This window comes from Cryptomeria japonica, chromosome 11 (genome assembly GCF_030272615.1).
Source record: "Cryptomeria japonica chromosome 11, Sugi_1.0, whole genome shotgun sequence".
In the NCBI taxonomy this organism is placed as follows: Eukaryota; Viridiplantae; Streptophyta; class Pinopsida; order Cupressales; family Cupressaceae; genus Cryptomeria; species Cryptomeria japonica.
Genome location: NC_081415.1, coordinates 632,957,225 through 633,029,313, shown reverse-complemented (window position 1 = coordinate 633,029,313; position 72,089 = coordinate 632,957,225). Strand labels below are relative to the sequence as shown.

The 72,089-nt window shown below is 34.3% G+C and overlaps 1 protein-coding gene across 2 annotated transcripts; it reads left to right on the top strand.

The window, feature by feature from the left end:
- The first annotated feature begins 20,545 nt into the window (after positions 1 to 20,545).
- Positions 20,546 to 47,913, top strand: LOC131063167 (uncharacterized). Of its 2 annotated transcripts, none has more exons than XM_057996945.2 (7): positions 20,546 to 20,745; positions 21,742 to 22,152; positions 22,559 to 22,836; positions 45,253 to 45,636; positions 46,165 to 46,605; positions 46,876 to 46,978; positions 47,168 to 47,913. In XM_057996945.2, exons 2-7 carry the CDS (start codon positions 21,996 to 21,998, stop codon positions 47,671 to 47,673), a joined length of 1,869 nt encoding a protein of 622 aa, XP_057852928.2. In that variant the 5' UTR covers positions 20,546 to 20,745; positions 21,742 to 21,995; the 3' UTR covers positions 47,674 to 47,913. The 2 variants fall into 2 exon arrangements, with proteins under 2 accessions (XP_057852928.2, XP_057852929.2); XM_057996946.2 differs by lacking the exon at positions 20,546 to 20,745 and adding an exon at positions 20,777 to 21,143.
- The last annotated feature ends 24,176 nt before the right edge of the window (positions 47,914 to 72,089 follow it).

Sequence of the window (72,089 nt, the reverse complement as noted above, 5' to 3'; positions counted from 1 at the left end):
ACCATTCCCAACTTCATTGGGTGACACAACTCTTGTCTATTCTGATACAAAATCAAATAACACAATAAAGAATAGTGGCAAAAGTTACACCCTTTCTTCTCCTTCCATGCTACAAGTCATGTATGAATTTTCCTTTCTACCTCTAGGGAAAATTCAAATTCAATATTCATCTTAGGGTTTTGAATTCTCATGGCCATGTACATCACAGAATTGGCATTTTCAACCTAGTATATTCTCCTAGTATCTGACACAAAGAAAAGTATGTCCTTTGGAATCAAACAAGAAATTCATCAACTAGGAAAGGCTCACTACTCATAATCTCCATTGGCCTATTATTCATACCCCTTTTCTGGTAGAATGGGAGCTCATCTCTCCTGAAAGTCTTTCTTAGCCTATTGAAGTCTTGTTCAGATTTTTCCAAATCAACCCTAGTCAGGGCCTACTTGTTTAGCATGAAATAGTCAACAATGGCTGACTTTGTGATTACCAACAATTAATTCTTGCTAGGCATTCTCACCATCCAAGTCATAGGGTGATAGTTTTCAGCCAATATTTAAATTAACTCAACATCAATGAAAACATTTGGCGCAATTAACTTAGCTACATCCAGAGTTCCAGGGTTTGACATTGGGATTTTCCCATCTTAGTTTTTATAAAAATACCAGAATAAATCTCTGCTAGCTGTGGGAATCAAAGAGTCTTTGAAACCTTCCATGCTATCCTTAAAGACATTTTTAGCTCCTGTATCTTTTGACCTTGACAATGTATCTAACAAGGATTTTTGGAGTGGCCTCTTTTTCTCACCAGGGTTAGATGGTTAGGCTTTTTTTCTCAAAACCCTTTCCCTTCTTTGAACTCTCACCCATTTTAGAACCTTCACCTTTCTTAGGCATTTTTTTTTAATATTCTACTTCAAATTCAACTGGAATTGTACTCGAATTCACTACTCAAGAAGGCTCAAAGACAAATCCAGAGTACTTGTGAATTCACTGATGATCTTGACCCTTTCCCCTTCGTCGTAAACCTCAATTTGTTCAATCTTCAAGTTTTGAATGAATTTTGCAAGAAAGAATTTTAGTTTTTAATGGCAACCTGGAAGAGTCATTTCTCATTTAATACGTTCGTGTCATTGTATGGAATTAACAACTCTGCCAACTTTTCAAAAAACGGAGTTATGATATGCTGACATCACTTCCAACTAGGCTCAATTCTTGAATTGTCACCATATCGTAGGTTTACTTGACAATCTTTTTTACTATTACGGGGTTGTGGTAATGGTCATTGCGTTACCACAACATTTATTAGTCCTTGCCTTAAGCAGGGAACTAATGTTTTCATCTCTCCAAAAAATAGGCATTAGTTTACATTGGTAGTCGTGCAAGGTAAAAAATTTAAGCTTATGCTAAAGTTTTCTTTTTCTTTTTATTAAACTATTTTAAAATTTATCTATTTTCTGATTTATCATTGGATATTTGTTTTTTAGCTGGGGTTTATTTTGTTTTATTTTTTCTAAATATTTCCTTGCACTCATTGTACGAGCATTGGCAGGTTTCATTAAGACTAGCATTCATTACGATCGAAGCTATTGTCCTCCTGCAGTTGGTTGTACCTGCAAATACGCCATCAACTCTGAGAAAAATATGTTTAACCTACAGCAAACTTGTGAGATGCCAGAGGAAGTACGAAACCAATGTACATTGCAGGCAATAAATACTATTTTTATTTGTCGAATGTGATGTTTTCTGGCATAATAAATTTATATGGGTAGTTAATAAATAATAATAGTAGAACTAATATAGAATCACTCTAGCTAAATTTTGTATGTATTGAAGCATCTAGGTAAAAAAAATATAATTGTGAAAGAAATAAAGTTTTATAGTTTTAAATTTTATATATATATATATATATATATATATATATATATATATATATATATATATATATATATATATATATATATATATATATATATATATATATATATATATATATATATATATATATATATATATATATATATATATATATATATATAATATTTAAATTTTGTTTTATCGGTGTGATGTGATGTGATGTTCAATAATATTTTTACAGGTGGTTAAATTTCATATGTATTGAAACATATCTAGATAAAAAATATATAATTGTGAAAGAAATAAAATTTTATAATTTTTAAATTTTGTTTTACTTGTGTGATGTGATGTTCAATAATATTTTTACAAGTGGTTAAATTTCGAATGTATTGAAACATATCTAGGTAAAAAAAATATAATTGTGAAAGAAATAAAATTTTATAGTTTATATATATATATATAAAATATAAATATAAATTGGATAAATAGAATTATTTTATTTTATTTTAAATATAAATTTAAACTCTCTTAGTATATATCCAAATCTTTTTTTCATTTATTTTTGTAATGATTTTATAGATTGATTAATTAAACATTATAATAAATGTAAAATGTAAATAATAATAAAATTGAGGTTAATAAATATTAGAAAATTAAATGAAAAAAAAATGGATATCAATTTACATAATCTAATTTATTTATTTTTAAATAATATAATGGTTATATTGATTATTATAGTTTCTATTTTTTATTACAAATTTATATTATGTTGATTGCGAAAAACTCAAAAATGAAATTACAAATAGACATTTGAATAGCAAAATGAAATAATAAAGAATTAACTTAGAAAATACGAGTTGTGTTGTGGGAACAAGAGAGGCTAAAAAAAATGATATGTATTATTCATTGAAAAGAATTTTATGATCAATGTACATATATAGAAAAATTACTCTCAGTCTTCACGGATCAAGAAAGTTATAAAACTAGTAGTTCTAAACTTAGAGTACCACGCTTTCATTTTTTTTAAATGTCTAACACCTATACCTTTTTTTAAAGTTATATTCCTTTCCTCCATTTCCATCTTTATCTATACCTTTTTTATCTCCATCTCCTTACCCCTTCTCTTTCACTCTTGCCCACTCCACCTCTCCCTCTCTCCCTATTATGAACATAACATTAGCCTATCTTCTCGATTCATAGGTTTCATTTCACTCTTGAATGGATCTTTGTAAGTGGATGCATAGTTGATTTGAAGATATCATTTCTCCATTAAGACCTTTGTTGCACAAATTACATCACATGCTAAATGGCCTACCAATTACACAAAAGTATGAAACTAATAATTACCTCTTCGATGTATCTTAGACATTTTCTAACATAAACATAGAACAAATCTCAATTTTTTAGCAAAAGGTAGGGACTCTAGCTGCATCACAACTCTTGTTTTCATTATGCTTTTGGCTCCTGCGATATCACGATACTTGAGTTTACTTCTATCGCTATATCACAACAACACCTTTTATCAACTACCAATACTTTGTGCTTTAGTGATGACTTTATTCTGGGCCATCGCTATATCGCAACACCCTTACCTTGGTGTTGACACCTTGGGATATTGTGATAACCTTATGAATTAGTCTTTCATCACCATTTCATGATACCCTTATCTTAATATTGCATTCTTTCTGCGATATTGTGATAACCATATAAACTTCACTTTCCTTATCGCCATATCACTACCTACTTAATGTGATAAGGTAAGAGTCTTGCAAGATTGCGATAATGAATGATAAAGTGACATTTGGGACTAAAAGGCATGATGGGTAAAGTAAATAGGAAAAATTATGGGAAATATAAACGAGAATGACTAACTAAGGAGATGACTTAAAGAGTAAAATTTAAAATATGGGTATAAAATCAAAATTCATTTCAAGGATTTTTTAGAGTTCTAACAATTTGTTAACATATTATAGATAGAAATTTTTAAAAAACTAAAGTTATGAAGTCAACAAGAGAGTTATACCTTATGCTTGTCTTTTTCTTAATAAAGAACATATTCATGATTAACCCTTGAGGTATTTATTTGTTTATGGACTCAAAATGAGTCTCGTGGAATTAAAAACTGAAATAAGTCATAGACTAGAAGTAACCAGCTAGGTAATTAAAAGAATATGTAAAGTCAAACATAAGTCTTCTTAATCATCGAGGGCTTTTAAACAACCAAGCCACAAGTGTGTGAAGGGTGGCATATTACATGATCCTTAACTTGAATTACTAGTTATGTTATGGTGATGTGACTACCTCTCTCTTAGCTATTGTTCTTAGTTTGTCATGAGAACTAGAGGCCTATGCTAGGGTCAGTAAATGTGTTTATGCATGACAAGTAGTTCCATGACAACTTTATTCATTGAATTTATGAGTTTGAAATTATAGGATGTCTAAAGTACCCAAGTTGAGTAAGGGTATGTGAATGGATGAATACACTTCATATTAAGTGATTTTGTATAAAATCTTTGTCCAAAGTGTTGCAAAGGTCTGCTTGTGTTCAATCAGTTCACCATGTCAAGTGGCATAGTCCAGTCAGTTGGTCATGCGTAGTTAGAAAGTTGTCTATAGTTGTATGGTCGACTAAAACTATGTAGGATACCACACAAGAATCAAATGACAAATCTTAATGTTGGCCATTTGGAGGAATTGATTATGTGTTGCATTGATGTTTTGTCATTGATGTCAACACTAACTATTTTGGCTGCTTTACCAGTATCCTTCTGGTCACGGTAGGTTGTTTGGTTTCTGGTTGGATTAGATCATGATGATCCGGTATGCTTCGGTATGTTTGGGTTATGGAATTGGCTTATTCATGCTACTCAGATTCATGTTCAGTCAGTTGGTTTTGATCTGGTGATCGGATGCTATCCTGTATGCTGGCAAGCTTGGTTTGTTGATCTAGTGAATGTTGATCCAGTGAATGTTTCACTGACAGAGCTTTGTTGAAGATCTTTGATGTTATGCATAAGTGGTGTTGGTGCGGCTTCTAGTGGAGATTTAGGATGTTGATGGTGATCGTGTTCGAGACTTGGTTGATTGGGATCATTGCTTTAGCATGTGTGGACCTATATCGGGTCTCGATTTATCTAGGTTATGGACCGACTTAATGTAACGTGTGGATTGGACCCCTCGATGTGTTTACAGGATGTCTTATGGGTTGGATATTATTTGTTTGGTCTCAGGGCGATATGTTTTATAATTATGTAATTTTTTTATTGTCTGGTGGCCGACCTTATTGTTTGTGGTCAAGGGTTTGTATATATATGATGTAAGATCTCATTGTAGATTATGGTATGGGAATATATGTGTAAGGGATATGGATATGTAAGAAGCGAATAATGCAATAATCATTCATGTAGAGGATTTGGTCGATCATTAGTGATCGAGTTGGGTTTATGTAAGAGGATTTAGTCCTTCGGTATTGAGCTTAATTGAAACTATACTCAGGCATAGGAGATGCTATCATTGCAGTTGATTCCTTCTTCCAGATTGTAGTCTGTATTTTTATGTAGTTAGTGAGACTCCTTTTGTGATGACCAATGTGCTCTAGGCTGTTGGCCTTCCTGCAAGTGCAAGTGCAGGCCCCTCAATTGTAATCACATACTTATTGCAGAAGTATTATCTAAGTGTGGGTAGGCTTCCCATTGTGGTTTTTCCCTTTACTGGGTTTTCCATGTACAAATCTTGGTGTCATGTGGATGGTATTTATTCTCTAATTGTTGTTTATGCTTAATTGGTATATCTGCTATTTCGGTAATTGGTTTATGCATTCCGGTATTAATCTTTTGGGTTCTGCTATTAAAGTTTTAATTGCTTATGGTTCCTGATGTGGTGATGCTACTACTTAGGGGGAGTAGTTAGCCTTGTGATTCAGTGGTTTATGTTTTTGATTTGATATTTATGTCAGATTTCTAGCATTGATGTCAAAGGGGGAGAGATATTCATGTGAAAAACTTAAGGGATATATACATTAGGGGGAGAAATTTGCAGAACTTAATTGTGATATCATTTACAAGGAGAGTATGGATCAGAATTTCATTGCTATATCTTTGTGTGGGAGATTTGTTTGCCATTTCTTGGCACTTAGATGTTTTTCACATCTAATGTTGCCATCAATGCTAAAGTGGGAGATTTTTGGCCATTTGTAGGAATTGATTATGTGTTGCATTGATGTTTTGATATTGATGTCAACACTAACTATTTTGGCTACTTTACCGGTATCCTTCTAGTCCCGGTAGGTTGTTTGGTTTTTGGTTGGATTAGATCATGATGATCCGGTATGCTCTGGTATGTTTGGGTTATGGAATTGGCTTATTCATGCTACTCAGATTCATGTTCAGTCAGTTGGTTTTGATATAGTGATCGGATGCTATCCTATATGCTGGCAAGCTTGGTTTGTTGTTCCGGTGAAGGTTTCAGTAGTAGAGCTTTGTTGAAGATCTTTGATGTTATGCATAAGTGGTGTTGGTGCAACTTCTAGTGGAGATTCAGGATGCTGATGGTGATCATGTTCGAGACTTGGTTGATTAGAATCATTTCTTTAGCACGTGTGGACCTATATTGGGTCCCGATTTATCTAGGTTATGGACCGACTTAATGTAACGTGTGGATTGGACCTCTTGATTTGTTTACAGGATGTCTTATGGGTTGGATATTATTTGTTTGGTCTCAGGCCGACATGTTTTATAATTATGTAATTTTTTTATTGTCTGGTGTCTGATCTTATTGTTTGTGGTCAAGGGTTTGTATATATATGATGTAAGATCTCATTGTAGATCATGGTATGAGAATATATGTGTAAGGGATATGGATATGTAAGAAGCGAATAATGTAATAATCATTCATGTAGAGGATTTGGTCGATCATTGGTGATCGAGTTGGGTTTATGTAAGAGGATTTAGTCCTCCGATATTGAGCTTAATTGGAACTGTACTCAGGCATAAGAGATGCTATCATTGTAGTTGATTCCTTCTTCCAGATTGTAGTCTAGATTTTTATGTAGTTAGTGAGACTCCTTTTGTGATGACCAGTGTGCTCTAGGCCGTTGGCCTTCCTGCAAGTGCAAGTGCAGCCCCTCAATTGTAATGACATACTTACTGCATAAGTATTATCTAACTGTGGGTAGGCTTCCCATTGTGGTTTTTCCCTTTACCGGGTTTTCCACATACAAATCTTGGTGTCATGTGGATGGTATTTATTCTCTAATTGTTGTTTATGCTTAATTGGTATATCTGCTATTTTGGTAATTGGTTTATGCATTCCGGTATTAATCTTTTGGGTTTTTCTATTAAATTTTTAATTGCTTATGGTTCCTGATGTGGTGATGCTACTACTTAGGGGGAGTAGTTAGCCTTGTAATTCAGTGGTTTATGTTTTTGATTTGATATTTATGTCAGATTTCTAGCATTGATGTCAAAGGGGGAGAGATATTCATGTGAAAAACTTAAGGGATATATACATTAGGGGGAGAAATTTGCAGAACTTAATTGTGATATCATTTACAAGGAGAGTATGGATCAGAATTTCATTGCTATATCTTTGTGTGGGAGATTTGTTTGCCATTTCTTGGCACTTAGATGTTTTTCACATCTAATGTTGCCATCAATGCTAAAGTGGGAGATTTTTGGCCATTTGTAGGAATTGATTATGTGTTGCATTGATGTTTTGATATTGATGTCAACACTAATTGTTTTGGCTGCTTTACCGGTATCCTTCTGGTCCCGGTAGGTTGTTTGGTTTTTGGTTGGATTAGATCATGATGATCTAGTATGCTCTGGTATGTTTGGGTTATGGAATTGGCTTATTCATGCTACTTAGATTCATGTTCAGTCAGTTGGTTTTGATTTGGTGTTCGGATGCTATCCTATATGCTGGCAAGCTTGGTTTGTTGATCCGGTGAAGGTTTCACTAACAGAGCTTTGTTGAAGATCTTTGATGTTATGCATAAGTGGTGTTGGTGCAACTTCTAGTGGAGATTCAGGATGCTGATGGTGATCGTGTTCGATACTTGGTTGATTGGGATCATTTCTTTAGCATGTGTGGACCTATATTGGGTCCCGATTTATCTAGGTTATGGACTGACTTAATGTAACGTGTGTATTCGACCTCTCGATGTGTTTACGAGATGTATTATGGGTTGGATATTATTTGTTTGGTCTTAGGCCAACATGTTTTATAATTATGTAATTTTTTTATTGTCTGGTGGCCGACCTTATTGTTTGTGGTCAAGGGTTTGTATATATATGATGTAAGATCTCACTATAGATCATGGTATGGGAATATATGTGTAAGGGATATGGATATGTAAGAAGCGAATAATGTAATAATCATTCATGCAGAGGATTTGGTTGATCATTGGTGATCGAGTTGGGTTTATGTAAGAGGATTTAGTCCTACAGTATTTAGCTTAATCGAAACTGTACTCAAGCATAGGAGATGTTATCATTGCAGTTGATTCCTTCTTCCTGATTGTAGTCTAGATTTTTATGTAGTCGGTGAGACTCCTTTTGTGATGAGCAGTGTGCTCTAGGTTGTTGGCCTTCCTGCAAGTGCAGACCCCTTAATTGTAATCACATACTTACTACATAAGTATTATCTAACTGTGGGTAGGCTTCTCACCATGGTTTTTCCCTTTACCGGGTTTTCCACGTACAAATCTTGGTGTCATGTGGATGGTATTTATTCTCTAATTGTTGTTTATGCTTAATTGGTATATCTGCTATTTTGGTAATTGATTTATGCATTCTGGTATTAATCCTTTGGGTTTCGGTATTAAAGTTTTAATTGCTTAAGGTTTCGGTAATCTGGTGACAACTGATTCACCCCCCCCTCTCAGTTGTCTTCTGATTATTTGAATTGTCTAACACTTGATTGATTACCATGTCTATACCCTCATGAAGGGTAGGGCCACTTTCATTTAGAAGATCTTTGGAGGACTCTCGAGTCTTTAGTTGGAGGAAAATCCCTCGAGTGATGCTCTCTCTCTTGCGGATCCATACCGAGACTTGAGATACAAACCAGTTAGTCTAGATTCTAGTAGACTCTAAACTCTCTTTACTACATGCCATGTTATTTTATTGCTTAATCTGAATGTAAGTTATTAATCAAAGGAATGAACATGCTAGATTCATGATTAATTCATAGAATTTTAGAGTTACTTATCCAATGCATTGTACAATATCATTACATGTTGAAAAGGTATTTCAAATGTTGAAATTTTTCATATGCAATTTTACTTGCATCTTTTTACCTTATCTTGTGGTTAAATATAGTTACTTATCATGTTAATAGGTTTGAGTTGTTACAACCTCAAAAATACGATTAATTGACCTCTATCATGTTTCCCTCTAGTGAACCTTCTAAACTCCAGTGTGATTAAAGATTGGAAATTCAATTTCTTGGATGACACTAGTGAAGATTTGGATTCTAATGAAAAATTTGGTTTCTCTAAGGCTCCTTTCAATAATCACACTAGGAAATGGTTCAACTACCCTCCCAACCTATGTTATAGAAGAAAAATATTGCTTAGTTATGTTATTCTCTCTTCTTCATCAAGATCCCGATTAGTTCTCGCATACTCAGTGTTGCTTCTTCTGCAGTTCTAAGATAAGGTATTCAATTGTAAATAAAATCTTCTTGCTATGCATCAATCCAATCAAGGTTTATTCATGTTCACAAGGAACACATTGTGGTGTAAAAATACCATGATTTTTCATTTAAAAAGGAAACTTTTAATAATTGACTATCTATATTCCTCAGTAGAGTCACCAAAATTTGTTGGTTAACATATTTGTCTTCTCAAATAATTAAGTATCATGACTCTATTATGCCCCACAATGAAGACAAATAAGTAACAAATAGTTCGTTAAGTTATTGATTAACTTCCCTCTAAATTTTATTGAGGTACAACTCCCTTCTTATGATTGAATTTTGAATTTTTTAGATTTAAAGAATGAAGTGCACTTTTAACTAGAAAGTAAAAAAGGAAAACTAACATTTGTTCATAGCCATGATACAAATGTGATCACCAAGTTTAACATAAAGAGATTTTAAAGTATCTACGAGTACACAAGTTCAAAAATTTAAAAGATTTTAAATGGAATGAAAACCATTGGTACACAAGTTCAAAAATTTAAAAGATTTTAAATGGAACGAAAACCATTGTGTATCCCAACACAAAGATTGAAATACAAACGAATGATAGGTAACTATAGATTAAAACTCACCACATCATGAAAGGAATTGAATGTCAAATAAATGGATATAATGTTTGCACAGAAAGATAATATCCATAAATTAACGCAAATCACATAGACATAAAAATAAATAAAAAACCAGACATTCAAGCTCATATGCACAAAGATAAAATAAATCCTTCCAAGAATGGGCAATTTTTTAATTGTTCCTTCTTTGATCCTATCTCACCCTTGCACTACAATGTAAAGTGGATCAATATTTTAGACCCTTCTAATGGCTTTTAATTACATATTTATAGGTTTTTAAAATGTAACTGCCAAAAGAGTCTTGAGCTAGTGGGTGAAGAAATAGCTTTATTAATTGGTTGATGTGAGGGTTCAACCAAAGACTCTAAGAAGCTGGTGAGAAACTCCACAACTTTCTTGAGCTCATCCTTATCATGTTTATCCTTTTTAGTTATTTCAACCAATCTTGTGGTAGTCACATGGAAATTATGCACATTTTCATCTCTACTTGGGGCCCCCAAATCTACCTTCATCATATTGTAGTTGGCTATAATAGCCTGACTAGGTTCTCTCTGAATAGAAGTTTGGGAAATTTCTACATACAAAGTCCCAAAAATACTATCCTCCATTAGCCTTGAGGTAGTCTTTAAATTTTTGGCCTTTGGGGACCTTTGCAACAATTGTCCAACAACTTCATCAACTAGTAGACTTACATGTGTTATTTTCCTGTATTTAGACAATGCATTCTCCAACCATGATGGAGAGGAAGTAGTACCAAAAAATAGGGATGAAGAGTTAGGAGATGAAAAATGGAGAACTCTCCTTAATGGAGGATTCTTTGTCACACTTTGCAAATTAAAAGGAAGGGAAGAGGGCTTTTACCTTTCTAAGAAGCTTTATTAAGTGCATTTTGAGAAGGATATGTCAATGGGCTAGAGGAATCAACATTTATGTTTTCAATTTGTCATTCTTGTTCATTATCCATCTCTTTTCCCTTTTCCTTATATTTATTCGCCTCTATTTGTTTCTTTTCTCCAATGTCTATTGGTGGGTCATCCTCGTGCATGCTTCTTTGGAGTCTTTATTTTCTCCGATGACTTTTATCCATCTCCACCTTACCTTGAGGTAGTTGTTTGTTTGTTTGTGGTTGGACACGATGAAACCTAGGGCCAAGTAGCAAATTGTCCTTTGCAATTACTAGTAAATGGGAACCTCATGTCATAAGTAGAGGTGTGTGTATTTTCAAATTTCTCTCTCAACGTTGGGAGCCTCTGATTGAGATTGGCATGAATAATATTGAATTTTGATGGGGAATTAGATCTGTACCTTCTTCCTTTCTCCCCACTTCTTATTGAATTTTGCAAACTATCTACATATGTCAATAAAAAATAAATTATCTTTTGCATATTTTGGCAATTTATGGGGGATCCAATCATAGTCTCCTACTGTGAAGTAAGCAAACCTTTAAAATGGATGAAATGGCTTACATATTGCTTTACCAATTGAATGGCCTCAAGAGAAATCCTTTCACCCAAGTCTCCTTGAATCTCTTTGACCAGTTTCATGTTGAATACTTGATTCACCCTCCTAAATTTGTGATAACTTCTTTCCAATTGTAGGTGACAGTAGTAGTTGTATATGTAAATTTGATCATCAAAACTTCAATAGGATTAAGTCCTAGCCATGATCTAGTACATCTTAAGACATAAAAGAGATAAGAAAAACTTATAAGGTAAAATTGGAGATCATGCAATGAAGCTTGTCACTAATGAGGGTTGGTCAGTCTAAGTATTATTGTCTAGCATAAATGATCTGCATGAAGAAAAACATCCACTCTTCGAACTCATGGGCATTCACATCACCCTTCAGTCTATGCAACATATGATGATGTCTGATATTTCATCCTTGAAGTGGGATCTATGCAAGTTATTAGGCAATTGATATTTGTCCCTCTTAAGCACTACAAATCATTCCCTTGCAATGATGTTTTTATAATGCCATGTCTTTTCAGTAAATTGGCCTTGTGATGTAGTGAAGTTAATGTCAACATAGACCTCTCTTTCAGGAAGTCTAAAACATGTATTGATGGTGGCTTTATCTAGGGTAATAAGTAGATTGTTATCATTTTTCTCGATTTCCTTAGTGTTTGGATTGTAGTGATACATACATTCAAGTACAAAGTTTGTGTGTTATACAATAATGAGAAAGCATCTGCTTCCAACATACCACTTTCTACTAGCCCTTGAGTAACAAGGGATTTTCTTAGCCTATTTATTCTTTCCCAAAAGTCCCCTAAATTTGTGTGCCCTAGCTCATACTATTTCGACTAGATATATGTCCATATCCCAAGTACTTATACTTCATCTTTTCTGAATTTTAGCTCAAATTCCCATAATGTGATTCTATAAAATTTAGATAGAGTAATGACTAAGTTACTCGATTTTTTCTTTGGGAATTGCTTGAAGAATTCTCAAAATGAGTGGGGAAAGTAGCTACTAGAGTACTAGGACTATGAACTTACCATCAATGGATTTTGAGCGACTTACTTATTTGAACTTGACTCTAGTTGCTGCCAATTCCTCCATCTCAATTCTACTCTTGTGTGCTTTAAAAAACCCTTAGTTATGGTCACAAATTATTTAGAATGACTCAACTTGATTGTTTTTCCCTTAGTATATATCAACATTATTTCATCTACCTAAGATCTGATAGCAATTTAATGGTGGGTGGATAACCTCCAATGGCACCAACTTTTAAAAAATTGCCTTTTGAAATGGAGAGGTAGAACTTTAGTTAGTTTTTGAAACCTTTTCAAACGCTGACAAAGGTTTCAAACCTCCTTTGGCTTCCACTTTATCTTCTTCTTCCCTTTTATTTCCCTTGTTGAATTCTTTTCTTTTCCTTCATAGGTCTTTGAAACTTGAAACAAAGATGAAGTTGTGAGTTGTGTGTTGGATGTTGACAAGGTTGTGAGAATCTTGTCGGCTCCTAAAAGGATTGTCAAAACCCACAAAGACTCTTCAAACTTTGATAATCTTTCTTTCTATCTTTCTTTTGCTGGAACATTTGAAGTTGATGGTTTAGTGTCAGAGCTCGACAAGGTTGTGAGAACCTTTTCAAGTACTAACAATGGTTTTGAAACCCACATTTGAAAGAAACTTAGAACTTCTTTTGACAACTTTCACTTTGAAGAAAACCTTTTCATAAAAGCACTAGGTTTTGAAACATTGGCCTCTTTCAAAAGGGTTGTCAAAACCAACATTATGGGCCAACACTTTGGAGGAAAAAAGATTTATGATTTCTTTTTAGACTTTTAATAAACACCAAGAAGACAAAGTCTTTGTTAGATCCAATAAGGGTGATGAGAACCTCGCTGAGGCCCAACATTACTTTCAAAATTGACTCAAATGGCCGAAATTAAGCAAAATGACAAATTGTTGAAAGACGTAAAGGGAGTCAAGTGAAATAATTGTAACATGAAAAGACCTCAAAGACCCCTAGAATTTAGACTTAGCCATTAAATGAATAAAATAAAATTTTGAAAATAAGGGTGCCAAAATTAGGACAACACCAATGATAAATAGGTTAGACTTTGTAGTATTTTTTATAGAACCAAACATCATTGATATCATGTGCAAGCACGAGGGTTATATGACTTTTTGAAGCCTAGAGATACATCTTTGTTAGACATGGTAGACACTTCCATGTTTGTCACTTCTAATTTCTACCTTAGATGACCTCAAATAATTTTAAGCCTCCTTGAAAGACTTGTTAGTGGTGCATACCTCTACATTTGATGTAACCTTATTCATCTTAGGAGGAATTTATTTTTTGTGATTTTGAAAAGAGATCTTGGTTCTCTATTGCTATTGAGGTGAGAAGTGAATGCTAAGTTCTCAGATCAACTAAAGAGATAATTTGATAGGTTTGGAGGAGATGTTGATGCAACCATTGCATAAAATGTTATTCTTCTAGAAGAAAGGCTATCATGGACTTGTCCTATGAAAGGGATATAGCTTGTATTTGATTGGGAAGTAAGTAGAACTAAAGGGCATAATTATTTTATATAGAAAAAAAGCCATAAAATAAAATATGCATTTTTACTCACCATAATTATTAACACTTAAATTTATATCATATTAAAAAGTTAACTACATAGCTTACCAACATATTATAAACAAACTTATTTCAAAGCTATATAAACATACTAAATTGCATAATTTTATTGTAGAGAATAAAATATACCTTGCAAATGGCTATTTAGATCTAAATAAATATAAACAAATTAGTAAAATTCATATCTAAATATATAAAAATGATTATTTGAGATAGAAATAAGTTAAATTGACTAAAATAGGTAAACCAAAGGAATGAATGATTACCTCAAAAATGATGCAATGTTGACTTGCACTGTGCTAAAGAGATGATATTTGAAATATGGAGTTGAATCTAGCATTAAGGACTTAAATGCTAGAGACAAAAAAATAAGGATGTGGGACATGAATGGACTTGTGATCTAGTCCACCTACCATTTATGTCTTGATGGAAACATTTTTTCCTCAAAAGAAATAAACTAGTGCTTGCACCAAATGGAGGTGCAATGGTTAGCCGACAGTAATAAATGACTAAAAGTTTTTGAGTTCTAAATATGGTTGATTATAAATTTCTTTAGAGCTTTTGAATAATGCAAAATGTTTGTACATATGAATCTCTATATTCATGGAGCTGTGTGCATTAAATAAATTTGTTTTTTGATGCAAAATTAAAATATGCTAGAATAAGTGAAAATAGGTAGATTAAGCTAGAATGGGGACTAAAGAATACTAAGTCATGTATATGAATCATGGAAGAATTTAGGGTTCATTGTAAAAGTGGAGAAAATAACTAAAAGCCAACACGTTTTCTATAATGTGGTTCATATTTGATAGAATACTAAGTTGTGTATATGAATCATGGAAGAATTTAGAATTTGTTGTAAAAGTGGAGAAAACAAGTAAAAGCTAACAAGGTTTTTATTATCTTATTCATATTTAATACTAACAAGATTTTTTGGTAATGACAAAAGCATTCAAGAATTTTAAATTTAATTTGAGTTTCAGATATTAGCATATAGATAGATAATAACTTAATTTGTTTAAAATTAATTTTATTTTATTTTTTATTTTTATTTTTTTTCAAATTTTGATGGATTGTTGTAAGATATTAATATTGTATTATATCTTAATGATATTGGAGGGAATTCTTTCATTTAGTGAATTTTTACAAATACTTTTCTATATAATCTCTTATAAGTTACCATCTTCAATGTTCATGTTCTTGCTAGTTCTTTAAATGATGTACCCATTTGAAAGGGTAACTTAATTATGATCTCTTAATGTTTTTCAATCCTTCAAACAATTCACATGCTCTACTCATTAATGTTTTTGTAGCGTGATCAATTGCATGTTGCAAAAGACAATCTACCATTTTATTCCCTTCTTAAATCAATGTTTTATGATAAAATAAATTATTATGCATTAAGCTTGACCCATTGTATTTCCATAAAATTATTAGTTTTCTACTTTGTAGTGAATCAATTCTTTACCTTCTTTAATTTGAGTTTCTAGAATCTTATAAACACCACAATCTTGTGAACCTAGAATAAGTGCTTAGATTTCAACTTCACTATTTGTTGTAATAGGTAGTTCTTTTAGGTTATATCTTTTTTTTTTTATTATAAAATGATCAAAGAGCTTGCATCCAAACAACATTTTATATTGTAAAACATTTTTTATAGTTTAGATTTCTAAATTAGTTTGCATTTAGATTTTTATATGTTAAAATCACTTCATCAACATTACAAATAATTATCATAAATAAATACATTTTGTTACTTTTTTTTTTTCATATTTTTAAAAATCAAATTAATTATAAATATTTTATTATTTAGAGATTTATTTTTAAAACTTAAAAAGAAAATAAAAATAATAATTACTTTTTAAATATACAACTTTCATTGAAAATTCATAATATATTGCAAATTTATTGAACTATTTTTAATTAATGGTTGCTTTATTATTAATTTTTTATTTTCCAAAAAAAAATCAATTTATTATTTAATTTTTTAAAACAAATCAATTATTCATAGATTTATTTTAAAACAATTAAAAATAAAATAAAAATAATATCTATTTTTAATAATATTAATTATTAATAATAGTTAAAATCTTAAAAATAAAAAAACTGAAAGTAATGTTCTCTAAGGAAAGGAAAAAATCATAATTTAAAATTCAAGGAAAAAGGTTTCTTTAAAATGTTAATAGGTTTCTTTGTGCGCAGACTTTGTAAGTTTATGATATGCCTTTTCATTAGTTTTTCTCACCCCAAAAAACTACGTGAACAAAATGGTTAAGGAAAATGGAAAACGGTAAGGGAAAAGTCCACGTTAAAATAGCCTACCGGCTAATGATCTTGATACCTACAAAGAAGTTGTATATATACAACATCTATGTAAGGAAAACTTGTGGTGATAAAGAAGAATTATAAAGACTTTAATAAAGGGGAAGAGCCTTCGACTTCCTCACAAGCAATAATAACTCTAGATTGATCAATAATATTGAAATAAAGAAATATAAATGCTAGATTACAAGTTGTAAATATAAATTGAGCATATAATAAAAATTGTGAAATGAGGATTAAAAATATTTTTTCAAATTATAGTTGATGTGACTAGTGTTCATGAAAACAAACTAGGATGAGACCTTTAAGTATAAATCCTACATATGTAGTTCAATAAGGTCTACAAATTGAGGCTATTTAAGAATATAAACATGTGTACACAACTAATTCTAAATATACAAAATAATATAAATAAAAGAAACAAATAAAACTACACTTTTTTCGTATATATATATATTTAAAACATATTATAATTATAAATATTCATAATATATAATTTTTTTCTCATACTTAAAACTTTAAATAAAATTGAAATTTTAAATATTAACTTCTTCGATTTTATTAAAGATCATCACAACTATCTTAATAATTCAACTTGCCTCGGGGATCACTTGTGGGTGTAACAGTGAAATGGTTGCATTGTTTATGGTACAACCAAGGTTCAAATCCATGACTGGACCAAAGTGGTATGTGATTATACCGGTTTGATCCCATATTGGTAGGAGAACTCTATGGCAACTGATCTTAGAGGACATACAGGTGATCTTGGTGGATGTGTGGTTTGACTAACTATGCTTGTTCCCTGCTGGGCTGGTGTGCTTATGACCCTTGTTCCTCGTAGGTGTGTGTTGCTTATGGATCCAATTTCTCATTGGCGTGTGCTTCTCGTGTACTTTTGTCGGACCCACATGGGTCTTTCATGCTTGGCGATGTTGTATCAGACCCACGTGGGTCTTTCACATCTACTGGTTCGTGGTCCCTATTTGGCTACCGTGGACTTCTGTCGGACCCACATGGGTCTTTCATGCTTGGCGGTGTTGTATCGGACCCACGTGTCTACTGGTTCGTAGTCCTTGTTGGGCTACCCTGCTCGCGGTTCTGCATTGTTGGTCTCAGAGACTTAAGGTTGAGGAAGGCATCATGGAGAGATAAGGGTGTATGAACACTATAACAACTGAGGATGGGGCCCCTAAAAAATATGGTCTCACTAGTTCAAGCTTCAATCAAAAGTGATTATCGACCAATAATAATAATAATAATTATTATTATTCAACTTCCCTCTAAAATTTTCTTCAACTATATATACATTCTTAATTGATTACACAAACTCAAGTTTGATGTTCATCCATGCATTATACATTAAGGCTGGGGTCCCATGGAGGAGGGCTTCCTAAAAAATAGAGCTAGAGTTGCTAATTTTTTTTGGAATTAAAAAACCTCAGTAGCTATTGGCTTTGTTCTGTTTAGACTCAAACAAGGTAAGGGTAAGTTGAATGAGTTTATATTATTGTTATTTAAGTGTTTAACTTTAAATGGTCCAACTTTATGTTTCTATAACTATTAAAATATTATGTATCAAACATTTTTAATTTAATTATTATTTTTTATTTTTAATTATATCTATTTATGTAAGATAAGGGATATTTTTTTATAAATTTAGTTAATAAGATTGATGTTTAAACACTTATAATAAATTCTTTTATTTAATTATTGAGTTGAGTTATGCCTTTGTTAATTAAAGAGATTATGTCTTAGTTAAATGGGTCTCTCTTCTCCCCAATAGTATAGAAATGAAGATAAAAACATGTTCACAAAATTACAATAAATAATTCTTATGAAAAAGAATATATATTCTTCACAAATAAAAATATTTTCATTTTTAAACATATTTTTACAGTCTTATTAGTGCAATACTTTTAATATCCGCATTCTACTTTGATTTTAAGAATTCAACAAACCATATCGTAAAATCTTTAAGTAAAAAAAAATATTATTCACAAAATGAAACTTCTAAATTCATTAAACCATTTTCAAAAGAAATTGAAAAAACATTAACAAATATATATTCTCTAGAATTTCAATGCAAAAATATAAAATAGTTAAATTTACAAAAATGATTTTATAAGTTTTTGTGCTACAACCTTACATTATATAAACTTATATTTATATAATTAACTTACATAAATTTACAAAATAATCTTACATACTGTGCACTATAAATCATCTTACAATTTAAATATATATAAAATTAAAAAAATATATAAGAACAAATATTCAAAAAATAAATATATTCTTCATAATTTCTGACATCATAAAAATTAATAAATTTAAAATTACATAATAATCTTTCACAATTTTTTAATATTTTTTTAAAAATCATAATTCAATTATTACAAGAAATCTCTTTCAATGAAGTTGTCATCATATTATTTTTTTCAATTATAAATAACTAAAAAATAATTAAAAAAAAAATATAAAATAAAGTTGTTATTTCATCCACGAGGGTTTTTTCAAATATTCTAATAAATGCAATTGAAATTTTTTCATAAATAAATAGTCTTATGATTTTTATAATAATAAACAAACTTAAAACTTAAAAACGAAATAAAGGGTCTCATGATTTTTTTAAACACATGAAAAACCAAATCTAAAAAATATTCACCAAAATAAGTAAATTTTCAGTAGATATACCCATACAAAATTCAAATTGATTGTAAAAGATAAATTAAAATCTTTGCTTGAAATTATGCCACCAAAAAAGGTGGGAGATTGAAATTACATTAGTTGCATAATTCATCTTCTATATTGAAAAGTTTATTTTCTTTTCAACAATTTTAAAATTTACATAATAAAAAAAATTACAATTTTAAATAACTTCTTAAAAAGCAACAAAACAACATAGATACCAAAGACTACTAATTCCACACCATTCTGTAAAAAAGTAACAATAATTGTTAAACTAAGATAATGAACAAGCTTAAAACTTAAAATCCAAATTGGAGGTCTCATAATTTTTTTAAACATGTGAAAAACCAAATCTAAAAAATATTCACAAATAATCTAAACAATTTTTAGTACATAATCCCATGCAAATTTAAATTGACTGCAAAAGAAAAGTTAAAATCTTTGATTGAAATTATGCCATGAAAAAAGTGGGAGATTGAGATTAAACTATTTGCATAATTTATCTTCTATATTGAAAATTTTCTTTTCAACAATTTTAAAATTTACACAATAAAAAAATTACAATTTAAAATAACTTCTTAAAAAACAACAAAATAACATAGTTATGAGACTACTAATTTCACATGATTCCATAACAATTGAACAATAACTATTAAACTAAGATAAAAAATTGTACGAAACAACGACTTTACAATCTAAACTTAAATGGGCTTTTGATCTATTGATGAAGTTGAATGGTATCGTGAATGATGTAAAATAACTAAACCTCTGTGAATGCAGTATAAAATAACTAAAAATCCTTTGTGAATGATGTAAAATGGTATATCAAATAAAGAAAATTCTTTGTGAATGATGTAGAATCCTGTATCATATAGCTATAATTCTTTAAACGGTGTAAAATCCTGTATCAAATAGCAAAAAAAATAAAATCTAATCCTAAAAAATAAAATCTAACATAATTTTGTTTTTCTCATCACACTCTTTAACTTCATAAAAATAATTCTGTAAGACCATGTCCAAACTCTATCTAACTAAATAGTTATTCTCTCTAAATGATATAATATGCACTATAAAATAACTAACTAAAATTCTTTGACTGGTGTAAAATCCCCTATCAAATATCTTAAAATTCTATATAAATGATCTAAAATCCCCAAAAAAGGAAAGCCTAATCTAAAAAAATAAGATGCCAAAATAAATTTTTCTCCCTCCTCATCACACTCTTAACTCCATAAAAATAATTCGTGTAAGACCATGTCCTAACTCTCTAACCATTTCCAAACCACACCCATCTCAACTTTCTCTACTACAGCATCTAGTGATATGTTTACGTCGTGAGGGTTTAGAAGGTGGGCCAGGTCTCCAAAACTAGTTAAGTAATGCTTTTCCTACGTTGATAGAAAATTGAACGCGGAAGAGTGCATAGGAAGCTTTGTACGCACGTCAAATACAAAGAGCAGAGAGCAGGCAAAGGCAGGGCAGTCTCTGGGATCCTAACAAAAGTTCATCATAGCTCAAAGGTACTGCTTTTGGTCTACTGCAAGATTTTTTGGTTAAAGCACTTGAGCCAAGAATGTGGCGAGGAAATCGCACTTGCTTTTAGTTTTGGTTCTCTTTGTTATACTTTCCCTGGTCTTAGGTTGAAATGAGATTATAGTGTTTGTTTGTGGACAATGCCCAATTTATAAGATTTCTGTGCTATGTTTTCTCTTGCGTGGGTTTTGTGGAATTTTTGGTCAGTACAGTTAGTATGGTTCATATGGAGTTATAGTGATGCTTTTATGTTATAGCTGAATGAGGTTGCATCTTTCATGGGTTTATGGTATTAGCGGAGTTCAGAAACTTATAGCCAGCATGGATTTCAATGAGTTTTCTGTGATAGGTTTATGAGATAAGATCCTGACATGGAGAGTACATGGTAAGCTGTTTTGGGACTCGCAGTAGGACTTGGCCAAGAATCTTAGCCAATAAGGAATTCTATTAAATATCTAATATGGAAGAGTTGTTTTTAATGATTTGTAATATTAGTTTAAATATTTCTGTTTATCCTTTTTTATAACACTTAGTATTCCCGATATTGTCTTGTTGTAAAGAATTTACTGTGCTAGATTTTATACCTTTCATGGGTTTAATTGGATTTGTGGAAATTATGTAAAATTTATCATGGGCATAAGTTCTTAAGGATTATACAGTGACTAGTTGTAGGTCAATTGTCTAAAATGTTTTTGTATGAATTATAGAAATATTGGTTGAATTCTGGGAATTCAGTAAGGTGTTTTATGAGAGAGATATGTCTAGTAGGTCAAAATGGTCTCTAGGACCTATTGAGGTCTGTTATGATTATTTTTTTTAATGTCTTTGTTTTGAAGTAAATTCTCCAAGTTTTGATTTATATTTATGATTTAAGATTTTATCTCTAAGGTGATGACTGCATGTATTATGGTCATAGGAAAAATGTTTACTATTTATTTTTTCTTGATTTAAGTTTTCACAAACTAGATTATGAATAATGACAGGAATTTCGAGAAGTTTCCTTTACAAGGAGCAAATATGGAGAGAATGACAAAAGGATCACTGGTGGTATCAGACAGGGCTGTTTCTGGATTCTTTTGTATTGGAAAGATTGGAGTAGTGCATTTACCAGGCCCTAAGAAGCTCTGGACTTGACAGCCTCAGCGTGTGTGCTTAGTTGTCTCTCTAATTTGCTTAGTTGTCTCTCACTTTTTTAATTATAAAGAATTAAAATTTCACTCCTGAAGAATTTACTTGAATGGATCAAATTTCTTTACCACCTGGGTTCCGTTTCCACCCCACTGATGAAGAGCTGATCAATTACTTTTTGAAGAGAAAAGTGTCTGGCCGGCTTCCTATAGTCAAAGCCATTACAGAGATTGATTTATACAAGTGTGAGCCTTGGGATTTACCAGGTAAGCCATTAATCTCTCTTAGTTGACTCTGAATTTTTACATCAGAAAGAAGGAAATGAAATGAATTAGATTAATGTTTACAAAAAACCAATGTAGCTCAATGGGACTGAAAAGTACGTTTAGTGTGAGAAAGCTAATCAATAAGTACTATGTTATAACATCAGAATGTTTTCATAGTCCATCAAAGATTTAAAAGAAAAAAATAAATTCTACATATGTTTTTCCAAAAGATTTTCTCATTAAGTATTATGTTTTGGATAATCACTTGGTTAACCTTGGAAACTGAATTTCCTTTAGATGATGATTATGGGTTAGGAATTTTTCTTCTCATTGAAAGCAATTGAATTGAATCAATTTGCAACGAATACTTAAGAGGTAATTATTTCTCATACAATGTTGAATGCAGGCAAATCTTCCTTACGAAGTAGAGATTTGCAATGGTACTTTTTCAGTCCTAGGGACAAAAAATATCCTAATGGATCTCGGAAAAATCGATCAACAGAAGCTGGTTACTGGAAAACCACTGGAAAAGACCGGTCTATATATTCAGTTTCTCGAAAGGTTGGAATGAAGAAGACTCTAGTATATCACACTGGGCGGGCTCCTCATGGAGAGCGGACGAACTGGGTGATGCACGAGTATAGACTTGAAGACAAGGAATTGAAGATGTCAGCTGCAATTCAGGTAGTTGGGATTAATCAGGTTTTTAAATTTCAAATTTTCATCGTCTATGTGAAATTAGTATTATGCCATGTGATTTTTCTCTTCTGGCTGTAAAAAGGTATCTTAATAGCCTAATGTCTTCTCACTAAATTGATCTCCTGTTTTTGTTTAAAATCTTCATGGTCGTAGGAATTTATTTGTGTATAGCATCAATAGCAACTTTTACACTCAAAAAATTGATCTGTCTTCAGGTCTTTACATGTTCCTTATGGTAGAGATTCAAGGTCTTTTTTGTTTTATTGATGACATGGCACTTAAGACCGCAGTCTTGTTGGATTTTATTTGTTCAAAGTTTGTGGCTTCAAAGTCTTATTGGACATCCTTTCTGTCAAGATGTAGATTATTTGAAACTTTGTATATATTATGACAGTCCTTGATATGCCAATGGTCAACTAGGAAGGATTTATGTGAAAAAATATGGAATTAAAATATATTGACACGTTAAATATTTATGGAATTCAATAATCTGGGAGCTTAATTTGTGCAGCAGTTGTACATGTTAGAGAGCCTCAATTATAAGATTGATAGACTTCATATAGTCAGACTCAACAATGGTGTTCAAGTTGAAATATCCCTGGGTCAATTTGAATTTAGATTGAAAGAGTCTCAGTTTCTACCATATTGTTGGTAGTTCTTCCATGATTTGTTGCAAACAAGATATACATGTTTCCCTTGTCATTTCTGTTGATTCTAGCTGCTTCCACTTTTCCCATATTACTCTTAGAAGCCCCTATCTGCATTTAACTTGAAATATGAATGAAAGAGATAGGTCCATTCTCTTTTGATCTGTATATTTTGATCTATTCTTTTCTGGCCATATAGGGGTACAAGAGATATTGCTTTTTAGCTACCAGTGAAAAATAATATTACTTTATGAAATAAAGAAGATGCAACATCATCCAAAAGTTGACATTTTACATCTTCTGGCATCTCTGTAGCAGACATACAATCATCTTTTCATAATGTCAAAGTTTGAGGTGATTGTATAAGGTCGGCTACCCATCCTAGGCTGACATCTACGAGCTGTAGAGTTCAGAGGATCTATTAAAAAATGATTACTTGAAATAAATAACTGAGATAGGAAGTATTGATTACATGAACTCAATTTTTTGCATGTAATCAAAGGTCTGCAAAATACATCTCCCAGTAGCAGTCAGCGTAGTTTTTCATAATTACAAAGATCGAGCTGGTGCGTTAAGGTCTTCAATTATTGTCGGCAGGTTGGTGTAACCTATAAACTATAAATTTCATAGGGTGTTTGTGAAAAAAATGTAATAGGCTAATATCTGGAATAGAAGATACAAATCCCATAAGCACAGATTTTTGCAAGGGTGGTAATATAATTACTGCTGTCCTTGTCAACTACAATTTTACAAGGAAGGACAGATAGTGTGCTGCAGAAGAAGCCCCCCCAAATCATTATCATTTGTCTTTCCCCAAATCATTCATTGACTTCTAATTTCTATGCAAGTACCCAAAGTAGAACCAGACCCACCATTCCTCATAATCTTCCTATCATCTTTAGCAGGGAAGAGCTGACAGTTTATGGAAAAAAGAGAGAAAATTGCCTGTAAAATAGAGAACATTCATATAACGGTAACCAGATGGGCACCCATTCACATGGAGATTAAACATCCATGTTAATATACTGGTAACCAATAGGGAGGAGAGAAACAAATGGTGACACAAACCATTGCACAACATTTACTCCAGTGGATCTCGACCGGTTGCTTAGAAGCTTATTCCATTTGAAGTGTTCTTCCAAATATTTTAAAGCCCAATCAAAATTTATCAGATAGTAACAAAGAGTGACCTAGCTGTTTGAACCAACCATTCTTTGGCATCTTAGAAGAGCCATAGAAAAGGTTGGAGAGGAGTCTATCACTTTCTCCTTCTCAAGTTGACTGACTTTTCTGACTAAATCCACGTGAAATTAGAAATTAGTAAAGGCCTTTTCTTTCATGTTCCTCATCCACTTAGCAATTTCAGGTAATGAATGAGTCTCCTTAGTAGTGGTGTTTCCATTGGGGTGGATGTTGTAGGGTATCTTACGGTTTTGGTCAGGGAGAAGTGGTGTCTCATAACCCTGACTCCCTCATCTTCAATGATTTTTAGTTCATTTTCCACTTTGCCACCAAAATGGGGTGTTGTATGAAAGTAGCCTCTTACTCATTATCAATCCAACCTGTAGTTCGGGGAACCTCCCTCTAACATAGGCACCTCCCTTCAAGACAGTCACCTTGTCAGAGTTTCTTCACTGTTGAAATTTGAAGATGTTTGTTTTGTTAGAAAGTTTCAGGTTTCTCTTAGTCATTCCTATTCTATTTGGGATGTTAATTTAAAAAACAGACAAACTTCTGAATGGTCCAAAAAATGCAAAACAATGTGTATCAAAAATTCTAAATTGTTTGGAATTGTAATATCAGGTTTTACTGACTCCCACTTCATAGCAAGTCTTTTGGATTTTCAGATTCCCGAGTGAATGAATATTTTGAAGTTACATTTTTCTGATAAAAATAGCTATAAAAGAACTCTAATCCAATCCAAAAAGTAGTGTGTCATAGCTTCTCATATCTACCAAGAGATTGCTGCATTTCATATATTACTTTAATTTTCGATGTATCTATCATTTACATTGCAGATTCACATGTTATTTGTGTTTGCGTTCTTTGCATTGGTTCATTGCATTCATGACTGTAATGTCCCCTTTTTACAATAGGATTTAATAATAAATAATAATAATAAATTAAAACAAAAAATAATAAAATATAATAACATAATTAAAATCTAATTAAGTTAATGAAAGGTCAAAAGGCATGGAATGAAGAGTTATGACTTTCTCAAACATGAGATACAAAAGGGAGAAGAGATCATTTGAAAAGATAAAATGAGGGAAAAAATGAATGGAAGCATGTGAACCAAGGTAGGATTAATGGAAGAAGAAAGGAACGGGAAGTAGAAATATTGTGTCTCTTTCTAAGGGCAAAAATTATGAATGGTTGTACTATTTTAAAGGGTGGAAATTGTGGAAGATAATGTCTCTTGCCAAAGGGCAGGCATGATGAAGAATTGTGACCTCTCCCTCACATGGGAAGATATAAAGGGAAGAAGGTTCATTTGAGGAAGAGATGGAAGGGAGATCAATTTGGAGAATAATTTATTATTCTCAAAGGTAGCAATGAAGTGTGGTGACTCAATTCTAATGAAGGGTGGTGACTCAAGTGTTATGAAAGGTGGTGATTCAAGTGTTATGAAAGGTGGTGACCCTTTCACCAATGAAATATAGAAGAGATCATCCCAATCATTCAAGGATCACTTATCGATCATCATTCCAATCATTCGAATCAAGCAAACAATCAATCATCAAATCATTCTGTCAAATCAACAATCACTTGATCATCACTCATCAATAACTCAAATCGTTAATTCAAAGGACTTCATTCATTCAAACAACCAATCATCGAATAAGATCAGATTTGGCAATTATAAGACATTGAACATACATCAGTTTGATTCTATACTTTGGTTGTGGTATGAGTTCCCCATACATGGCATAATGAATACTATTAATAACTGCATACTACTGACTAATAACATATTGCTGTTTATGATTATTTAATATAGCATAATGAATGTTATTTCTATCTGTTCATTGCTGATCCATATTATGTTATTGTTTATGACTCCTTAATATATAAAGGTATAGTATACGTGACAATATAGGATGCTCTATATATATTCTGTCTCATTATTATAACCAGCCATTGCAGGGGAAATGAGGGATTACAAGGAGGGAATGGCGATGGGGTACTCTTCTAAGTACACTACCTCATGGTGGTGACTGAATGGTCCCATGAGGCCAAGGGGGTACAAGGGGTACTGCCTTTGGGCTTAGAAGAGATGGGCTTCCAAGGCACCCTATTGTGAATACACCTCATCTCTCTATCATGGTGAATTAATACATCAAGAAGTCCAATCCTAGGAAGTGAGAGATAGATGGCAAGATGAAGGGGGAATGGTTATAGGACACTTCACTAGGTACACTACCTAATATGGATGACACGGACCGCATGAGGCCAAGAGGGGTGGTATATCCACTCTTCGGCTTAGGGTAGAGGATCTCTAGGACACCCTATTGAGTCACCTTATTCTAGCTTCCCTATGGTTGAATTTCCCCAATAAATTAGATTTATCTTATGATTAAGTTAATGTTCCTAACCCTACTAGGAAAGTTACTGGAATTGTGATTTTAGGGCAAAAACTAGGGCATTTACAAAAAGGGACATTAAGACACATTTAGTTTCTGCCAATTAATGTGTTATTCACCATGTTGGTATTAAATGTGGATTAGTGGCATTAGAGCCATTTGTTCTATAGGATATACAGTCTTGAGACACACAAACCCCACAGCAGGATCTTTTGTTTCAATTCAAATGGTCTTCAAATAGCAGAAAGAGAGGGAAGTTGACATCCTTTTATACTATTGCTCAACAAAGCATATGAGAAGCAAAGGAGGCAGATGATGGAACCTCTTACATCACCCTCTTTGTTGAGTGGATCCTTCGCTTATGCAAATGAAGTTCTTCTTCTCTCTTGTTGAAGGAAAAGTTGATGTAGATGAACTAGACAAATGACTTGTCCAACTGGAATCATATTTTTTTGTAAATAATTTTTTGATAGTGAAAAAGTAGCATTACACTTTTAGAAGATGTATTCCAACAAAAATATGGTGGTAATGATATTATTATTTTCTTTAAAACAAACGAGAGGAGGATGAAGACAATGATGAGATCTCACTTGACAAGATTGAGGCTCCAATCAAAACATGTACAAAGTTATTAGAGGCTATTAGAGAGAAGTATTACTTTATGAAGAACTATGATGATCAATAAAAATGTTTGTAACAATTGTGCTAGTAATAGAACAAAGTAGTGCAAAATTATATCAGTGCATTACATGCCTTGTTGACAAAACTGGTATATGTGACAATAAGAAACATTGTTGTCAAATATTAGTGGATTGTGGACTTCATCCAGGAAAAAAAAGTATTCTTAAAGGTTTGGAGTTCCATAGTAGCAAAAATCTTTCTCCAGGATAAATCAGCAAAGCAAAAGACATGAATTTTTTCAATTAATTGGGAAAAAATGGGTTAAGAAAAAAAAATCAGAGCCCTAACTTTTTGACAAAAAATGGAAAACCGCAATGTAAAATGAAGAAATTATAAAAGAACTGTGAAAATAATGAAAATATTTTGAGTTACCTTATAAGCACATTTTACTTGCGATTTCCTGGGCTAAAAGATTGTTTCATTGATTTTCTACGAAAACTATGATTTAGTCAACAACAAAATTGGACTTAGGGCCAAGTCACAATTTAGTGTGGTTTGTGCAACTATTATTAGGAGTGTGAGAAGTCTAATCATATATGGTCATATTGAGAAGTTTAAATGTGAAGGAAGGCAAGCAAAAGTTGACTGCTGACAAGAATGGATTCAAGTTTGAGAATTTCAGGATGAAAACTATCTTATCCACAATGAAAAGATAGGACATTACAATTCTAACTACTAGCTACAGACGTTCATAATCCTATCCTTGTGATAAACAATAAAAAAACTGGTGCAAACAAGGGTCAGGTTAAAAGAGTGAGTTGTGTATGATTTCTGGTATATTATCAATGTATTTTTGACAGCTTGTCTTGTCCCCGGTGACTATATTACCTGCAATAGGGTTGAGGCAAATGCAAATACACAGTTCAAACTAAATCTTACTGTTAAGTTCATCTCTGAACAAGTTATTTAGTACATTTGCCTCCTCCTTAGTAGCCTAGTGAGACTAAGTCTTGGATGAGATTGCCAAGGAAATTTTGTAGAAGGATAGGAATATTCTTGGCAATATGTGGGTTGAAAGGTTGATTCCAATTTGCATTGCTGGCATTACCTGTTCTGGAAACTTGAATATATTGTGTCAAATTTAAATAAGATGGACCTTGAGAGCATGATCGCCATGATAGAGATGTAGAATGCACTAAGAGAGAATTGTGAGAGCAAATGATTGAACTGATACATAACCTTCTTTGAGCAAGGCATTCATTTTCTTTTTATGCCTACTCATATCCCTTATTTTAAAAATAAGCACATGTCAGTGTGTTTGGCATGTGATCACAATGTTGGCTTACATGGAGTATAAATGCTTTGAAAATATAGTCTCCGTGAGATTTGCCAAAGTTGGCTCCTTGGGTCCTTAAGGGTAAATGGTGGGTTCAAAGACAAAATGACTAAGATGATGAATGGAAAAATTGTTGTGTGAGTTTAGGAAAGCTATATTAGGCAAATAAGGTCCTTCTGAGGCTCTACAACTTTCAGTCCCCTAGGAACTTCATCTTGGGCTTGCCACAATCCACCCCAATCTTGTGACATGTCATGTTAGGAAGGCAAACACACCCTAATTTGTTAGCAGCCATCTTTGATGTATACACCTCGAACAAGATACTACGAGTGGTGTGATATACACAAGAGCAAGTGGGATTCAAATGAATAGTTTTGTGCTAGATGACTGTTTGCCAAACTGTAGGCTCTAACACCAGCACCAACAGATGCACTGACACCACAACCTATGTGAGACAAAGGGGAGCAAATCAAATGTTGATTCTTGCTCCTTTGTTTAAATAGAAACTTTGCTGTAAGTGGGGCACCTCTTCCACTCATTGTTGTATGCAAAGGGTATGACTTTACACTTTATTGTTGATTCTTATGGTCAAAAGAGTCTGATCTTGGAGGATGAATTCACTAGCAGCATCTCATTTGAGTACTAGATCAGATGGGTAAATCAAGGTAGTAATGTATGGGCCAACCAAAAGTGGTGCCAACCATATGCAATAGAATATGTCAGAATGAATTGCTGTGTAATGTGGTGACTTTAGATGACTATGATGTTTGGCTAGGTCAACCTTCAGATGGAAATGACAGTCTGAATCAATCCAGATCCTATGGTATCCTCCCCTACCAAGACACAATCTTTGCCCAGAGGGGGATACTATTCCACTCATTGTATTGGGTGAAGAGAGGACTTTACACTTCAATGTCGATAGTTATATTAAGAGGATCTTATCTAGAAGCACATTGTCAAGAGGTTGAACACAGAAATTGCACCTTACAACCATTTATTCTTAAAGCCTCTTTGCTTTTCAGAAGGTTCCTGTTAATGCCACCTTCCTTTGGCTCTACAAGCTGTTTATAGTGGGGTTTGTGGTGTAAAACCCATCCTATTGGGGGATCCCTTTGAGTCATAGCTTCTTTTGGTACTCTATTGAGTTATTTGTAGCTTGCACGAGTAAGTGTGTGTAACTTGCAGTTATATGTATTGGGGTTAGAACCTCAATGGCTTAGCCTAACCTTACATAACTTGTTGAGAGGATAGAAGTAATGCCTTCAACCTTCGGGTCAATCACTTCATTTGAGATTCACTTTTTATTGGTATCAATTTATTCTTTTGGTGTTTTTTATGCCCGTGGACTGATTTTGTTTCAAACCTTTGGTGTTGATATCAATGTACATTTGGTTGAATGAATTAAAGGAATATGTGTCAAGTTATCAACCAATATTCTCACCGCCAATGTGCAATCAAGTTGTTTTAGGAGGAAATACTATGCAGGGTTGTTCTCCTGGAAGTTTGGGATACCATATGCAGTCAACCTCATATGTAGTAGTGACAGTGCCTATCAATCTAAGACCTGTAATGTCATCATTTTGGATAATCATCTCTACATACTACTGGAGTTTTCACATCCACCAAATATTGTTGATCCATGTTTTGAGGTTTGTGCTATTTGATTAATACCAATATGTAAATCTGCATTCAGAACATCAAAATGGGCACTGGTCACTCCTTGAACAAAATGAATGTCTAGTAGATTAGAATTAATATTACAGAACAATCTTAGTTTTTCTATAGAGCAAATTGTATAAATGCAGAAGGATGATTTTTAAATTGGGAACTTTGTTGTCAAAAGATTACACTGGAAAAAGAAAAGATGCAACCAAGCTAGGGAAATATTTCATGAAGGATTTGCTGCAGGGAAGAGATGTTGATTGGTCTATAGATAGAATAAGAAGAGCAGCACATAAAGCAGGCTTTGAACCAAACTTGCATAATCTTAATCATATGAGAGCATGGTAAAGAAAGCAGGAGACATTTTTCCAAAACTTTGATTTTCTGTCAAATTCATTTTGTAGTTTTGAAAAACACTCCCAAAGGAATCACTTTCAAGCTGTTAGAGAAATTGAGATACAATTTGTTAAAGTATTTCGAATTTTAGTCAGTGCTAGAATCTTAATCCATGTGACTTACGTAGGAAGTGCAAGTACAACAGTTCCACATGTTGGCTTGTTGGTTTTCCTACTCAGAAAACTTCACAATCAGTAAACCTGAAGTTGAATGGATTACTCATTCAAGTGGAAGAGAATGATTCAGTCCAGTGCTGAGCTCTTATGTTTATCAGAAAGTAAAACTAGAAGCAATGGAGCCTTTTGTTTTCTACAGGGGATGGCTGATCCAGGCAGCAGTTCAAGGCATCTTCCCTTATGACAATCACATTATTAGGATTCATCTGAAAGTTCAGAGTTTTCTGTAAGTATTTCCTCATCATTTCAGGATGTTAGATTTTTTGAGAGACGTTTCAAAGGGCTTTAAAAATTCAACATACCAATTTTATCAAAAATATTGAAAATTTCAGAAACTGAAATATTGGGTTTTAATGAATTCTACATTATGTTGGATCATTTTCATTTCATTGGGAACAGCTGTCACACAGCTCTTTAACTTCTCGCGGGACTTTTTTCATTTTCTATTTTATAACTTTTCATTTCCTGCTTGAAATATCAATAAATGCATTGTTGTTCAAGAGTAAAAACTTAGAATGTTGCAGCTTCATGTTTCTCATTGGAGATTGCTACCTTTTTTTCAGTTACTCATGTTAATAAATCTTTAATATGTTGCAGTATCATTCATGTTTACTGGGCTCCTTCTTTTTCTTCAGTTCATTCTTTTCAAAACACATTAAGATCTTGAAAGTCAGTGTGTTGTTTACTGCGTTGCCATTTTAATCTATATTAATCACTTCTTTTAGGAATTGAATAAGGCAGCAAGGCATTTTCATGTGATTTTGCATTCAGAATATTCACTCTACTAGCCTGGTTGATCAACATTGCCTTGACGCAAGATTACCTATGAGTCATGTGGCTGTTAGCATTTAACACGTTAATTTGGCTGTCCTCAATTTCATCGAGCACCTTATGAGTGTCACCAGCAACAAAGTGGTAGCAACTTTGTGGAAGGCCATTTCAAATTAAAAAATAGAGATTCTGCATTTTGTTTTGCCAGAATGAATCATTACAAATCCATTTAGGTCCAAATCTGCAGTTTCTACTACCTTAGAAGTTATCGTACTTATTGCTAATTTTGTGAACATTTTTATGCAGTTGAGATGGACCTACCTTATTTGTCTACATTCATCAGAAGCAGCACAACTAGGGAAATGCCTTGATGAATTAGTGGGATCTCTTCCTTTTTACCCCTATCTTGGATTTTGAAATTCTCTTTGGTTGCTTAACCTTTTGTACAGTACATACTTTCATTTTTGTTTTGTTTAGAGGTGCAATAGGTCTCTCCTGACTTACTGTTCTAGACTTTAACTTCACCTATTATCCTTTTGAAATATTTGAATCTCAATCTTAATTTCTACTAGTAACTAGGCCAAGAAATTAAATTATACACACAAGGTCTGAGAAAATGCATCAGTTGATAAATACTAGTAGTGCTGGTAAACAGATTTGTTGCTGTGCTATTTCGCTGCAGACAGCTTAGACTCACATAACAAGTAGTGACAAATTTTTGAGTAGTTGGAGAGATGGTTATTGATTAGTGATTGAAATATCCCTTCTTGTATAAACTTAAGATGAAAATTGCAGTAACCCCTTGATTGTCACAGAATTAGAATAACAGACCTCAGAAATTGCAGAATCTATACAATGATTGTAATTATTAGTTCCAGATAATTCACGAGTTTTACATTCAATCATTTAGAGGGTCTAGGCACTGTCAAATACATCCTATTTTCAATACCCATGTTCTGGAAATGATTTACCGAAAATGATAGCAAACAGTCACGTATTGGTCTCCTCAACCTGGAATGAAATGCTTGCATTCTTCAAACCTTCTGAAGACTTAGTAGCCCCAAATCAGCTGTAAACACCCTTGATTGTTGCAGAGATCTCCTGATAACAATACCAGAATTTGTTGGTCACAGCCAGCAACCAATGAATAGTCCGAGCCCTGTCGAAGACAAAGGCAAGGGCCAATCGAATAACCAGCCTCTTCAGGCTTCCAGTCGGTCTTTGATTTCAGTCAAAACTATCACACCTCCTTCCAAAATTCCACACAGCCTCTGTACTACACTGCCTGCCATGGATTTGTCTGAAACGGGTGAGATTATGAGTCCGCCTTAGCATTCAGATTCTGCTCAGAAATGATAACAGAGAGACTGGGGGTATCATCCCAGCTCACAGATTGCCTTTTGCAATCTATAGTTCACTGCACCACCAATAAAAAACCAAGCATATCTCACATCAACAAGTATCCCCCTTTTATAGGTGCATGGTGCCGTTTTAAGGAGATAGCCGACCTTATGTTGGCCAAGACAAAAAGAAAATAAATTAATAACAAACTTAATTTATAAAATAAAGGTTGGCCCAGGTACAATATAGAGGGAAAATATTGATAATTTCATTTATTAAATTTTCTATTTATTAGCAAAGTCAAAAGGCAGAGAAAGATTGGGTGTTTTGGAACACCGCTCGGCCCCATAGGGCCGCCCCTCACATCGGGGACATCACAGTGATCTTCTTTTGGGTTTGATAGGGGAAGCTCCCTCATATGACAACATTTGGCATTTTTCAGGGGTATGCTTTTGAGTAGAAAACAGGGAAGGCAAATAAGCAAAAACTGAAACGGGGAAGGATAATGGGAAAACTAGAAGAGAAGAGGAATACACACATAGATTCATTCCCCAGAAAAGATTATTAAAATAGAAAGTTTGCAACTGGATTTTCATAAATGGAATGCAGTTTCACTAAGAAAAATGCATCCGCAGAGGGTTTCATGGCACAGATCATATAACACAACCTATTCTATCATCCAAGTTACATAAGGTAAACACATTAATTAAGAAGGAAGCATGTCCATTTATCACTTGACAAAATATTTAAAGAAATGACTGCAAACTTGACATAAGAAGAATCCATAGCAAAAAGAGACAATACGCTAGCTCATAGATCAGTCCAATTATTCTTTATTCATTTTCTAAACTGAAGAGCTCAGAGCCTCTTTCTTTCCTGTACATTGTTAGATATACAAAAGTTTCCCCAACCTAGAACTGAAACCTCTGTTTAACAAATGAGGAGGAATATATGAATTTTCAGTGTGTACCTACTTTTAAACACACTAATTAAGAATAAGCACAAAAGTTAGATTTCTCCTAACTTCTCTGGAAAAATAACCTCAGTTGCACTTTTTCACCTCAAATATGCTCTCAAAAATCCACACACTGAATACTCCAATCTTGTCTTTCTTAGCAAATTCTCCTCCCTTTCCTACCCACTTTTGGTTTTGTATCTGTAGATTCTGTACATAGTTTATTTGTAGCAGAATGGCTTCTGCTTGAAGTAATAGTTAGCACATTGTGTGTTGCCATTGAAGATATTTTCTTTAAATGAAAATGAGACACACATTTTTTATTTAGATGGCCCACAACATTAACACCATTGGCTGACACAAATTGATATATTATCTCAAGTTCTTCTTTGGTTGCACCCTCCCTGTTGACTTGTTTGATCCATTCCCATCCATTTCTCGCTCCTCTTTTCTATTTTTCCTCATACAAGATGAACAGAACCATTCTCCTTTTGGTATTTCATTCAGAGGAGAGCTCAAATAGTAAGTATGGTAACCATCATGATAACCATCACAAAGGGTTGTCAAATCATCATTCTCATCGACAAAGCAGATTTTACTAAGGAAAGAAAGGTAGTACCATCCAGGTGTAGGAATGGTGTCCAACTTTGGTATCAAACAATTAAAGTGATAAAATCTGGAAACACATTTAGTGTTACTGCATTCTATGAGATGTTCATTATCTTTTTCTTCAATAGAACATACTTTACAGAGTTGTCCTCATATTGTTTTCTCTACACGGTTGAAGTTCCTGCTCACTAGCTTGTTCAGTGGTCTCTGCATCTAGTGAGCAAATTGAACTGTTCAATAACTTAATTCTACCTCTTACCCCCAAACTTTAAAGTTTTGCTACATCCCCTTTACTTGCATTTTGAGATTCAGCTTGTTGGTTTAGTTGAAGATTTTACATCTTGTTGAGGTGTTCGTAGATAACAGTGATGGACAACGGTGTCATTGCCTTCCTCAATATGGTTTCCTGTCCATCATGCATTCTGTGAGATAACCTCTCTTTGAGACATTGTGTCAGACAATTCATGTGCCTTGCCCATGCTTCCACATTTCACATACATGTTAACCAGAGCATTTCCATAATATCTAAAAATAAGAATCTCATTGCCATTATGCTTATATGCTATTTGAGAGCTCCCATTTTAGCATGGGCAGAGAGAATGCGAATGAGGGTTGTGGAATTTGGCCATACACCTGCAGATTGCATGCTGGAAAGTTTCTAACATCGGTTCAACAAATCCATTTTGTGTAGATTCAACAATCATTATATTCCATGAGATGGCATCCATTTGAATCATTTTGCCAAATAGTTTATTTGCCTGGTCTATGTTTCCACATTTTTGTATGCATGTCCGCCAGGGCACTTGAGACAACAATATTTAATAAATATTCCTCTATCTATGGCACATCATTGTAGTCTATAACCTGTTCCAAAATTATGTCTTTAGCTCAGGCAGAGGAGAAATTGATAAAGGTTGTGGAATGGTTGTTAGGCTCTAATAAGGTTTTGAGAACCTTTTTGGGAGCCCATGTAGGTTTCAGAACTCCATCAAACTTCTGACAAGCACTAAAAAGTATGTTTAACTTAGCTCAGCCCTCATTTTCAATATGGTTCAGAAAGGCATGTTGGACTCTGATAGGGGTTCCAAAACCACATGAAAATGCTGATCAACACTACCGTTAAATTCTGTCAGATATTCTACATAGGTTTGAAGCTGAGTATTGGGTGTTGACGGTGGTTATGAAACCACTCCGAAATTCTGACGAACACTTGACATTCTTTACTTAAATATTCTTCCTTTTTACATTGCATGGCTTGTGATGGATGAGTTAGGAACCAATAAGGTTGTAATTACATTGTCATACTCCAGATAAGAGTTGTGGACATCTTTCCTAGCTTTGACAAAGGCAATCTCGGTTATTTGAATAATTTATTAATTTTTGAAACTTTTTTAAAGCTCTAATAAAGTGAATGTCAGGAACTTGGATAGTTTTCAAAACCATAGCAAAGTGTCGTCTATTACTTGAAACACAAAAGATTTGATCTTTTTAACCTTTCACAATTAAAACTTTATGAACACTTCATATTTTCACTGTACTTGGTGATTGTTGTAATTATCTCTGAAGTGTTTGTAACGTCATAAAGTTTTCCAATGAATTTTTAAATTCAGTTTTGAAGAGGATAATTTCGTATCTTCTGATTGGAAGAATATTTTCACTTGAAAGTTGGCCACATTGCATATATTAACCCCATGAAGTCCTCCTTAAATTTGTTTTGCTGGAGTCTCTTCAAAACTCCCGTTTTAATTGTTTTTTAAACCTGTTGGACAAAATAATGTTAATTTAATATCTTCCAAACAGGGAGGATTTTTGCCTTGAAATTTTGCCATGAAAGTTTGCCACATTGTGTTCAATGAAGTCTTAAATGTTCTTATAAAATGATTTTGTTCCAGCTCAAATACGTCTCCTAATTTAATTGTTTCAGCCAGTCCAGGTTAAATTGTGCATCTGCTTCCAGGGTTTTGACTGAAGAGAGATGATTCTCCTTCAAATATTTGAAACTGGCATACAAATTCTTCTAAGATTGATGCAATTAGCTCACACAAGCCTGATTAATTGCAACATTATTTATGATGGGCAACTATGACAACTTGGTGTGGAAAAACATGCGACACCAACATCTTGCGACCACAAATGCAGATTGATGACTTTAGTTTGGTGAGCTGTTTGATGTTCAAGGGTGATTAAGAATATTTGCAACCAAGAATCGTTGACTCAAACAGGTTGTTGTGACGGGTTTAACACTCGGTGATGCTTAGGATTTGATGTGAAAAGTTGAAAAATTGTCAAGGTAAAAAAATAGGGTAAACAAGGAAGAAATAAACCTATGAGAAGAGTGTTGGCAGTGCATAGGAATAGGTTAGCTTTCTATTATTGATGCCATTCTGGAGAGGTATCTTTGCCAATGGTAATCATTATATATGGGGAGATTCTTGAACCTCGTTTTCAACTAGGGTTTTGTTGACGTGTATTTTGTACACAATCATACACAGAATAAAATACCGACAGGCATCTTATCCTCTCTTGAGAAAATAGTCTCTAACTGCTGAAGATCTGCAAAAAGGATCAGTTAGGTGGACTCCAAGGTTCTTTTAGTGGGGTCTCCACGTGTGGACAAGCTTTTAGTGGTATGATGTGATTTGCTGTTTCCTTCAAGGCTTCTTACGGATTCAATAGTTCGAAGGTTTCACTAATCTAAAAGGAACTTTCAAAAAAATGGAAAAAGATAGGGCTTAAGAGGTCTAATCTAGCCTAACCCTATGAACGACTTAGCATGGATGAGATTTGGCAAGACTCAACCAATTTCAATTTCGCCATAAGACAACAACTCAACTGAAATTAGTGCGATCTTCTAAGGTAATAATGATGTTCAATGCATCAAAGACCAAGGACACTACTACGAAGGTACATATCCTAGATACGAAAATGCTTGAAGGTTAAGGACTCAAGGTGTTTTCCAGTCGACCACACAAGGCGTTCCTACAATCAGCAAGAAGCTAGTGGTTTGGATTGCGAATCCTACCAAATATCAAATCTCACACTTAGTCTTTCTAATTAACAAACTACTTTGATTGAGCGTGATTCAAGTACATCCAACAACCATGAAGATAACTCAAGGAACTTGCAACAAAACACCATAACTTCAATATTTTATTGATTTCCAAGTCATCATATACAACAATTGCTTGAACTTCTCTCTTCAAGACTCAATCTTGCTACAAAATAAAAATTGCTTACAACTCTAATTTCTCAACTCTATTCTCTATTTCTCTATTAACTGACTATTCTGTTTTAAATGAAATGAAAATGGGGGTATAAATAGCATCCCCAATTACAATGAAAGGTCCAGATTGAAAGTAAATCAACGGACAAGATCATGACACCTAAACCCTAATTAGGGTTTGTTACAAATGACCTCCTTTTTACTGAACAATATTAAATACATAGCCAAATATTAAATTCGGCACAAAAATCTAGGAGGTATCAACCAATGAGAAATAAGATGTCATGTCGTCTGTAACAACCTTTCATCTAGAATCTTATTCCCTTTCCAATTTTCCTTCTTAGCATATGCAATGAATTTTGTCACAATTCCTTCGATTTCTGTGATTGGAATCTCGGGAAGATTCTTGATACTCTCTTCTAAGTGGATAACCTGATCAAATGCATCTAGAAGAGCTGTGTCCCAAGTAGGTTCAAGTTCCTTTGTTCTATCAATCAGGAGCATGGTGGCATACATTTGATCATACTGCTCATCTGTAACATCTGCGTCCTTGCGAAAGATGATCGTGATTCTATCCTCAAACTCTTGTAAATCCACATCTGTCTCGACCTCGATCCTCCTGCCAAGAATGGTACGAAGTACCTCAAATACTCTGTCCTGGATCGGATTGATCACCTCCTCAACTTGACCACATCTAACACTGATGTCCTCAAAGAGAACACTCTTTATATGGAGTAAGGTTGACCACTGAAACAAACTGTGAGAATCACCTTCTAAGATCCTCTCTTGTGCTAAAATTCTTCTAGATGTATGTCTTATAACTTTCAAGACAGGGATGACAACGTCCTTGGTATGGGCAAATGCAGCTACTGTTGCCATCAATCTGTGGATTATCTCAAGAACTTGGATAGCCTGATGGGTGATCTTCGACATCCTTGTAATAAACTCAATGGCCACCGTGTGAGATCTATCCATCCAATTACATGTACGCTGAACCATATTCCTGAATCTTTCTGCTTCATTGATTGATTGAAGGGGCAATGCCTGCAATGGCGATCTAACTGGGTCCTGACGTCCCAAAGGTTCATTGATGTGACTGAAATATGTCCTCCATGCACCTCTCTCTCTCTCGAGCTTTCTATTCTTTTCTACTTCTTCTCTAAACTTATCCTTCAATGCCTCAAATGTGTCGGTGGCATCATCTAAAGTCTGCTCTGCTGTGGATGGTCCTAACTCAATAGTCTGTATGTGATAGTCTTCTGCTAGGATCTCACCCTCATATTTGTCTGCTGCCGGTGTAGCTATCTGCAGTTTTCTAGATCCAGTCTCATCTCGAATCATCTTGGACATCTTTGTAGCCTTCTTCTTCTCTGTTGTCATATGTGAGCGTCCAACAAGGCTCTCTAAATCGATTGCACTGTCCTCGTCCTCAATTACGATCACCTTAGTCAATCTTTCCTTCAACCAATCTGGGATATTTGATCTTGTCTCTTGAACTTGAATTTCTTTGTGTACTACTTCTTCTTGCCTGGGAGGAGATGTTACTTCATTATCATTATCTAAATCATAGTCTTGGAGAGATCCATCGGATGAAACATGCTGTGCCTGTTCTTCCTCCTGTCTATCATTCTGTACCATCGATTCCATGGATTCTTCCACTCGAACTGTTCTATCTTCTGGCCTGGAAGAAGTACCTGGTGTTTGGTCTTTGTTAGCACCTTGCTTTCTCTTGGAAGGCTCTTTCTTTTCTGATCTTTCCTTTCTCTTTGAACCTCTCGGATGGAGATTGCCCTCACTGGCACATCGAAGGTTACCTTCACCTGAATTCCTAGGATTAGGATTGCCTTCACTAACACTGGCTCCACCTTCGGCTGGCTTTTCTTCCAAAGTAAAAGACATGGCTATGCCTTGTTCTCTCAACTTCTGATGTTGAATGTCTACCCATCTGCGAGTACAAGACAAGACTGGTGCCATCAAATCATCTAAATCCACGGCTTCGGGCTCATTCCAATTCAAACTTATTGCTTTGCTCTCTCTATCATATGAAGATTGGATGTGCCTGCCGTTGTCCTGAGCTTGGTCGGCTACTCTGTAAATCTTACATTTCCTGATGAAATCCAAAGGCAATCTAGAATGTATCTTGCGTTTTACTTCAAGATCATCTAGGAGATTCATCATAAAATCTTCAATTTGGTACTCATGTCTAAATCTTCTACCGACTGTCTCCTCTAAATGTCCATGAGGATCAAAACTATTCCTCCAAGTAAAAGATGAAAAAGGATACAAGGCTAACTCCCTCTCTGCGTCATCCATGGCTGAGACATTGGGACATACCTCAACTGAATTACCCAAAATAATAGGTACCTGAACTCCATTCTGATGTCTGTGTCTGAATGCCTTCACATATGCTGCCAACTGCCTTGTTACTTCAAGTAACACAATTCTATCTGTCGGGTACCTCGGCAACATGTATGGAGGTAAAGGACATCCATACACTCTAATGTAAGTGAACTTGGGAAACTGAATGAACCAAGCACCGTACCTCTTGATTAACTCCTGGGCATCCTGAGATAATCTGTTGTGAATCCCTCCTTGCAACGTCCTGGTGATGTTCATCGTGAAAGTATCATTGATTAACTTGTAGTTCTTCCCTGGTGGATGATGCAAGTAGGTATAGGATTCACAAACTCTGACCTCGCCGGGTCCTCTTCCAATCACTCCTCTGTGAGGTAGTCCTGCGTACTCGACGCTCCTGATTAAGGCATAGATGACGTATGAATTCATGTGGAAGGACTTAGTAGCCCTGAGTCTTCTCAATTGTACGTCTAAGCAATGGCTAATTATCCTAGCCCAATGTATTGTACCCTTTCCTTGAACAATCACCTGGATGAAATAAAACATCCATTTCTCAAAATAGAAGGCATGAGGTGCTCCTGTAACTCTGTTGAGCATGGTAATCAAATCTCTGTACTCCTCTTGGAAATCGATCCGGTGTGGTGTGTTCGGTACTTTGCTCAGACGGGGACGACTCTTGAGTAGCCAGTTCTTGTTGATTATGCTTAGGCAAGCATCTGGATCATCATCGTACACTGATCTGGCTCCTTCAATGCTCTTGTATATCATGTCCCTGTGCTCTGGAAGATGGAAGGCTTCACTTATGGCCTCCTCTGAAAGGTACGCCAAAGTGTTTCCCTCATTGGACACAATTGTCCTGGACTGTGGATTGTAATGACGGGCACATTCGATCATCAACTCGTGACACTGAATGGCTGGAGGAAAACCGGCCGCCTTAATGATGCCACTCTCTATTATTCTCCGGGCGACAGGTGATGGCTTGCCGATGTAAGGGACCTCTCGGAACTTCTTCGTGCTAAAGTTTCCCAAGTTTGTATCTCCAATGTTGCTCCACTTGGACACGATCTTGGTCTCCACTTCTTCGGTCTTCTGATCTTCTTTCATGAGAGCCGAGCGACTGGTGGATGCTCCCGCCTTTGGGGTCGCCATACCTACACAACATTTCATTATAAGAAATAGATTTTGCAATAAATAACGTAGATAAGAGAGATAGATTTTAGGAAACCTCATGATAAGTCCCTAGAGTTATCATTTCCTAAAATACAACGATTGAGCTAAGAGATTTAAAATTCAAAATTTGAAATATGACGATGAATGAATAAAACAATAATAATTAAATCGCCATACCTCGACAGAGAGCTAACTCTAGAATGCAAAAACAAAATTTGCCTAGGCAAAATTTGAGGTATAAGATAATCTTCAATATGATTCCCTCAAAATATACTTCGCCACCTCTGGAGAGAACGTGATCTTCAAGTATTGCCTTAGACGTGGTCTTAAATGATCTCCAAATTCGCCTGTGATGTGGTCTTAAATGATCTCCAAATTCGCCTTTGGTGTGGTCTTAGATGGATCTCCAAGTTCGCCCTTGGTGTGGTCTTCAAATTCGCACCACCTTTTGATAACTACGCGCCACCCTTGGATGAATGAAATTCGCACCACCTTTGGCCTTCAACGCAATTCGCACTCCACACAAGATGATACTAGCGCCACCTTTGGTTTGAAATCGCACCACCTTTGAACACACTTCGCACTATATTCGCCTCTTCTTGATTCGCATGAAGAAAGGTAAAAATGATTATGTGAAAATGAACATTTCACTCCCCTTATAAATAGCGCTCATACCCTTTCACCCCTTAGGCCGACTTGACAAATAAAACCATTTTTTAAATGATTTGCAATAAAATAACAAGGCCGACTTGCCTAATTGGGCGCTTCAAATCGATTTTTATATTAATTAAATAATTAATTATTAATGCCTTGCGTTTTTTTAAATGAGAATTTCGATTTTTAATAAAGGCAAAAAATAATTAATAAAAGATAACGCCATATTAAATGCTAAATAAAAATGGATTTTCAATTTTTTAATCGATTTAGCATTTAAGGAAATTTAAATTTGTTTGTTTGGCGCCAAAATTGGAAAACAAAGGGACGTACCTCATCGCTCTAGTCCCTTGGAGAGGGACAGGAGCGATTCACCATTTTGTCTTGACTTTTGCATTTCTTACGTCCAACTCCTTCATCTCCACGTTAAAAATCGATCACCTTGACGGTCCTTCGAATTTGATCGCCTTGTGTGCGCATATGGGTGTCCTTTAAGTGCACATCGCCCTGGTCCTTGTCCAAAGGACAGGAGCGATCTTCTTGTTTTCATGTCTATCTTGCATCTTTTAACTTCGATTTTTTATTGTGGGCGAATAGCATCCTTTGTTCGTGTCTTTTGCGCTTATTCCATTTGCTCGCATGAAGTTTTGAGTGTATTAAAGGGATCATCGCCCTTGTCCCTTGGAGAGGGACAGGAGCGATCCATGTCCTTTCCTTGACCTTGTCAACTTTGCACTTCGATCTTCATTGTAATGCCCTTCAAACGTCGTCCTTCACCTTACCTAACCTTGCTTCGCTTTGATCTTTGAAGGAACGTGCGTGCTTTTGATGATATCGCCCTGGTCCTTGTCCAAAGGACAGGAGCGATGTGAGGCTTTTACATTATTTGGCAATGTTTGGACGTTCAACACTTTTGCGAATTATCTTCAAACGATGCCTTGGACCATATGCTATCTTAAGACGTCTTGACTTAGCTTGATCTTGAAGCAAAACAAGGAATCCAAAGCAAATCGCCCTGGTCCCTTGGAGAGGGACAGGAGCGATATAGTCTCCATGCTCAAAATAATGATCATTTCACGTTCAAAACTCTTGTTTATCATCCTTTTACCATACCATGGACCCTCTAAAACATTGCAATGTCTTGTCCTTACGTAAATTTTGCATGAAATGGCCAATGCATCTAACATCGCCTTGGTCCCTTCCTAAGGGACAGGAGCGATCTATGTTATAGGGTGTCAATTTCTTCATTTTAACGTCCTTTGAGTGTTTGCGCATGATGAAGACGCCTTGAAATGTCCCTCGCCACCTTGTCTTGACTTGTGTCGACCTTGAACTTCGGAGGAACGACCTTGAACTTGCGTAGGGAGTATTATCATCAATGTATCGCCCTGGTCCCTTGGAGAGGGACAGGAGCGATCCTTCCTTTGTGGCCTTCATCTTACTTTGCCAGGTTCCAAGTTTATATTCAACGGAGTCGTCCTTCTTCACTCTATCCGCCCATGCCTTGACATTGTTTGTAATTTTGCAACAAAGGCAATTATATCAAAAATCGCTCTGGTCCCTTCCTGAGGGACAGGAGCGAACTAGGCATTTAACACTGTTATGGACGTCCCAAAAATCTTCAATTTATATTCAATGCGTTCATCTCATGTTCTCCTTCGTTTTTGAACGTAAACTTGCCTTGACCCTTGTCTGGATTTTGCATAATGAAGGAAATCGCTCTGGTCCCTGGGAGAGGGACGAGAGCTACAAGGTACCTCGCCCTGGTCCCTTGGAGAGGGACAGGAGCGATTTAGTCAATATAGGTCATTTTCCTTCATTTTTTGCATCTCAAATTATATTCATTTGGCAAAGTATCTTCCTTCGGACGTCCCCCAATCATTAAGTTTTCAAAATCTTGCATGGACATGGCGAAATTTGAATTGTAGCTCCGGTCCTTGACTGAGGGACAGGAGCGATTTTCCTCCTGGAGGCCTTTCCGCGCTCATGAAAATCTTCAATTTATATTCAAATGAAAGATCTTGTCGTTCTCTATCACTTCAAACGTAAAATTTGTCCGGACTCTGCAAGAATGATGAGATATCTGAAAATGAGCTCCCGTCCTTCACTGAGGGACAGGAGCGATTTTGCTCCTACAGGCCAAAATAACAAGATTTTTCACATTTTAACACTTCACGAGGCGAAAACAAATCAATTCCAATGCCCAGGATCAAACTTCAAAAAAGTCAAAATTTGGTCAAAATATTCAATCAGACAAAAATTCACATTGACGGTCAACACTTAGACAAGTTTAAGCTCTGCATGAACATTCCAATTGAAAATTAGACCATTTTGGCGAAATCATTGCATTCAAAATTTGCATTCTAGAAAAGAAAGCTCAAAAGCTCTCAAAAATGACTGGATTTTGGCTTGAAAAGGCAAGATTTAAAACCCTAAGGCTTAGCCCTAAATCCAGACAACTAACGGACTAACAAAACCCTAAAAACGAAAGCAAAAACAAGCAAAAAAGAGGGGGTCCCCATTTGCGATGGGGCGATGTGTGAAATGGTCACAACAGGTTTCAAATGTTCCTTCCTGCTAATGATCATTTGCACAGATTGTGTGATCTTAGTTTAAATGATTCCAGAAAAGCTGAATCTGTGAAAATCTGAAAAACTAAGAATGTTAGGAAGTTGAGAGAAATAGAAATAAGAATTTGAGCTTGTGCTAATGGTAACTGCTTTAGAGATATCGTTAACTGTATATTTAGTTATTAAAATTAATATCTAAGAAGTTTTAACCTAGGAAACATGTTAATATTTCTAATGAGCATTGCTGATGTGTCTAGTCATATTCTGCAATCAAACAATGGTGCAAATGTCAGTGTAATTGCTGATTTGAGAATTTTTTGTGTTGCTGTAGGAATCATATGTACTTTGCCGAGTCTTTGAAAAGAGTGGTCCTGGACCCAAAACTGCAGAAGAGTATGGTGCTCCTTTTAGGGAAGAGGATTGGAATGAGGAAATATCTGCTGAAGCTGGGGTATCATTTTCTTTGGAAAACGGTTATATTGCTTGTGATCCAAACAATTCAACTTTGAGCAATGCCAATAATAATGTTGCTGTATGCCCTGGAGTAGCTCAAGAATTGGACAACGGAGTAATCATCCTAGACAAAAACTATGCTCCTTGTGCAGATGATAGTGAAATTCACAGTTTCCTGTTAGCATGTGTTGATTGTCCAGATGATCTGAAGCTGAACCTCAATAAAGGTGAAAGTTCCCAACAGGGTGCTAATAAATATCAGGTAATCAAGTTTCAAGGAGAGATGTTCTTATCATTGAAGGTCAAGTATTGCATTTCAGTAGAACTAAAGTTGCGCCTCTTGTGTGTTGATGATTTTATAAGGTTGTATTTAATTTGTGTAACATGTAAGGCTTTAAGCTGAATAATTGGCATCTGGAACTGTTGATTTTGGAAATTCTTATGAGAATGGTATGGGAGTTATGGGCAGATTGCACTATTTTATCTATATGTTTTTAGTTAGATGTCTATAAGTCAGCCACTTTTTATATTGATACAGTGAATACAACGTATTTTCAAAGCCAAAACTGAATCATCTTGATTTGGTTATATGGATATAAGCATCATCTTGAAGGACTGAGTTATCACGATAATGGGATGCCAAAATTTTCTATTTTAAAGATATTTAATAATCTTCCAGCAGAAATATAGGACCTTTTTTTGTAAACATGATAGAGGATCTGACATTTTTGGGTTATATGAAGAGGACATTTTTATCCTTAATGAAACTTCAACATGTGTTGTCTTGCAGGCAGAATCTGATGAGATTTTTGAGGATCTGGAGGATATTGGTTATTTGAGTGGAAGGCACAATGCTATTGAAAGCACTATGCAGGATAATAACAGTAGAATTCACTTGAAAGCTGGTATGGACGTTGGAGTGCAGGGTTCTGCTAGCTTCAATCAATTTTTACCAGATAGGCATGAATCATCAACAGATATTCTGCAGGGATTCTTTGAGTTGAACGACTTTACAACTCCAGTGGAGTTAGATTCTTTTGCTCAAGAAACACATGGTTTTGATGCCTCCAATCGTTCAGATGATTTTGGGGTTCCACCAATGCCATGGTATCAAAGTGAGAGTGCAAATAAGAATATTGGAGCAAATTCTTTCAGTTCAGATCAATGTATATCAACTGGAGTGGCCAAAACAACTGCGACTTCACAATATGGAAAGTGTGTGCTATTGGAGGTGAAGGCTTATGTTTCATGATCAGAACTTGACATAAATATGGATTTTGAAATTTGAGGTCTTAGAGTACATTTCTATTGTTTGTATAATATTGTAAAACTGACATTCATGTGTCTCATTAAATGGTATTTTCAGTTCAAATATGACATAGTAGCCTTCAATTAGAGAGAAACTTTAGGGATTGGAATATCATTCTTATATTTTGCTTATGAATTTAACATCTTTTCATGGCATTTTGGTTTTAACAAAATTTATTATATTATTGAACAGGGTGATAATTCAGAAATTGAGCTACACGCAAGACCACAGGCAGAATATTCAGGGACTCCGTTTTGGACAGAAGGGCAATTGATAAATGCAGCTTCTTCAACAGGTGCATTGAGCAAATGATTTTTTGCGATTTTAATTGGTGCTCTGTAATCCTCTTTTGCATGGCAACTACATTGAGCAGTAATCCATGTTGTCAGGTTGGACAAATTTGTTTATAATATTAACTATTGGCAAGAGGCATAATTATAATTTTAGTTCTCTCTCTTATATTTAGCTAATGTTTCCTGTTCAGATGATGAGGGTAATACAACCCAACATGTAAGTGCTAGCATGCTGTTTGTCAAAGGGGATGAGCATTGCCATGTTGGATCGCCTTCTAAAATTGAAGCTCTGCTAGCATCTATTCCTACTCGTCCTGCATTTGCAGCTGAGTTTCCTTTTAAAAATAAATCAGTGTCACAACTTCCCAAATTAAGTTCAATGCATATACAACCTGCACAGGAGCATATGGCAGCCGTAACCGTGAACTATCCATGCTCCAAGATTCACAAACACGGGCCAGTTGATGCATCTGGGATTTCCTCATCTGCTTTCTCTTATGGCAGCATGGGTGGATTGCCTCGATGTACTGACTTGATATCAGAAAACCGTGGTACACAGAGGAAAACAAGGGGAAGTTTACATACTGGCTTCCTTTTTGTGTTTTTCTTAGGTTCCATATCAGCTTTTATTTGGCTTTTGATTTTTGGAGCCAGTTTTCTACTAGTCAGATACTTATTGGGATTAGTTATAGCATAATTAATCCATTTAATGGGTTGTTCATTATGCCATTTTATAGCAGTAAAATTTTGAAGTCAGTGGCAACTGGTTATCAAGCACTAAACTTTTCAAGACTGACTCTGCAATTTCTGTTAAATAAAGAGGCGTTGAGCCTCAGAACACAACAGTCATGTTCATCGTCAGACTTATTTATTGTTATTATTTCTCCTGCAGATTGCACAAACTATTTATTAATACATTTTGATGGACTTGAATTTATTGGCAGAAAGCTTTTAAGCTATATGATTATGCTTTTCCGTATGATGTGTTTGGTGGAAGCAGCTATCCAGTCATATATTTAGCAAGTTATATAGGAGAAAAAAAAGCAGCAAACCTTGTATAATTTGCTAAATATATGGCTGCATAGTCAGTTCTGTGTTTGGCAGGTCTAAAGTCAACATTTGTGTATTGGGTTTTGTTTCCGAGTTATAAATATTTTTATATAATTTTGAGCTTAACTGGAACGTTTTTGAGGAATGTCTGTCCTTGGGCTTATGATGTATGGAGCAAGAGAATCTTCTTTATTAACTCTCTGGACGGTGTGAAGTTCTTAAGTAATTTGTTTTTGTTGGTATGAAACTGTGCAGCCAACCAAACTTTATAATATTGGACTGAGCACTACCAAGTATTGTGTTCACCATTTTATGGCGTGTCAAGTACTCAGCTATTTTGTTTTGTGTTAGATTATTCATATGAATGAATGAATGTATGTTTGTAACTCTCTGGACGGTGTGAAGTTCTTAAGTAATTTGTTTTTGTTGGTAGGAAACTGTGCAGCCAACCAATCTTTATAATATTGGACTGAACACTACCAAGTATTGTGTTCACCATTTTATGGCGTGTCAAGTACTTAGCTATTTTGTTTTGTGTTAGGTTATTCATTCATTCATGAATGTATGTATGTTTGTATTCACCATTTTATGATGGATCAAAGTATTTAGCTATTTTATTTTGCTTTAGTTTATTCATATGAATGAATGAATGTATGTTTTTAATAATGTCTACGAGGTCAAACAGTCTATGGAACCTATGGCAAACAAATAAACAAAGTCTGAAACAGAAAAGCCCAAAACACCACTCCAACTAATTCTCTTTTTCTTTCTGCATCATAGAGCTTCTTTTACTTGGTTTTAATTATCATTTTTTTAATGATTGATTTTTGATATAATTATTATTTTTTTAATAATTGGTTTTCGATATAATTATTATTTTTTTAATGATTGGTTTTTGATATAATAGGGTAGGCAAAATTTGGCTTCCGAACGTCTAATTTAAATGTTATTAGATTTTGATATCTTGCATTCTAATTGTTGTTTATATTCATTCTTTTATTTAAGTTGTTTCATTTTCAATTTTTTATTTGTTTGAGAGGCAATTCTATCTGATTTTTTGGTGATTATTAAATTTTGGTTACAATGAGTTTGTTCACATGTTATTATTGTATAAGTTTTTATTGTGATTTAAATTTTTTTGTGGTACAATCATCTCTAATTGTTTAGAAAATGATTTATTTATGTCAATTAATAAATGTGATGTCATTTGATTTTCATGTAAACAAAAAAGAAATTGTAACTGTTATAGTTTTTTAATTTTTATGAATTATGCTCTGCTGTAACATTAATTTTTGGAAAAAAGAAAAGACATTTCTTGATCTTCTAATGATTACAATGTTTATTTTTGTTATCTATAGATATTTAGAGATGATGCCAGAATGTAAGTTGGGGAACAAGGTAAATCTTATAAGAGAAGTATATTGAAACATTATCATTACCAAATATGTATACATAGGAAGAGGTATGTGTGATATGCTTGATTCTTGTCTATTGTAATTGTAGAGGAAGATAAAAACATGTTATTTAATTATTATTTTAGAATAATACTTGTGTGGCTTAGTGGTAGAAGAAGAGGTGGTTGTTTGAAAGGTAAATTAGGATTGTTGTAAAGATCACATATCTTGGAATTTGAAGCATGTGATTGTTATAGTTAAGTTTAATTGTAGAAATATTAATTACAACGAGTAGATTATGTCATTGAAGTTTATTTCAATGACTTTAATAAAAATTCCTTGAAGTTTATTTCATTTCAATGACATAATCTTCCTAATTGTTGTGAGAAAAAGGCTTTTATAAATATTCCTTGAAGTTTATTTCATTACAAGGGTTTGTTAGTAAGGCATAGGATTTGGGATTGCATTTGACTTAAAAATAAAGATGATACACATATGGAAGGGCATGCATTTAGTAGGCATTTTATTGTGAATTATGATTTTTTCAAATTGACAAGTTTAATAGTACATTGAAGATTTTTAAGCTCTGTCTCATATTGACCCTTTGTCCAAATGATTTTTCATTGGTTATTGGGTTCTTAGTGTAGGTTATTTATAATTTTTTTTGGATGGTTTTTAGCTATTTTCAATTTGTTTTTGAAATGATTTAGGCCAAGAAATAGTAAAGAGAAAATACCTAGTATATGAGTTGTGCTTAATATGAATATAATCTTCTCATCACAATTAAATATGATGTATGGCATTCCTTAAGAAGGAATGAACTCCTTAGAAACTGATAATATTATAAAAAATTATGAATTTTGAGGATTAGTGTTTTCTTATTTGTATCTTTAAAATTGGTAGATGAGATTTCTAAGAGTACAAATTTTTTGGGTGATATCGGATTTTAGATTAGTTATGCTTCCTTAGCTTTAATAATGGAGAAGATTAGGTATATAATGTGTTGATTATATTTTCCTAAGTTTTCCTTGCTTCTTTGTTAGGTCCTTAAAATGATGCATTGACATTTTAGGATATTTTTTATTTCTGAGATTGAAAAAGTACCATTTCGAATCTGAAACTTTATAGGCAAGATTTGTCTGCATTCAACATCGTATGAAAAAAAAAAACATCCCGTAAGTATCCATGGCATATGGATTCAATTCAATTGCTTTCAATGAGAAGAAAGTTTCCTAACCCATATTTAGATATTATCTAAATGCAATTGAGTCTCCAAGCTTAACCAAGTAATTATAAAAAGCATAGTACTAAAACAATGTAGAAGATTTTTTTCCTTTATAATCTTAATGGACTAAAACGTTCTGATGTTAAACCACAGTATTTATTGATTAAGCTTCCTCACATGGCTATTTATATGCATATTGACATCTTAGTATTTAAGGTTTAACCACTTTTTGATTTACTCTGATGCATCTCATTTGTAATTGAGTGTACTTTCCAACCCTACTGACCTACATTGGTTATTTCGACACATTAATCTATTTCATTTCATTTCCTTCTTTCAGATGTAAAAATTCAGAGTTAGCTAAGAAAGATTAATGACTTACCTGGTAAATCCCAAGGTTCATGCTTGTATAAATCAGTCTCTGATGGCTTAGACTGTAGTGAGCCCGCCACCCACTTCTCTTCAAATAGTAATTGATCAGCTCTTCATCTGTGGGGCAGAAACGAAACCTAGGCAGTAAAGAAATTTGATCCATTGAACTAAATTCTTCAAAATTGAAATTGAAATTCTTTACAATTAAAACTTAAATTCTTGAGAATTGAACTTATTAAAGACTTCAAAGTCAGTATGTGGAGTCTTTGAATGAAGTAATAAACGGCAAATTGTAGTTGATAATAAATTACAACTAGCAAAAAGGTTCTGTAGAAAATTGAGAGACAATTAAGCAAATCAGAAAGATAACTAAGCGAATTGAGCTATGTAAAAATACACACAAACACTAATACACCCTTAAGGCTGTCAAGTCCAGGGCTGCGTAGGGCCTGCTAAATGCACTATTCCAATCTTTCAAATACAAAAGAATCTTGAAACAGCCCTGCTTGATATCACCAGTGATCTTTTTGTCGTTCTCTCCATATTTGCTCTTGTGAAGGATACTTCTCGAAATTCCTGCCATTAATCATAATCTAGTTTGTGAAAACTTATATCAAGAAAAAATAAAAAGTAAACATTGCTCCTATGACAATAATATATGCAGTCATCACCTTAAAGATGAAATCTTACATCATAAATATAAATCAAAACTTGGAGAATCTACCTCAAAACAAACCAAAAAAAAAATTAAAAAAATCATAATATGCATCAATAGGTCCTACAGACCATTTTCACCTACTAGATATACCTCTCATATAACACCGAACAGAATTCCCAGAATTTAACTAACATTTCTATAATTCATACAAAAACATTTAAGACAATTGACATACAGCAAGTCACCGCACAATCCTTCTGAACTTATACCCATGATAAATTTTACATAATTTCTACAAATCCATTTAAAACCATAAAAAAGTATAAATCCACATAAATCTATCACAGTAAACTCCTTACAACAAGACAATATCCGGAGTACCAAGTGTTATAATAAGATAAAACAGAAATGTTTAAAATAATATTACAAATCATTAAAAACAACTCTTTCATAGTAGATATTCAATAGAATTCCTTCTTGGCAGAGATTCTTGGCAAAGTTCCAGTGTCAGTCCAAAATCAGCTTCCCCAGTAAGGATCTATCTCATAAACCTATCACAGAAAACTCATTGTAATCCATGTTGGCTATAAATTCTGTGAATTCCACTAAAACCATGAACCCATGAGAGATGCAGCCGCATTCAGCTATGATATAAAAGCAGCACTATAACTCCATATAAACCATATAACCATACTAACTGTACTGTCCACAAATTCCACTCCATAAAAGAGAAAGCATAACACACAAGTCTTATAAATTGGGCATTGTCCACAAACAAACACTATAATCTCATTTCAACCTAAGACCAGGGAATGTATAACAAAGAGAAGCAAAACTAAAATCAAGTGCAATTTCCTCGCCACATTCTTGGCTCAAGTGCCTAAACAGGAAAATCTTTCAGTAGACCAAAAACAGTACCTTTGAGGTACGATGAGCTTTTGAGAGGATCCCTGAGGCCGACTTGCCTTTGCTGCTCTCTGTTTTTTGAATTTGCCGTGCGTACAAAGCTTCTTATTTACTCTTCCGAGTTCAATTTTCAATGACCGTAGTAAAAGCATAATTTCATTATTTTTGCAGCCATGACCCGCCTTCTAACCATCACGACGTAGTAAACATATCGCTATATGGTGTAGTAGAGAAAGTTGAGACGGTGGTGTGTTTTGGAAATGGTTAGAGAGAGTTAGGACACGGTCTTATATGAAATTTTATATGGAGTTAGGAGTGTGATGAAAAGGATAAAATTACGTTATATCTTACATTTTTAAGGATCAGGTTTTCTTTCTTTAGGATTTTAGATTATTTATTGAGAATTTTTAGCTATTTGGTATGAGATTTTGCACCATATAAAGAATTTTAGCTATATGATACAAGATTCTACATCATTCATAAATAACTTTTGTTATTTGATATGGGATTTTACATCATTCATAAAGAACTTTTAGTTATTTTATATGGGATTTTACATAATTTAAGAAAATAACTATTTGATACGCGAGCAAAGTCTGTAGTTGGCTAAAAGATAAGAACTACGGGGTATCCATTCTTTGTTTAGTTGATGGTAGAATTTTTTTGGATGGTATGAAGCACGAGCATATATAATATGCTTTGATTCTTAGAGTTGATAAAGAAGAAGATAAAGTGATACCGGTAGAAGTTTTAGATATGTTAGGGTTTCATAACATCGTGTCAAACAATGTACCTATGGGTTTGCCACCCATGAGGAAGATTAACCAAAAGATGGATTTGATACTAGGAGCAATGTTGCCAAATAAGGTAGTCCATATAATGACTCCTACAAAGAATGAGTTGAACAGACTAGTTCAAGAGCTATTGAAGAAACGATTGATTCGAGAGAGTTTGAGTTCATGTGTAGTACTTGCAATACTAACACCAAAGAGAGATGGAGAATGGAGATTGTGTACAAATTATTGAGTCATTGATGACAAGATTACAATCAAATATAGATTTTCATTGCCAAGGTTGGATGACCTTATGGATTGTTTGAGTGGAGCCAAGAACTTCATGAAGATTGATCTGAAGAGTGGGTATCATTAGATCCATATTAGAGGAGGAGATGAGTGGAAGACAACCTTCAAGACTGCACAAGTGGTTAGTCATGGCCTTTGGGATGACCAATGCACTAAGTACGTTTCAACAACTTATGAATGATGTATTGAAATAATTTTTGGGAAAATTTGTTATTTTTTTATTTAGATGACATTTTGATTTTCAATAAGACATTGGAGTAGCACACAATACATATTCAAAGAGCTTTTGACAAGTTAAGGGAAGAGAAATTGCTAATTAAAGTTTTGTGAAGGAGTTGGTGTAACTAGGATTTGTTATCTAAGCTAAGGGTCTTATGATGGATCCAGAGAAAGTGATGGCTATCATCAAATGGCCTACACCAAGGAGTGTTATAGAAGTAACATCATTTCATGGTCTAGCAAGTTTTTATAGATGGGTTCTTAAGACTTTGAGTAGTATTTTTGTACCCTTAATGAAGATAGTGAGATATTATAGAAAGGAGTTAAGTGGACTACAAGAGCAACATAAAGTTTTGATATGTTGAAGAAGAAAGTCATAAACCAACCTATTTTCGCACTTCCAAATTTCAATAAGGTATTTAAGGGAGATTGTGATGCTAGTGGTAGTGCCATATGAGCTATTTTGAGTCAAGAAGCTAAGCAAATGCCTCTATAAATGAGTGCTAACTAAGCATGAAATTGACACATTTATCCTAACTAAGGTGTACTCAAAGGTGCTTAATTAAATCTAAGTCCTTTATTAATTCACATCACACATTTATCCTAACTAAGGTGTACACAAAGATGCTTAATTAAATCCAAGTCCTATATTAATTCACATCACACTCTATAAATTGGGCCCTTAATTCTAGGTTTTCTCTTTCATCAGTTTATCTTGATTTATCCTTAATCCTACCCCAATTGCAACTTCCAAAATATATTTCGCATATAAATACATCATGGTTTGAGTCATCGAACTAGAATTAACATTAGAACCTTTCTATATCACATCCCTATAGATTCAAAAAAAAGTTGATAGGACCAGGTCGACCCACACCTCCTGGTCTCACACTTTTTTCCTCAAATTTTGGGAGGATGATTTGGCAGTCCTAATCAATTCAGATCTTTCTTCACGCGAATAAATAACAAATCTAGGTTTAATTTTCATCAAATTCAAACCTAAGATTTTATATATAAGGCAATTAACTTCCTCATTTGTGATAATCTTTTGTCATCTTTGGAGAGCAACAATTATGCAATCAAAAGTATCCTAATGAAGTGAAGGTGCTATTTTAAAGGAGTCTCAAATCTTGCATCAATCAATTATCAATTCTTCATCAACATTCATTCAACCATGGAAGCTTCAAGAGACCTTCGACGATGGTAGGGAATCACTGACTAATGATTGGCTTGTACCTCTTCCTTAGGGTTTTGGTATGATTTCATGTTGTTCTTATGTTTCTACCATTTGGCTTCAGATTTACATCATATTTAGTTTCAAATTTACATAATTGCTTTAGATCTACATTCTAATTATATGGTTTAAAACATTTTCAATTCAAACATCATCATTTGGGGTTTTGCTCTATCACATTTGAGTAGGACTCTAGTTTGCATATTTGACACTTTAGCTCATAGAAATCTTAGATACAATTAAGATTCACGAGCACACACTTTATTCCAATATCAATATCAACTCTTTGCAGAGGTGGAAATCACCAAAATAGGGGGTTAACCAAGGAAAACCCCTATACAACCACCAACATACCATTTTTCATCTTGTAGACCTATAGCTACAGGTACTCGACAGAGCCAAGAAGGCCAAAATAACATCAGAAAGCTGGTACATGCCCGTTTCCAAAATTTGGACTTGATTTCCTAGGACCAAGGATGTTGGAGTGCCCTTGTCCAAACTAGGTCCCCTGAAGTGTTCTTGTCCTCAGACATTTCTACAAGATTTTTTAGATAGATTCCATGAAATCTTAGGGTGTTGATTTCTAGATAGTGGCTTATACTTAGAGGACTAGGGCATTCTAAGCATCTCATACCCGCAAAATTTAGCTTCAGATTGTAGTTATAAGTGCATAGTCATATTTTCTATCCATTTCTATGTCTGTTGCAAAATAATAATTTTTGTTTTTTATTTTGTTTTATACATTGTGCATTTAGATATTAGATCATTTTATTTCATTGCAAAAGTTTCTTTTCAACAATGTTGGATGTTTATTTACAAGACTTTCATACCTATGATAATCCCTTTGCTTATGATGATTACCCTTTTGAGGAGACATATAGTAGGGAACAACTTCATGAGGCTCTTGATGATTTTATTTATCCTAAGCCCGCTAAACCCTCCTTTTACCAAAAAATGATCAACATAATTGTTACACCATTTTAGAAGGATGATTTGGATAAGTTGAATGAAACTTTTGATGATGTCATTCCAACCAAATCATCCTCTAAATCTTCAAAATATAATAGCATGATGGTGTATGAAAACCCTTTTTATGAAGATCTACCTCCTATTCAATCTAACAATCAACCATTTAGTACTGATGATTTTTCTATCACGGATGATGTTCTTGATGATTTCATCTCTAGTGAATCTTCCTCAAACAATCCTAAAACATCCACGTGTAAAAGATTGATCAATATGATAAATGTGAATGGATATGAACAAAATTTCCAAACACCTAATAAGCCTGTGATTGTTGTTAAGGGTGGTGTAGACACCTAAAAATGTCTCATTGATCATGTACTAATTATTCATCCTATTAGTTAATAATTTTTTAATTCTTTAATTAATCTAATTATTCTTATTCTTCTGACTTAATCATCATCATCCATCTCATTAATTAATCAATTTCTATCCTTTAATCAATTCATCATCAAACCCTTTTCTCAAATATTAATTATTTAATTAATTACAATTAATTTCCTTAATTAAATAATATTTATTATTTAATTAATCTTATTTCTAATGATTGAATAATTTTATTTAAATTAATTAATTAATTAATTTATTCCTCATATTCCCCAAATTCAAATTTTTAATAATTCCATCTAATTTCATTTTCCCCCAAATTCACATTTCACCAAATCTGAATTTCAATAAATCTCATGTGCATTTTAGCATTCAAAAATCAAAATTCAAATAAAAATAAAAATGAAAATGAATTTCAGTTCAATCTCCTACAACACATGTTGAAAATCATGACTGATTGATCAAATCAATTAACTAATCAGTTAACTCAGTTAACTCTCCAATCTCCCCTTTTCACTCCAAACCACCTTTTCTGACTAATCAATCTAGCCAGTCTTCTCGTCAATCAATCTAGTCAATTGGCTAATCTATTCAGCCCTCTGATCAATCAAATGAGTTAACAAATCAATCTATTTTGTTAACAGATCAATCAATTCACTTAACTGATCAATCAAAATCAATGAACTATCAATCATCACTTCAGTTCAATTTCTCACCCCATCTCACCTGAAAATCTATAAATACAAGATCAATTTATTAATCACATAATCACAATCTTCAAAATTATTGTGTCTAATCTATGCAAGAATCCTAGTGCAACACCCGAGAGCTAGTCAACCACATAATTCTAGAGAATAACAATGGAAGCTACAATGCAATTGAGTGGGTTTTCAATAATGTTAATTGTTTAATTCTTTCATTCATGCATCTTATTTCATTGATTTATGTTTGAATTTGCTTTAATAGTTAAGGATTTTGTGATTGTTTTTATTTCCTATTTCAACATTTATAATTTTAAGCATGAAACAAATGGTGAACCTGACATGAACTAACATTTTTTCTAACCTTCTGGAATATTTTTTCGTGATTTGCAGGCTCTGTACGGACCCTGAAAAAAGTGATGTGCATTTGTCTACACAAAAATTCACAATTGTGCAGATGGTAGTTCACATTTGTGTAGACAAAAATTCACATTTGTCTACACAGAAATTTGCATGTCTACACAATAGTTCGCATTTGTGCACACAGTAGTTTGCATTTGTGCACATAGTAATTTGCATTTGTCAGGGTTATTCAAATTTTCAATTTTAATTATCGTTTCTATTTCTAATCCATTTGCAGTGCTAACCCATAACTCTTTTGCAATTCTAGAAAATTACCTTTTTATGCATAAAATGTGTCTAACCATATGGCAGGAAGAAAAACCTTCAAAATTTTAGGTGCTAGGAGGAGAAAAGAACACAAAAGACAGAAGAGAGCCTACCAGAGAATCCTAAAGGAAAAAATAAACAAAAAACTCGAAGACCTAGAGGAAGAACAAGCTATAACTCCATACCAATGCACTGTAGGTGAATTCTTGAAGAAATTCAACATTTATGATGATATTGAAGTCCTAGCCAATCTTGTCTAGAGCGAGACTTTCCAAATTTAACTTTTGTCTTTCTCTTCTGTGTTTAAGTGATTCACATTTGTGCAGAGATCAATTCACAATTGTGCACACAATAATTCACAATTGTGCACATAGAAATTCACAATTGTGCAAATGTTAGTTCACATTTGTGCAGACACTGATTTGCATTTGTCAGAGACCACCAGAGGATTAATGTTCTGTCTTTTCTCAATTCTTTATCATTGTAATATTCTGTTTCAATAGACGTTTGTGAAGTCAATTCTATAATTGAAAGAGAAAATTAGGCCTATGAACCCACAATGTGCTAATGTTTTCATGAGTTTTTGTAGGGATAGTTGGACCTAGTTTAGCTAATACTTACTTTGGTGCTCTTTAAAAAGAACAAAAAACAAACCTGCTTTTATTTATCTCATCATTGCTTTGTTGGCTAAAATAACACCATGCTTTTTTGGAGCAACATCTCCAAATAGTTTAGAAAATTTTGCAATGAAGGGATAAAAAGAACTCTTGTTTTCCATGTTTTCAAGGTGATAGGCATATACTCTCCCCTTAATTGGGTGACCAAAAATCAAAACCCACCTTCCATGCTTTCTGTCATTTTTGCAATAGGATAAAACCCATAGCAGGTCTACCTCCCAAGTAGCCCATAAGGCCAAGTGAGAGGGAACAACCTATGTGGCAATGACTAAAGCCAAGTAATCCAAGCCACTATACAATAAATGCGTTTGTGATGAAAACAACAAGCGACGAGTGTTACATGCTATCACAACGACGTCATGCCTCCCTCAGTGTCTTATGACACACATAAAATTTGTAGAGCATAACCTCTGCAAACAGGGAGACCTTTAATGGAGTGTAAAACGCTGCTGGTTGTGACCACTCAAATGAAACCCTCATTAAAAGATTTATGAATTAGTAGCCAAGATGAGTTAGTAACCAGACACTTATAATATCACAGTTCAAGGGTGGGGAAGAATCCGCCCCCAAGACACTCACCATATATCTCCCAGGAAAATGAGCCAATTGAGGAGCAATTCTCTTTGGTTCAACTTTTGGAAAAAGGCAAAAAAATGGGCGCACCCTAGGGTGTGACAAGGCTGTTTGAGTTGACGGAGTATCAAGATGTGGGCTACGATATTATTCATGACCTTTTGATCTTAGGAGAGTCTTCTTGATGTGTTATCGTTTGGCCAAAATATATCGAAAACTTTTAGATTTGAAAAGATCCTACCAAAAACAAAAAGGATTTGAAAAGATCCTATTATACATGCTTTCTTTTGTTTATGAGTACCTATTTACTTGCTGATGTGTTGTGGTAATTTTTAGAAAGTCATACTTCAAACATTCAAAACACAATCAGATAAATCGATCAAACTCAATCTCAACTCAAACAAATTTTTCAAGATCAACATATCAAAACAAAATTGCTACTTTCAGAGAAATGGAGAAAACATCTTATCTGTTGTGATCTTAAGCCAAACCAACAAATTAAGACTTTGCAACAACAAATGAGAGACATAACTAGTCCTAACAACCATAGGGTTTGGTTAGAAAAAAATGATGAGGGAAGTGATAACCATGAGGGAATTATTATCATGCCAACATTCCTTCTCTTGTGAGACCATTCAAACATGCCAACCTTCATTCTCCAACAAAATCATTCCTACTTCAGTTCAACCAACATTAGAGTTGAGTCAACCTTCTTTTTCTTTCAACCCAACATATCAATCATACCAATCACATCAACCCAACATTCAAACCCCTTTCAACCAAAATCAAATCCCATTCAACCAAAGTCCAAATCAATCATATGTATCCACCTTTTCATCATCCCTTGAAGTCACACAAGAGTAGTTCACACCATCTCTATCCAATAACACAATCTCCCAAAGGCTATCCATAGCACAAATCCAATCTAATCCAAGCCATGATGCTAGTCCTTTCCATGCTTTAGAAGTTCAAGATCCAATATCACCATATATTCCATTTCCAAGAAAACCCACTTCAAAGAGTCTCATTCAAAATCCTTTCTCATTAGGCCAAAGTGTTGAAACCTTCCAAAAATCTCCCATGCATATCCAAACTCCTTTCCCATGTCAAGAGGATAATCCAAAGTTAGAAGAAACCAGTCATGAAACATATCAAGATTAAGAACAAAGCCTTCCATCCTACCCAATTTTTGATCAAGATCCCATCAACCAAGAATCTTATGATGATCCCCTCATTCTTTTCTATTCCATTCATAATAACACCCTTTTATCTCAAAAGCAAGATGTTCTTTTAAGTCCCATCCAATATCCACCTCCTAAGCAAGATCAGGACATCCCTTCCATCCTTTGTAATAATCCCTTCCCAAGTCAAAATCAAAGTATTCCTTCACCTTCATGTCCTAAACAAGATCCCATTATTTATCTAGATCCCTCCATCCCTTCATCTCCATGTCATAATTCTCCATGTTCCTCAAGAGATTCCCTCTCAAATGAACTTGCCATTTCTTCTAGTCCCCCTCATGATCCCAATCCCTCTACACAAGTTGTTCATGAACCCCTTATCAATGAAATCATCAATCCAGATCATACTACATATAACAATTTATCAGTGATTGCCAATGTGGTGACAGAAACAAGCATGTCACCAGATAATGAAATCAACACCCAAATTGTTCCATCATTTTCTTCAAGAACAAGCATAACACTAGCTAATGAGATCAACATGGCTTCATCATCCTCTTCAAGTGCATCAATAGAAACAGGCATAACACCCACTCATGTCACAACTTCGAAACCAAAATCTACTTGCCTCATAGACCCACACTTGATAGAGTGGGGGCAAGAAGATCTACCACAATTAGATTGGTTTGAAAATAATGCTCGGCTATAGTAGGAACTGTACATAAGATACACCCAGCTGAATATCCTATGGAAAAAGAAAGGTTTATCTGACTCTTCAAGCACAGACGAATGAACTACCTACATAAAACTCCTTGACCCTATTGACAACATTCGTGCCTAAAAAGATATTACATCTAAGGGATGGGTTCATTTAAATCTTTAGTATTGCATTTGCATATTTCTTTACTACATTGCATCACATATCTCCATTTCAGAGTGCATCATAGTTGCTTGCATATCACCATTGCAGGATATATAGTTGCATATCATTATTGATTTCTCATGTAGTTGCATCAATAAAGCAAGGCGATTGTCTGAGTCATTCACTTGTCTGCACTAAAAGGGGAAAAGGTGGTCTCATTTCCTAGATATTGGTACATGAAGTTTTAGGAAGTCTTAGGTCATTCACCTTCAATGTCACCTTGTGGTTAAGCTTTATCCATGGTTGAGTAGAGATTTCACTATTGAGCCTTGTTACCTAAAATCTATCAATTTCTATATATCGCACACATTAAGCAATAGCTCTGAGTCATTATAGATACCTAGTTGGTCATGTGGCTAGTGAAAAATCCAAAATTCTACTTCAACGCCACTATAATCGTCATACCCAAGTAGGTTTCATTACTTAAAAGTCAGGGCAAGAAAAAAAGAGAAAAAGAAAAAAGGTTGCTATATCAATATCCATATCAAAACATCAAGGCAAAAGAGAAAATATTACTACTGAAATATCATAAAATATTGACTAAGGGAACATGCGAGTAAATCCATCAGGGCTATGGGTGCTTGCTGACAATGGAGCAATATTCAAGAGATTACAGTGTATAACCCCGTCGGGGCTATAGATGTTTGGCTGCCAATGAGGCTCTATCCAGGATGCTTTTGAAGTCAGAATAACTCATGTACCTAGCCACATAGGATTCCGAGGGTCTCTAATGGTTAGAAGAGTCAATAAATTCAATTGCACACACATGGGCAAAAGAGGATCCAAGTTTCAAGAATTGATGAAGAAGTTTTCTGCGCCTCCATTCATAAATCTTGGTTACATAGTGTGTTAGGTTGGATGGTTTACAGTCTTCTGAGAATGAATTGAACTCCTATCTGTGAAACGTTTCACAACTTTAATTCAATTAGAGCATTTCAGAATGAAAGACACACACAATCATCCTTGTTCAAATAGGAACTGCATCTTCATCTTGCATACTGCATTACCATAGGTCATGTCTAAATTCATTGTCTCCACATGCATCACCTAGATCATCATGTCATAATAGGTTTGCATACTGGGGGCATAATTGAAAAAACCCTAAAAATCAGATAAAGTCCTGAAAAAATCCCAAAAAATTAGATAAAGGTTATGAAAAAAATCCTAAAAATCAGATAAGGTCCTGAAAAAATCCTAAAAATCAGATAAAGTCCTGAAAAAATCCAAAAAAAAATTAGATAAAGTCCTGAAAAAATACAAAAAAATTAGATAAAGTCCTGAAAAAATCTAAAAATAAAATCAGATAAAGTCCTGAAAAAACTCCTAATTTAAAAAAAAAGAAAAAAGATCTTGAACAAATACCAAAAACATTTGAAAAAGTACTGAAAAACTTAAACACCGCAAAACAACAAAATCAAACAAAAACATTGGAAAAGTCATCCTGAAATAAGAACAAAAACATTCGAAAAATGATCCACAAAATCCAAAAAACATTGAAAAATTAAAAATCAATCAAAAATTTGCAATAAAATGTCTCACAAGAATCAAACACCTTAGCAAATATCCAACAAACACTTCGCACAAAGTTCAACAAAGGATAAAATTATCTAATCAAAATTTGTAACCAAACTAATCAAACTATGTTATCAATCCTATCAACTATCCATGTCAAGTGATTGTTGTCACAAAAGTTTGCACCCTTGATGAACCAAGAAACCTTGGTCATAAACCTTGTGAAAAATGGAAACAACCTCACAAGTGTGGGACCTTGCTAAATGTGAGGTTGAGTCTCTAGAGAAGGCCAACTTCCACTTCAATCTGAAATGCAGGGTGTTGGACCAACCCAACACTACTGAAACTAATCTATGATTTAACAGGGAAAAGGGAGAGAGAGAAGGGTTGCATGAAATAAGGGAAATAGGGTTTGCACCTAGACTGAAATGATGATCTCCCCTTCCCTTGTATGAATGGAATTCACTTGTTTTTCCCTTATTCAGTTCTTTCAATCTGTGTAAGGTTTTATCTTATTGTCTGAATGCATCTCTTTTAGTTTTCTCAGTCATAGCTGATTGTGTTGAATCCATCTTTGAATACAAATTGTGAGCTAATTATCAGCTCCCTTTGTATCTCATAAGAGCCTCAACCTTCATCTTTTCTCTGGTAACTGATTTAGATTGAATCTTGTGTATGCTTTAGGTGCTTTCATTTATGTTCTGTGCAGTCATAGGTAGGGGAGATCATCATTTCAGTCTGGGTGCGAACCCTATTTTCCTTCTTTCATGCAACCCTTATCTCTCTTCCTTTTCCCTATTAGATCATAGATTAGTTTCACTAGTGTTGGGTTGGTCCAATACCCTGCATTTCAAATTGAAGAGGAAGTCGACCTTGTTTGAAGACTCAACCTCATATTTAGCAAGGTCCCAATCTTGTGAGGTTGTTTCCATGTTTCACAAGGTTGATGACCAAGGTTCCTTGGGTCATCAAGGGTGCAAAATTTTGTGACAAAAATGATCATTATCTTCTTTTAAATAGAAGAGGATACACTTGAAACCAAACATATCAGTCTTAAACAAGGGCCGCAATTTTATGAAACCAGACATTATCAACCATCACATCAAGCAATCAAACGAAGGCACAAATTAGTATATCATTCAATTTTTTCTAAGTTGGTCTTTATCTTTTATCAATTGGTGATAGGTCATGTTTCTATGCTACTCAAGGATGTCCAAAAGTGACTAGAGGAGCCGTGATGAGCATGATATTTTTCTTTGTTTGCTGTTTGTGGTGCAAACCAATGAAGTTTTGGGGAAATAGTTCCAGTGGATGTTTGTGATTGGTACGTTCATTTGGCAAGTATCATATGCAAAAAAATTAAAGTCAAGGATATCTATGCTTGTGACTACCGCACATACCTCGATCCTTGGCGCTATTCCTAGAACGGAGGGTTCACTCCTTGTCTTGTACGTGTTTGTTCTTTGCAATGAGATATCTTTACATCTTGGTTCCTTATACCCTGATGTACACAACTTCATTGTTACATAATAAGGCTCAGTGATGAATATGTGTCACACTATGAATAAAGACACAAAAGATCATTAATCATCAATCATATCATTTCATTTTCTGATCTCATCATGCTGATTCTATCTCAAAGATAATTTTCTCTAACATACTCTACTTTCAATCATTTCATTTCAATTTCTACTCACATATTTCTATTTCCATCTCAAATTGTTTCCTCACATCAACTATTCTATCCATCAATTAATTCTATTTCCTATCATTCTTCACTTTCATAATATCTTCAAGTTTCATCATATTTCATCTATCATTTGTCTTATACAGGATTTCTTCCTGAAACCAGACGTTTTGATCATCTTTGTCTTATACAAGATGTGTCCTTCCTGAAACTAGACTTTATCTTTATCAGATCAATCCTATCAATCAAATCAATCAAAACAATCCTATCAATCTCACCAATCCTATCAATCTTATCATTCAATCAATCTACAATTCACTCTAGCCATTTCTTCTATCCAATCCAACCCATTCATGTAATCAACTAACCATTCTTCTATTTCTCATATAACATTCTTCTTGTTTTGAGAGATCATTCATGCGTTTAATGCACAAACAATCTCTCGAGGGGGCATCCTGAAGGAATCACCGCTGTTGTTACGCCAAAAGCTCAAGCTATAAATGAATGGGAGAGTGGCCAGAGACAAGAATCCACGGGAGGCGGGAGGAAGCCATGTCACAAACCCCAAGGAGGTGCTAACCGACTGGCCAACAATCCCCCTCAACACTGACTGGGGTTCCACAAACTTCTTTTAAGGAGACCACATGGTGACCTCCTAGGATTTGAACCCGGTGATACCAATTGAAGGAATCACCGTTGCCATTATGCCAAAAGCTCGAGCTATCAACGAACGAGAGAGCATCCAGAGAAAAGGATCCACGGGAGGCAGGAGGAAGCCATGTCACAAACCCCAATGAGGTGCTGATCGACTGGCCAACACATCCTACCTCCATTGCCGAGGCATATTGGGGCATAATTTTTTTCATTTTCTTTGAAACAACGTTGTTTCGATATTGTTTCAAAGAGGGGAAAATGTAGACATCTAAACATGTCTCATTGATCATGTACTAATTATTCATCCTATTAGTTATATAATTATTTAATTAATCTAATTAATCTTATTCTTCTGACTTAATCATCATCATCCATCTCATTAATTAATCAATTTCTATCCTTTAATCAATTCATCATCGAACTCCTTTCTCGAATATTAATTAAATATTAATTATTTAATTAATTACGATTAATTATTTAATTAATTACGATTAATTCTCTTAATTAATTATGATTAATTCCCTTAATTAATTACGATTAATTCCCTTAATTAAATAATATTTATAATTTAATTAATCCTATTTCTAATTTCATTTAAGTTAATTAATTAATTTATTTATTCCTCCTATTGCCCAAATTCAAATTTCAATAATTCCATCTAATTTCATTTTCCCCCAAATTCACATTTCACCAAATCTAAATTTCAATAAATTTAAATAAATCTCATGTGCGTTTCAGCATTTAAAGATCAAAATTCAAATTCAAATCAAAATGAAAATGAATTTCAATTCAATCTCCTACAACACATGTTAAAAATCATGACTGATTGATCAAATCAGTTAACTCTCTAATCTCCCCTTTTCACTCCAAATCACCTTTTCTGATTAATCAATCTAAACAGTCTTCTCCTCAATCAATCTAGTCAACTGGATAATCTATTCAATCATCTCCCTAATCTATTTAGTCCTTTGATCAATCAAATGAGTTAACAAATCATTCTATTTTGTTAACAAATCAATCAATTCACTTAACTGATCAATCAAAATCAGTGAACTATCAATCAATACTTCAATTCAATTTCTCAACCCATCTCACCTGAAAAATATATAAATACAAGAATAATTTCTCAATCACATAATCACAGTCTTGAAAATTATTGTGTCTAATCTATGCAGGATTCCCAGTGTAACACTTGAGAGCCAATCAACCACACAATTCTAGAGAAGAGAAATGGAAGCTACAATGCAATTGAGGGGGTTTTCAATTATGTTAATTGTTTAATTCTCATTCATGCATCTTATTTCATTGATTTATGGTTGAATTTTCTTTAATAGTTAAGGATTATGTGATTGTCCTTATTTCCTATTTTAGCATTTATGATTTTAAGCATGAAATTGGTGGTAGTACTCCTCAAACCCCTCAACCTCTTAATAAACTAGTTAATGTGGTTAAAGGTGGTTATAATAATGATACATTTTACACTCCTAATAAACCAGTCATTATTGTGAAAGGAGGTTATTCTACTAAATGTCCTTATGAATATACCAAACAAATCAGCTAAGAGAATTGCAATGTTGTTGCCCACACATATAGCACAAGAAACAATAGGCAACCTACTACTCCAATTATTCCTTTTTCTCTTCCTATTTATCAACCAATTCTTCGACCAACACCTTGTCTCTCACAACACCTTGATAAGGAGTATGACCTCATTGAACAACTTAAATCCACTCCTGCTAAGATATCTCTTTGGAATTTGATTCAAACTTCATCTACACATCATGGACAGTTACAAGATTCCTTAAAGAATTTAGATGTTCCACCTACTATGACACCTAATAATATGACTTTCTTGATTGATTCTATGAAGGCACCTAAGGCTGACATTGTGTTCTCTCAAAATGAATTGCCTCCTAAAGAGATTCAAAATCAATATGATCATCTTATGATTGTTGGACCTGTTGGGACGTTTTCACACATCGCCCCATTGCAAATGGGGACCCCCTACTTTTTTAGGCCCTCTCGGTCTTTTGTTTTGTTTTTGTCTTGTCAGTCTCTCTGCTTTGCAATTGTTTGGGGGGTCGTATTGATTAAGTCAACTTTTCGTTTGAGTGAATTTGGTGAAGTCTAGGCCTGTTTCATCAATTTTAGGGTTTTTGTCTTTAGTCCTAGATTTTAGGGGTTTCTGTTATCACTAGAATCAGGACCCCTCAAGGAACCTCCTAGTAAAATTTGAGCCAAAACAGACACAATTTCTATTTATAGAAAGTTCCTATTTTTTAGGGATTTTACTGAGTCCTAGAATGTCTTCATTTTGCCAAAAATCATACTCTCTATTTTTAGTAAGTTTCTTTTTTTAATAACTTCTTTCCTGACTTATTTTGTCCAAACCTTAACATTTTGAAATACTATTTGGGAAAATCTATTTTGGCAGGTTCATCCTTGAAGACGCTGAAGACTAAATGTTCTTGAAGATCATTTCTAAATCTGGAAGAGTCAGAAGGTAGACAAGTTGGATAAAAAAAATGGTCAAGTATGAAACTCCTATTCCAGAAGTGGAAAGCATGCAAAATCATCAAAGTCTGGAAATTCACATCAATCCACAAATGTCATCCTGATCCAGAAATGGCCTGAAATTTGACTGTCTAAAAATTTAAAAGATCTTCTAAAAACTAGAATTTGCATTATAATTCCTAGAGGTCTGAAACCACTCTCAAACATTCTGCCAATATATACATGAAATATAACTTAAAGTATAAGAAAGAAAAAATACATATTGAAATGCCACTTATACTTAAATGGTATATTTCATGTATATATCTCGATGAAGAGAATGAGGGAAAATCATGAAAGTCCTTCCCCAAGTCAATTCAACGCCCAAGTTTGGGCAAGGGCACCAAACAAAGGAGTCCATGGAGAGCGTGGAGAATGTGAAAATCCTTGCCTAAGTGGTTTTAGCGCCCATGCTTCACTAAGGGCACCAAAGTGAAGTTGACATGGAAAGCATGGAAAATTGTGAATTCCACCACTTAGTGAAAATTCCGCCCTACTCCAAGGGAGGGTGCCAAAGTGGAGTGCTCAAGGAGAATGGAGAAATTTTAGAATTCCACATCTAGAGGAGATTAGCGCCCAAGCCATGATGAAGGTGCCAAAGAGGTGTTATCCTGGAAGACCTTCAATGTGATGAAATTCCTTCTTCCTAGCAAAATTCTGCCCTAAGACATGGAAGGGCACCAAAGTGGATGTTGCATGGAAAAATGTTGAAGTTAGGAATTCCTTTCCTTAAGGAGAATTGCGCCTAAGGAAGGTACCAAGGCGCCAAAACTTGATGGTCATGGAAAGCTTCAAAATCACAAAATTCCTTACCAGTGCAGAATCATTGGCCAAGTCCAAAGGTAGGTGCCTAAGTCAAGGTATCAAGGAAAAGCATGGAAAGGATGAATTTCCTCTATCAAAGTCAAAATTCTAGGCCTAGTCAGGAAGTTGAAAATTTTCAAAGGCATGGAAATAATGAAATTCCTTCACCAAGTTGAATTCCACGTTCCACACCTAAGTTTGAAGGTCTAGGATGGAAATTTCCAAGGCAAAGGAGAATTTAAAGGGTCAAAGAGGAATGTAAATGCAGGAAATCCCCTTGGGAATGTGATGCAGAGAGTCTTGGAGCTAATCCTACTCACCTTCTGGTCTTTCTTGTCTTACTCAACCCTCCAACTCCTCAAGCCCATCCAATGGTACTTGGTAGGGGTTTTTCTATTTAGACCTCCAAGGTCTAATCCACTTTGGATTGCCTCCAAGGTATAGCCACTGATCTTTGACAATCTAACTGCCTATTAAGGATTCTACCTCAATCTCTAACACCACTCGTAAGGCTCCAACAACCTCTGCAAAGGATCACAATACACCAACTCGTTCTAGGTGGGAAAAATGAACTTACATAGGGTCTTTGATTTCTTTTAGGGGTTTGAGCACCTTCAAACCCATCTCCAAGATTTCTCAACCTTACCTGGTCTCTACCGTACCAAATAGGCCTATATAATTAACCCTCCTATGGCGGTTTTCAAGACCTTGTTTCAAATATTCCCACACAAGGGCATAAATAAATTACAGATTCGAGTACCCTTTTTAGGGTTACAAACAATATTGCAAATTTGCATCTGGGTTTTCTGCACACATATGGGAACCAAAACTGTCCTATTTTCAAGGGTTTAGGCCTACCCGGGTGACTTACAAATTTGGTCTTAAAAACCTTCACCAATCAAATCATCTACACAAATAAATTAAGGATTCTATAAGGGCATTCAAATGTATTTCCAACCATGCATTAGTTTCACCTCTACCAATCCATATGTGCTCTTAAATCACACATCTTCTGTTGTCCTAAACTCACCAACTCCTAGTTGTGAGCCTAGGGCATCATTGCACAATCACCACAAAGGCCTGTAAAACCAAAAACCTGCTCTAAACATATGTACAGACCCTAACCTATCATTCCACTTAACTTCAACTCGTGCCATCAATGGATGCTCAGGTTAGAGCCATTTTGCCCTTAAACCCTACTTTGCAAGGGTTTTACACCTAGTCACAGAGAATGGATTAGATCTCTGCAACCAGACACAATCAAATCTGCTAATCTACCTTATTCGAAAGTAGAGTCAACAATCTTTCATCCCCTGCAAGTAAATTCCTCTGTCAAGGCCGTACTGGGCCGTACAATGCAACACAAACAAAGAAAACAATCCAAAATGGTATCAAAACAAGATTTTCCTTCAACTCAAAACTTGCTTTTGCATTCCAGAACTTCTAACCCATACAATGAAGTTGTTTTAGGATTATATGCTCATGATTTAGTTGGTTGAACCAACTTTTCAACACCAATCAACAAAAATGCAACTTTTTGCAAATGTTGCAAAATGTTGCTCAACAACTTTTACATCTTTTCATCCTGAGAATGCAACTTTGCACTCAAGTGCATTCCAAGGCTCAAAAAGGCCCTGAATGCATTCTAGGAGACTTAAAACAATATATTTCACCCTATTACATAATGAACCTATTCTAAAGTAGTGCACCTATGACCATCATCAACATTACATCTTCTAGGATATCAACATCCTGAACACAACAAAAGCTTGACAAAAGCTTGGACAACTCAACCATGACTTCCTGGAGTCCCAAATGGTTGGTCCATTATTAAAACTTGAAAGACAACACAAAAAAATTAGAACAAACCAAAATTGCTTGCTTGGAGTGATGTGTGCCCTGCACCATAAATGATTTTGAAAAATCCTATTTTTAGACACCAAATCTCGTCAGAAGTCAAAAATTTTCGCAAATTTGGACTCATGAGGGAATTCTCTCTCTCTCTTGGACCTAGGTCCTAAATTTTAGGAAATTTAATAAAAAATAGGAGGTGGTTGAAAAGTGTTGAATATCTCCTCCAAGGTGTGAAAAGGTCAAAACTTCAAGAAATTTCTTCATGGACCAAAATTTTCTCTCCTGAAGTTTTCTCTCTCTAGGGGTTTCTCGCCAAGTGGCAGCAAGGTCAACACATGAATAATTAATGGAGAATATTTCACATACAACCATCACATTTAAAGCATTTTGGCAGATTCCTTTTGCATGTGGAAATGATGGTGCATTTATGGCATGATGGGGTGATTTGTACATATGGAACATTCAGTGCATGTGGGCAAATTTGGTAAAAATGGTGCTTTTAATGCACAAATGGATGCTATTTTGAATTAATTGTATAAGGGCATGATGGGTTATTAATTGGAAATTCCAACCTTCTTGCATCTTGAATGGAGAATCTTTTAGGGAAAACCCTAATTAGGGTTTGCATGTAGCCAAGACCAGAAGCCTATAAAAAGGGGTGACCCCCCTCATTTGTACAAGAGGGAGCTTTGTATGAAATTATTGCGATAAGTTTTTTGAGAAAATAACAATGAAACATTATTCTTTGATGGTGTCCACTTAAGTTATTTTTTCAAAACTTGCATGGTTTCGCCTTCCTCACTTAGAGTAGAATTTTATTTTCTCAGTTGTTAGATAAAGTGCTTTGATTTCAATGGAGAATGTAATGGTGTCTGATGAATTTCCATTGTTCATACTTTTTGCATCTTGTTGATTGTAAGTTGCAGTGTAAAGTTAGCCTGAGCCACTAAACTTGTGCTAAGTTCAGTTGTGGATAGTCGTTTGGATTGCACCGTTTTGGGTATTCAAATGCACTTTATCAATTTGAAAATCCTTCAACATCCTCAGAAGATTGTACCAGTTCTTGTGGAGTTGTAGTTAAACTTGGCAAAGCAGAGCTTGGTTTATTTGGAATTTATCCACCAAAGCATTAACTGTTGATATCACTACCCTTGGAGTATATTGAGGCCTTTGTAACCCTTTCCCCTTTATTTTCAATTCATTTTAGTTCGTTTGAAGTAGAAGCATCACCAAATTACCATTCAGATGATAAAGTTCCAACCATAGTGAATAAGTGAAAGAACGATCCAAATGTAAGTCCCCTTGGATTACCAGCAATCACATCAGCCAACTAAGTCACATCCGTAGCATAAAGGAACCTTGGAGTCAATTGTTTGATCTTCCTACAATCTAAGCACACACTCATACTTTGATCAAGAAAGAGTGAAGTGACCATTGGTAACTTTATTTTGTGTTAGATGAAGTCATAAAAAACACGTCAATATGATCCTTATTATTGGTAATTCTATAAGACGAACCTTAGTGGACAATGGATCTAGCCTTAATGTTTGTAGCATTGTTTTGTTGCATAAGTTTAATGTGGATACTTTTCTTATTCAACTCGTGTCTCTTTCTATTTGTGGCTTTGACAATGTTGCTAAAGCATCTTCAGGTACTTTAACCTTTCCTATTAAGGTAGGACCTATTATTTTAACCACACCTATCAAAGTCATGCTCGATATACTCACTTATAATCTTTTCCTAGGATGAACTTGGATTTATGCTATGTGAACTGTTCCTTCAACTCTTCATCACAAAGTCAAGTTCATTTATGAGAATGAAATGTATACTTTGGAA

What these genes read in the sequence shown, in the direction of transcription:
- LOC131063167 (XM_057996945.2), top strand. Translation starts at nt 21,996, where the DNA reads ATGGATCAAATTTCTTTACCACCTGGGTTCCGTTTCCACCCCACTGAT. An exon ending in TGAGCCTTGGGATTTACCAG is followed by an intron (nt 22,153 to 22,558) that starts GTAAGCCATTAA and finishes TGTTGAATGCAG; the next exon opens with GCAAATCTTCCTTACGAAGT. An exon ending in AAATGCAGCTTCTTCAACAG is followed by an intron (nt 46,979 to 47,167) that starts GTGCATTGAGCA and finishes TTTCCTGTTCAG; the next exon opens with ATGATGAGGGTAATACAACC.